The following is a 70,957-nucleotide window of genomic DNA, read 5'->3' on the forward strand; positions in this document are numbered from 1 at the left end:
AGTAATGTAGTTGCTACAGGTAACCATAAACTGGTGGGAATGTAATAGCACCTAGAGAGAAGAGAGTGGTACCAGGCATGGGTGACAGGTACTCCTGTAGGGAGAGGGGTCAATATTCTGGCTCCCTCCCTAGCGGTCAGGTTGCCCAAAAGCAGTAGAGACCAATCCCGTGGTTCCAAAACCCCATGAATCAAGCCACTGGTACCGGAGAGCTGAAGGAGTTAATTAAGTGCACACATGAGGCCCATGCTTAGTGCATGGCAGGACCCCATTCTGTCACTGGAAGTCAGTTGGCAGAGGAAAGCTGGACTGGTGGAGTGGGACACTCAGTGGTGTCCCCCTCTAATTGCTACATTCAGAAGACAATGTGTGCAGTGATCTGGGACACGTTTACACTGAAGGGATCTGTATGTTACTTCACAGCTGCACATAGTGAGTGGCTCACCTCTAAGCCAGGTTTCCGCCTTAATGTTGACTTTCAGATGAACACAGCCCCGCCTGGTCCATGCATTGGTGAGCATGCTCACAAGAAGAGGGACCCCCATGTGTAGGGCAAGTAGGTCTCCCCACATCCCCCATGTCCCCAATGCAATTCCCCCCTCCCTCAAACACACAGACCCCAGATGTAGAGCAGCAGATGGCTGTGTGATGTACTTTCTCCTAGGCTCCTCCACATCTTGACATATAAGGGTTCAGGAGGAGCCCAAAGCAAGCTGACTTTTATTAATTGTGACAGGCAACCAACGAGGAGAGATGCCGCTGCTGCAAGGGTATGAGACTGTAGTTCCGGCACACCACTGACTACCCACATTTTATTTGTAATTATTTAAAGGTGTGCAGTAGAGAACAGGAACAAGCTGACTACAAACTTTGTCTTGTACAAATAACAATAATTTGTACATAGTAAGCTCGGTTAATTCTGAAAGAATACTAAAGGTTTTACAAACTGTTAGTTTACAACACTTATAATAAGAAAAATAAATGCTTTGTGTACAATAACAGCATCCTTATTAGCAAATTGGTACGACATCATTAGCGCATTAGTATGGCTCTATCGAGTCTGAATTAGACCTGTTAATACTATGTCAATAGGTAGAAGTCTGTTATTGGTCAAACAAACAGTACAGGTGTGCACAGCTTTTAGAAAAATTTTAAGGAGGAGAGAGAGGGATAAGGAATAGAAATGGGGAAGAGAGAGAAAAAGAAAAAAAAGGGGGAGGGGGAGAGAGGTCACAGAGGAAGTGGTTGGGGTACCCACATTCTTTGCTGGGAGTAAATGGGGCTGGTAAGGAAATCCTCCATAGTCCCGATCTAAAAGTCCTGATGTAGAAGCACTGCAGTCACAGGAGGGAAAGATGGAGGTAAGAGAGAGCACAGTCTGCACCTCCTCCCAGCTCTCTTCTGCTCTCCTGATCCGGCTTGTCAATTCCCATGTCAGCACCTGTGGTAGTGAGCCCTTGTAGATACTTAACTTGGGGTTCCCCAGGGCGTGGAGTCTAAGCCCCAGACTGCTTCTTCACCAGAGCCCCTGATGGTGGGGATGGACTTGCAGCAAGCTAGGACCAGGTCGCAGACCCCAGCTGAGGATGAGGAGACCACTTGCGGGAGCAGAGTACAATGAGAGGAGACAAACAGAAATCTGATAGACTAGCTGAGGTCAGGCAGGCGGACAACAAGCACAGTTGGTACACAGTTGGTACACAAGCAGTCAATGCAGGATACAGGAGATAGCACCACACAGGTGCTCCGACAAGTAGGAAGTTGCTCAGGCAAAGTGGCCCAGACTGAACATGTCTTATATAGGCAAACGAGGCGGGCCAGGAAGTGATGGAAGGGAAGGAAATAAAACCCAGAGAACAGCAGACGGCGTCCATAGGTGAGCACAGACAAACACACGTGGAGGGATCAGGAACAGCACTGCAACAAGGAGGTAAGAACACAAACAAGAAACTGCAGGATAACTTGTGACATCCCACGCTAAGCTGACAGGAGTATTGATGCTGCCGTCACTACTCCTGTGAGCTTGCAGGGGCAGGACCTCTGCACATGCCCTCCCCCCAACCTCACATGATACCAGTTGCCCCCCTACCTTGTCCTGGTCCTGACTATGAGTGACTGCTGTCCCCTTTGCATGAGTGCAATCAGTCAGATTCACTCATACCAAAAAGCAAGGTCAAGATCTGAGGATAGAAGGACTGGTGAGAAATGTCTACCTGTACAGGTGACATGTAATCTATGCTACACCAACACTTCCTATTACAAAGAAATTAGTGAGGGACATGCATCTTATCCAGTGGCTGAAGGATTTTGATGGAGATCCTCTATTACAGCTACACTATATTGCCAAAAGTATTAGGACGCCTGCCTTTACACACACCCCAGTCTTAGTCCGTAGGGTTCAACATTGAGTTGGCCCCGCCCTTTGCAGCTATAACAGCTTCAACTCTTCTGGGAAGGCCGTCCACAAGGTTTAGGAGTTTGTCTATGGCAATGTTCGCTCCTGTCTAAATTGTCCCTAGTATGTGTATGTATGGATGTGAGTTAGGGATTTTAGATTGTACGCCCCTTGAGGGTTAGGGACTGATGTGAACGTACAATATATGTATGTAAAGCCCTGCATAAATTGACAGCACTATATAAGTACCTGTAATAAATACATACTAAATAAACGTTTGACCATTCTTCCAGAAGCACTGATGTCGGACGAGAAGGCCTGGCTCGCACTCTCCGCTCTAATTCATCCCAAAGATGTTCTATGGGGTTGAGGTCAGGACTCTGTGCAGGTCAGTCAAGTTCCTCCACCCCAAACTCACTCATCCATGTCTTTATGTACCTTGCTTTGTGCACTGGTGTGCAGTCATGTTGGAACAGGAAGGGGCCATCCCCAAACTCTTCCCACAAAGTTGGGAGCATGAAATTGTCCAAAATGTCTTGGTATGCTGACGCCTTAAGAGTTCCCTTCACTGGAACTAGGGGGCCAAGCCCAATCCCTGAAAAACAACCCCACACCATAATCCCCCCTCCACCAAACTTTATACTTGGCACAATGCAGTCAGGCAAGTACCGTTCTCCTGGCAGCCGCCAAACCCAGACACATCCATCGGACTGCCAGACAGAGAAACATGATTCGTCACTCCAGAGAACACGTCTCCCTGCTCTAGAGTCCAGTGGTGGCGTGCTTTACACCACTGCATCTGACGCTTTGCATTGCACTTGGTGATGTAAGGCTTGGATGCAGCTGCTTGGCCATGGAAACCCATTCCATGAAGCTTTCTACGCACTTTTGTGCTAATCTGAAGGCCACATGAAGTTTTGAGGACTTTAGCTATTGATTCTGCAGACAGTTGGTGATTTTTGCGCACTGTGCACTTCAGAAGGTGCTGACCTCGTTCTGTCATTTTATGTGCTTTTGTTCCCAGTTGCTTACACTTTGTTTTAGGGTGGTCACCTCCCAATATAGGCATATACAGTATATATCTCACCTCATTAAAGCTGTATACACAGCCTCACCTTCTTGTATATTTGAACTTTTGTTATAATACCACTAACAGTTGAGCGTGGAATATTTAGTAGCCAGGAAATGTCACGGATGGACTTATTGCACAGGTGACAACCTATCACGGGACCACTCTTGAATTCACTGAGCTTCTGAGAGCGACCCATTCTTTCACAAATGTTTGTAGAAGCAGTCTGCATGCCTAGGGGCTTGATTTTATACACCTGTGGCCATGGAGGTGATTTGAACACGTTTGAAGTTTGCAAAAGAGCACCTGGATGTTCCACAGCACTACTGGCAAAATATACTGTGGACAGATGAAACCAAGATTGAGTTGTTTGGGAAGAACACACAACACTATGTGTGGAGAAAAAAAGGCACAGCACACCAACATCCAAACCTCATCCCCACTGTAAAACATGGCGGAGGGAGCATCATGGTTTGGGGCTGCTTTGCTGCCTCAGGGTAGTATTATGTTCAGCAGACTGTGTTCTTCTATTGTTGTGACTTAGATGACGTTCAGAGCACATTTTATGCCCAATTCATGCAAAACTCCACGTAATCCCAAGGGGTTCACATACTTTTTATTGCAACTGTATCTTAGCAAACCACAATTAGTGCCCACCAATTAGCAGAAGGAACTCCTAAACATCCAATTCAATTGAAACAGTACACAAGAATGTTGAAGAGACAAAAGTTATAATCATGGACCAGCCACTGGAACTGGGATTCAGATTTATTGTGATCATTGACTTCACCAGAAGTGAGGCTCGTTGTGAACTGCAACCCCGCCAACACTCTCCACACCCAGTGCTTCAGCTGCCTTCCCAAAGTGTTGACCCAGTACTGAGCTCCTTCCTTACTCAGAGCCCAAACACTTGCCATTGGGGTTTGTCAGATGCCATCTTCTCCCTAGGCACACTTTAGATTCTTTCATATCTACTAAATTGCAAATGCAATATTGTTGTTCTTTATTAAACAATAATGGTTTAAATGTACAACAGTAGTTGTGCCAATTTGTCTGCTATTTTTCCTCCACCAGTTCACACACCATCCCAGCCCTGTGCATCCTAGGATTTCATCTGACTTCTAACCATTTCTCTAGGAACCCTGAAAGAAAAATAAAGTGGTTGTAAACCCTAACATGTACCCAGTAAAGTGACTGACCTCAGGTGATACACAGAGATGAAACAAATCCTCCTACATAAGTTGTACCTGTTTATCTGTAGACTTCTCTTCTCTGCATACATTCAAAGGCAAGAATGTATAAAGCTTTTCTGACCTTTCAGAAAACAGGGAACGGAGAGCTGATATTACACACTACAGAGGGATATGCTTTGCTCATACCTCATGTCTGAGGTTTACAATCACTTGTAAGGCCCCACGCACAGAGGGTGTTTGCCCAGATTTCCTAAATGCCTTCCTCCTGGCAGCAACTATTTGGCAGAAAAAAATGCTTGATACGGGTAAAAGCATGAAAACTCATCTAGATATGTTTCATGACCAGAATAATAATTTATTCTGGTCAATGAAAGGAAAAAACGCTCAAGTGCTGGACACGTCTAGCGTTCATGCGCATTTACACACATCAAGCAGTTTTATTGCCAAAACTCTATTGCATGGACCCGTAGGCTAACATGGAGGAGCGTTTAGAGGCAGAAAAAAACCCCCACCAGGTACCCCTAAAAGCAGCGTTTTTAATGCTCAGTGTGCATAAGGGCTAACTTTTTTTTTCTGTCTGCTGATACTGTGCATAACAGAAGCTCTTGATGCTCAATGGCAGTTGGGAATACAGCACTCACCTCCTCCTTCCCAGGATAGATATAGTCTGTGGTGCTCCCAATGGAGCACTCTCTCCTCGATCAATGTAGTAAACAAAGTTGCATACTGCCTGATGTATGTGAAAGCTCTGCCTTACTTGCTGTTAATATGGATCTATGATAAATGCTTAAAGGACCATGCTTAGGCTGTCAACCCACATGGAAGATAAATATATTTCAAATATATTTTTAAAATGTAATTCCAAAATATATTGACATATATTTGAAATACTACAATTTTGTTGTAGTCAATATATTAAAAAAAAAAAAAAAAAAAAAAAAATATATATATATATATATATATATATGTGTGTGTAAATATATACTTTTAAATATATACTTCAGATTTTTTTAAACATATAAAAACATCATTTTAACATAGATTTTGACATATATTTGTAATTGCATTCCAAAAATGTACATTAATTGTATTTTTAAAGACATACAGTATATTTGAAAATGTATTTTTAAAAACTGAATTTATTCTCTCTTGAGAAGAGAAGATTAAGGGGGGATATGATCTCCATGTATAATACATAAGGGGGGATATGATCTCCATGTATAATACATAAGGGGGATATGATCTCCATGTATAATACATAAGGGGGGATATGATCACCATGTATAATACATAAGGGAGGATATGATCTCCATGTATAATACATAAGGGGGGATATGATCTCCATGTATAATACATAAGGGGAGATATGATCTCCATGTATAATACATAAGGGGGGATATGATCACCATGTATAATACATAAGGGAGGATATGATCTCCATGTATAATACATAAGGGGGGATATGATCTCCATGTATAATACATAAGGGGGGATGATGATCTCCATGTATAATACATAAGGGGGGATATGATGTCCATGTATAATACATAAGGGGGGATATGATCACCATGTATAACACATAAGGGGGGATATGATCTCCATGTATAATACATAAGGGGGGATATGATGTCCATGTATATTACATAAGGGGGGATATGATCTCCATGTATAATACATAAGGGGGGGATATGATAACCATGTATAATACATAAGGGGGGATATGATCTCCATGTATAATACATAAGGGGGGATATGATCACCATGTATAATACATAAGGGGGGATATGATCTCCATGTATAATACATAAGGGGGGATATGATCTCCATGTATAATACATTAGGGGGGATATGATCTCCATGTATAATACATAAGGGGGGATATGATCTCCATGTATAATACATAAGGGGGGATATGATCTCCATGTATAATACATAAGGGGGGATATGATCTCCATGTATAATACATAAGGGGGGATATGATCACCATGTATAATACATAAGGGGGGATATGATCTCCATGTATAATACATAAAGGGGGGATATGATCTCCATGTATAAATACATCAGTGGTTCATATAGTGAACTCGGTGTAGAGTTATTCCCCCTGAGGTCATCACAGAGGACAAGGGGGCACTCTTTACATCTGGAGGAAAAGAAATTTAATCTCCAAACACGGAAAGGTTTCTTCACAGTGAGAGCTGTGAGAATGTGGAATAGACTCCCTCAAGAGTTGGTTGTGGCCAGCTCAGTGGAATGCTTTAAAAAAGTCCTGGATTCTTTCTTAGATACACAGAATATAACTGGTTACTAACATTTATAGGTAAAGTTGATCCAGGGAATATCTGATTGCCTCTCGGGGGATCAGGAAGGAATTGTTTCCCCTGCAGGAGCAAATTGGATCATGCTTTGCTGGGGTTTTTTTTGCCTTCCTCTGGATCAATTGTGGGTATAGGATTATAATTATTTTTTTTTTTTTAGTTGAATTGGAATTTTTTTGTCTTTTTTCAGCCAGACTAACTATGTAACTACAGTTGCAAGAAAAAGTATTTGAACCCCTTGGGATTACGTGGAGTTTTGCATGAATTGGGCATAAAATGTGCTCTGAACGTCATCTAAGTCACAACAATAGAAGAACACAGTCTGCTGAACATAATACTACACAAACATTAGATGTTGCCATGGTTTAATTGCACATAACATGTAAACATTCACAGTGCAGGGAGGAAAAAGTATGTGAACCTTTGGACTTAATAACTGGTTGACCCTCCTTTGGCAGCAATAACCTCAACCAAACGTTTCCTGTAGTTGCAGATCAGACCTGCACAACCATCTGGAGTCATTTTGGACCACTCCTCTTCACAAAACTCTTTCAGTGTAGCAATATGCTTGGGATGTCTGGTGTGAATCGCTCTCTTAAGGTCATGCCACAGCATTTCAATTGGGTTGAGGTCAGGACTCTGACTGGGCCACTCCAGAAGGCGTATTCTGTGCTGTTGCAGCCATTGTTTTGTTGGCACCCGCCCGCAGGTCTGCAATTCTCTGTGCGGGTGATGTGGCTGCACGGATTTTCGTGCGGATCCGCAGCGGCACAACCCGCACAGATGTGAACCTAGGGTTAACCTCATTTTATCTTCAGAGTGATTGGCACCCATCCTTTATTCTATCGTGAGGAAAGTACCATCCCTGAGATGAATGTGCCTAGGCCTTATCGTTAAGTAAGTGGGCTTAGCACATGGACAACGTGGCGTTTTATTTAGCTGGTTGTCAGTCCTTTCCAATTCAGAACTATCCACATTAAATACTCACTGTAAGATCCCCTTCTTGAGAAATTGCCTGGGTGACAAACTGTAGACCTATAGGCAGGTCTTATACCCCATAGGTCCACCACGTAGTCCAATCAATCATATAAGAGTTCTTTTTTAAGGTTACGTGCACATTGGGCATTTTAATAACGCTGGTAACGTTAACTGAGTAAAGTCGTGACAAAAAAGTGAGTTTTTTAACGTTTTTGTATTAGCATTTAGCGGCATTTTGCCACATTTTTTAGTTAAAAAAAGTCAAAAAACGCTGGTTTGCTGCGATTTTCAGTGGTAGAGCACCTTTACAGCTAAAAAAAACTCCTCTAGAAACACACTAGTCCTGGGGTTTTTTTCCAGCCAAAAAACGTTGATTACAGTCTATGTGTGTACGGACACATAGGATAACCTGCTGGGGGGTTTACTGGCTGTAGAAAAAAACGTCAAAAGCAAAAACAGCCGCTGTAAAAATGTCCCGTGTGCATGAGGACTAATACCTGTCACATTGTGTATATAGTAATTGCACTTTTCCAGGTAAATCAGTAAGTAGAATAATGCAAGCAGATGGCATGAGAGCAGGATGTCAATAAGCGTTCGGTCCTGTTTGTGTACTGGGAGTGATAGCATTGTGCCATGAACTATGACTGCAAGTCTTATCAGAATCAAAGACTTCATTCTGCATGTTGAATCAGAGGTTAAGGTGTGTAATGCCAGGTTTTATATCTGCCGGGTGTGAATGTTTTGTCTGGATTATGACCATGTTACAGTATCATAAAAGAATAAAACGAATACAACATTAATGGAAACTCGTTACAAGTGTGTTTATCCAAGGATCTAAATATTCAGTCTCAAAGGGACTGTATGGTCTTCAATGCATTTTTTGAAAACTGGATGTAAAAAAGACACGTTTAATGTAAATCCTCCTAAAGATGAACTCCACACAAAAAGCTAAATACATAGTCGAGTTGTTTTACCTGCAAAAGGTTGCAGAGCAGAGCCTAGTTGGTGACCTGACTTTTCTTTACTGCAATTGAGCAACACAACCTGGTCACCTTCCCACCCCTAACCTGTGATTGGGCAATCAGCTTATCCCTCTTGCTGCTTGTCAGCACATGCGCATGTAGCAATCCTGATTGGCTCCTGGTGCTGCTGTACAGGGGATTGTGAAAGGTTGACACCAAGATAATACTGGTAGCAAAACTAGATGCTTTTACGAATACAATGACTTTGTATGGAATACATAACTGCATTATATGGCGCTTTATACCTGAGCAGGGTTCAGTAGTTCACATTCCTTTGTTACTTGATACTTTCATTGTTGTGTGAGATCAGTTCAGATCTCCCTTTTCTTCACTTCTTTTGATCCCATGATTGTTTGCAAAATGTACAGCAGTATATTTTATCAGTTATGTTCAGTTCTCAGACAGAAAGGAACACTATGGATTGGGCCGGGCAGAAATTCATTTCTTTATCCACTTAGATGAATTGCATTACACATACATTTTTTCTTTATGTTCATGTTTGTTTTTTCATTTGACAGTGCATGCATTATTATTTTATCCTGTAAGGAAACCTAGAGCATATCTTCAGCCAGTGCATTTTATTATTGCAATGTTCATCTTAAATTTGATGTGGCTTTCACATTTTTAATGCTTGTTGTCCCATGTTTACAATACAGCATTTAACATATAAATTTGTTAGCTACAGTTGCAAGAAAAAGTATGTGAACCCCTTGGGATTACGTGGAGTTTTGCATGAATTGGGCATAAAATGTGCTCTGAACGTCATCTAAGTCACAACAATAGAAGAACACAGTCTGCTGAACATAATACTACACAAACATTAGATGTTGCCATGGTTTAATTGCACATAACATGTAAACATTCACAGTGCAGGGAGGAAAAAGTAGACACCCTAAGTGACAATGTCTACATTGGGTCCAATTAGCCATTCCCCCCCTCCCCCCGGTGTCATGTGACTCGTTAGTGTTACAAGGTCTCAGGTGTGAATGGGGAGCAGGTGTAAATTTGGTGTTATCGCTCTCACTCTCTCTTATTGGTCACTGGAAGTTCAACATGGCACCTCATGGCAAAGAACTCTCTGAGGATCTGAAAAAAAGAATTGTTGCTCTACATAAAGATGGCCTAGGTTATAAGAAGTTTGCCAAGACCCTGAAACTGAGGTGCAGTACGGTGGCCAAGACCATACAGTGGTTTAACAGGACAGGTTCCACTCAGAACAGGCCTCGCCATGGTTGACCAAAGAAGTTGAGTGCACGTGCTCAGCGCCAGAGGTTGTCTTTGGGAAATAGATGTATGAGTGCTGCCAGCTATGCTGCAGAGGTTGGAGGGGTGGGGGGTCAGCCTGTCAGTGCCCAGACCATACGCCACACACTGCATCAAATTGTCTGAAAGGCTGTCGTCCCAGAAGGAAGCCTCTTTGCTGAAGACAAGCAGACTAAGGACATGGATTGCTGGAACCATGTCCTGTGGTCTGATGACACCAAGATAAACTGATTTGGTTCAGATGGTGTCAAGCTTTTGTGGCGGCAACCAGGTGAGGAGTACAAAGACAAGTGTGTCTTGCCTGCAGTCAAGCATGATGGTGGGAGTGTCATTGTCTGGGGCTGCATGAGTCCTGCCGGCACTGGGGAGCTACAGTTCATTGAGGGAACCATGAAAGCCAACATGTACTGTGACATACTGAAGCAGAGCATGATCCCCTCCCTTCGGAGACTGGGCCGCAGGGCAGTATTCCAACATAACGACCCCAAACACACCTCCAAGACCACCACTGCCTTGCTAAAGAAGCTGAGGATAACAGTGATAGACTGGCCAAGCATGTCTCCAGACCCAAACCCTATTGAGCATCTAAGGAGCATCCTCAAATGGAAGGTGGGGGAGCGCAAGGTCTCTAACGTCCACCAGCTCTGTGATGTCGTCATGGAGGAGTGGAAGAGGACTCTAGTGGCAACCTGTGAAGCTCTGGTGAACTCCATGCCCAAGAGGGTTAAGGCAGTGCTGGAAAATAATGGGAGCCACACAAAATATCGACACTTTGGGCCCAATTTGAACATTTTCACTTAGGGGTGTACTCACTTTTGTTGGTGTTGAGTTATTTTGAGGGGACAGCAAATTTACCTGTTATACAAGCTGTACACTGACTACGTCACATTGTAGCAAAGTGTCATTTCTTCAGTGTTGTAACATGAAAAGATAGAATAAAATATTTACAAAAATGTGAGGGGGGGACTCACTTCTGTGAGATACTGTATACAGTATTAGTTTATTCTCCATAGGGACTTACTGTACACCATGAAAATGATTCTTTTGGCACAACAGAGTGCCCCAGCAGCTCTCCTGCACGTGTTGTGGAAATGTCCAAAACGTTTCCGCTATTGGCAAACAATGTTAGATGCTATAAACAAGACTTATTCTCAGTCATCTACTGTATCCTGTAAGGCCTCGTGCACACTGGGCATAAATATGCTGTATTTGCGGGTGTTTGGATTTTTTTCTTTCAGCCTGAAGAGGCAACTGTATGTTAGCCTGTGTGTCCATACACATTGGGGCGTTTACAGGCTTGAAAAAAACAAACAGTTTTTGAGGAGCTTTTAGGCAGAATAAACACTTGATGACCCTAAATGTGGTGTTTAACCAATTCAATACCGGGCAATTTTACACCTTCCTGCCGAGGCCATTTTTCAGTTTTCAGCGCTCTCATACTTTGAATGACAATTGCGCGGTCATACAACATTGTACCCAAACTAAAATTTTATCATTTTCTTCAAACAACTAGAGCTTTCTTTTGGTGGTATTTAATCATCGCTGGGGTTTTTATTTTTTGCTAAATTAACAAAAAAGACCAAAAATTTTGAAAAATTTATGTTATAAAGTTTGCAAATAAATAATTGTTCGTCATAAATTTAGGCCGAGATGTATTCTGCTACATGTCTTTGGTGAAAATAACCCAAATTAGGATGTATTTTTTAGTTTGTAGGAAAGTTATAGAGTTCACAAACTACGGTATAGATCTGAATATTGATCAATCCTGAAGTACTGACAGCCAATCTAATTTCTTGAACTCAAAGAATGTCAGAATAGTACAGATATCCCCAAATGACCCCTTTTTGCAGAGTAGACAGTCCGACGTACTTCATAAGAGGAATGGCGAGTTTTTTGAAGTCGTATTTTTTTTGTCATAATTTTTCGGAAAATGAAAAAATAAAAAAAATTATTTTCACTATTTTTTTTTTACATATTGTCACCAGTGCAGTACAGCGTCATCATATAACTGGCATGGCGGTGATCAGGGACACTGACTGGTGACAGTGTGAAAAAAATATATATATTTTTATTTTAAATTTTTTATTAATTTTTTTTTCTTTTTTTTAAGATTTTTTTTTCATATTTCACTATGTCCAAAGTAGTACAATGTTACCATAGTAACATTGTACTACTTTGGGGAAGTGATCAGTATTTTTTTTTTTTTTTACACAATTTGCTTATAGCAAAGAATTTCTTTGCTATAAGCAAGCATTTACCTGAATGACATCGATTCATTCAGGGTTTTTTTTTTTTTTGTGCTTGGCTGTGATTTGGCCACAGCTAATCACATGACATGTGCATGTGATTAGCTGTGACCATTCACAGCTAGCCAGTAGTATACAATGGATGGCATGAATGAAGCCATCCATTGTATACAACTGTCATGTGACCTACTGTGATTGGGGCCGGTACTCAGATCTGTCATCGGCCGTGTCCGAGGTACACGGCCGGTGACAGATCGTGCCGCTGTGCGGCTCTGCAAGCGCGTGAACTGCGCATGTGCCGCCATATGGCGTCCTCCCGGAAAGGTAATGCACTTTTGCGGACGCCATTTGGCCATAGGCCGGGCATCAAATGGTTAAGTGCGTCAAATTTTTCAAGTGTAATTTTTTATTTTTTTGGGGGGAAAACTGCCTATAAACATAAATGCGCGTAAGAACACCTAAACGCATGTACAGTACTCTCCGTAGGAATGTTTTTTATGCTGCTTTTTTTCCTGCCAGCAGTTCTGGCTTTTTTTCTGTTGCCTAGTGTGCATGGACCCTATCACAAATGATGATTACAACTTTAAGGCTCCATGCACACCTGGCGTTTTAATAACGCTGGTAACGTTAGCTGTGTAAAGTCACGTTAAAAACATGAGTTTTTCAGTGTTTTTGCATTAGCGTTCAGCTGCATTTTGCGTTTGCGTTTTTAGCGGGTTTTTTCTTTACCAGAAATTTTTTTTATTTTTTTTCTCATAAAAATGTCCAAAAACGCCGGTTTGCCGCGTTTCATCACGTTTTGCCACGTTTTTCAGCATTAGAGCATTTGTACAGCTAAAAAACTCTAGAAACCCAATAGTTTTGGGTTTTTTTCCAGCCAAAAAACGCCAACTACAGTCTATGTGTTGGTTCGAATCCCAACCACAGCACCATCTGCCCGGAGTTTGCATGTTCTCCCTGTGCCTGCGTGGGTTTCCTCCGGGTACTCTGGTTTCCTCCCACACTCCAAAGACATGCTGGTAGGTAATTGGCTCCTGTCTAAATTGGCCCTAGTATATGTATGAATGTGAGTTAGGGACCTTAGATTGTACGCCCCTTGAGGGTTAGGGACTGATGTGAATGTACAATATATATGTAAAGCGCTGCGTAAATTGACAGAGCTATATAAGTACGTGAAATAAATAAATAAATGTGTGCATGGACACATAGAATAACATGCTGGGGGGTTTACTGGCTGTAGAAAAAAATGTCAAAAGCCAAAAACAGCCGCTGTAAAAACATCCCGTGTGCATGAGGACTTATTCTTGATGCCTATGTGTCAAAGCCAGGGGCGGACTGACCATTTGGAAACTCGGGCACTGCCCGAGGGCCCGGGGTCAGTAGGGGGCCTCATGAGATGCCCCTGGTACCTTTTCATAGGCTTTTTTGAGTTTGGGCAAGGACACAGGGGCCCCATGACCCCTATTGCCCGGGGGCCCCATGAGTTTTCAGTCCCTCCCTGGTTAAAGCTTATGTTTTCTTGGTGTTGCAATCAATCAATGCATTTTTTCTCCTTTTGTATCAACATTACAAAATGTAAGACCCAGGGGCGGACTGACAACTCATGGGGACCCCGGGCAATAGGGGATCATGAGGCCCCTGTGTCCTTGCCCAAACTCAAAATACCTATGAAAAAGGTACCAGGGGCATCTCATGGGGCTCCCTACTGACCCCGGGCCCTCTGGCAGTGTCCGAGTTTCCAAATGGTCAGTCCGCCCCTGGTAAGACCCAATAAAAAATTATTTAGAAGATTATATTTTTTCATATTTTGATGCAATCAAGCTTTTTTATTTTTTTTTCTTCTCTCCATATTAAAAAATGTCATTTGAATGGACTGTGGTTGCAGCCAGCCTTGGACAGGTAGAACCTCGTTTTCTGCTTCTTATCTGAGTTACGTTCCCTATTCTATCCTCAGGATTTATTCCAGCCAAGTCGGCATTGATATGCAGACCCGATGTACATTCGGATAATGGATCCACTTTATTTGCTGGTCGCTGAAAAGCCTTTTATTGATATTGTTGACAGCCCAGTGTCATCTATAATTAGTTCCTCCAAGTTTGCAGGCAGGCTATGTATAAATAGATAGTGTAGCCATGGCTAGATGATAGAATTACCTAAAGTCAGTCTTGTCAGTGACCTAGCGTTCAACACAGAGCGAACGTCATGTCACCAATGCCTGTGCATTAAATCTAGCTGTGATTGTATACATCAGCGGGAGGAGGATATGGATCCGGATGGAGGGAAGAAGTACCCTCGCTACCTCTCCAACAAGAAGCTGAAAGAAAATTTCCTGCAGGCTCTGCAATCAAACGACTACGTCGCTGTGGAAAATATGCTCAACGATGGCAACATAGACGTGGACACGGTGTTTGAAGTGGAAGATGAGAAACTTATTTTGGCTTCTTACAAAGCAGGTATAAAATAACAGAGTAATGGTATCTTACAGCACCTGGGTGCTGGGTTCAATCCCAAAGGCTCCTAAAGAGACACTGAATCTGGTGCAGCTGGGCATAGTGACCAATCGGCTTCCAGGTTTTATTGCCAAAGCTTAATTGAACAAGCTGAAGCTAGAAGCTGATTGGCTACCATGTACAGCTGTACAAGATTCTGAGTGCTCCAGTTTTAGGAAATTTTCCCTACTTTCAGCTATGCAAGGTAAAGTGACAGCAATTCCCATTTGGGGGCCACCCTGACCCCCCCTAACACTAACCTTGCCGGTTCTCACCCCTTTTCTTCATTCTGCCACAGATGGTACTGAAATCACTGGTTTTCGATTACCCTGGGAGAATGGTGACATTACTCTCTAGGTCATGTGCCAGCAGGGCTGCTATCAGAAACCACAGAGCCCCATACAGCCAACCTGACAGGGTTCCCCCCCGACCCCCCCCAAAAAAAACACAGTGATTGGTACCGATCACTCATTGTGTTCATTCAGGAAAGAAAGGGAATGGTAAATGTGACATTTTTACTGGACTCTTCGCCCACTCTCCATCATGAAGGATCCTATTGTGTGCTTGCAGCTACCAATGGGAATGAGAGGAGTGGGGGCAGCAGGGGGAAATGTATGGTGTACAGGGAGGTGGTGGGTGCACTGGGGTGGGGCAATTACTGTAACCGTTTCCCTGTATGGATCTCTCTGTAGCAGCTGAAAGCTGTCTTCTTCCCTCTCCCTCCCGCTGGCTTTCAGATGCTGCAGAAAGAGCCATACAGGGGATTGGTTTCAGTAATTGCCCCCCACCGTGCCGATCACCCTCCCTCACTCTTCCCCCACTCACCATGAAGAATCCTATTGTGTGCTTGCAGCTGTCAGTGGGAAGGAGAGGAGGGAAACTGGAAGCACTGCGGGGGTGGGGACACACAGGGTGGCCTGGGCAGCAGGGGGAGTGGTGTATGGTGCTCAGGGGGGGTGATGGGTGCAGCGTCAGGGGGGGGGGCAGTTACTGGAATCGATCCCCTGTACGGCTCTCTCTGCAGCAGCTGAAAGGCAGCGGGAGGGAGAGGAGAAGAAGCCAGCTGAAGAGAGCCATACAGGGGATCGGTTCCAGTAATTGCCCCCCACCATGCCGATCACCCTCCCTGCCCACATCCGATTCACCCAGCTGCCTGGGCCCTGTACATGAGGGCTGGTGGTACCCACTTATCCACGGCCCTGTGTGCCAGAGTTCAAGCATAGTAATTGGCTGCAAGGCCTGTCACAGAGGTGCAGGTCCCATATCTGGAAGTGCTCAGCAGGGTCAGGAGTGTCCATTGAAGAGACACTGTATGAGCAAGGGAACTACACTACATCTAAGCACCACAAACCAAAAATGCCATTTCATTCATTTTTAATATTCAAAGCGAACTCCCCCATCCATCCATGTCTACATGCTTTATTTTGCTCAGAAATCACTTTGAACCCCCACCCAGCACTTCTGGCCCTGGCCATGTTGAGTAAGGGCAAATAATGCATGTAGCATTTACTTTCTGAAATCCATCTGCCCTTAGCCCAGGCATGCAGGCAGGAGGGTATGCTTAGCTGAGAAATCCCATTTTCCCCTCTTGAAAACTCCTAGGATGTATGACATCTTTTTGTCCTAGGTCAGAAAGCAGGAAGTAACTGAAGAAAAAAGTTTAAAACAAGTAAATATGATATACTTTCCTATATATTTACTAAAGCTAGTAGCATAAGGATTAAAAATTGCCAATGCTGATTGAGAGAGTGAAGTTTAATAAAGGGACACTTACCTGTCCAGAGATTCAGTGCTATTCTCACCCAGGACAGTTACATAGTTGGTAATACTGAATAAAGACACCAGTCCATCCAGTTCAACCTGTGTGTTTGAGTGGGTTCATAATAAAAATCATATCCCTGTGTGTTTGCTAAAAAGCCCATCCAAAAGCTTTTTGAAACTATCAATACTTCCCGCTGACACCACCGATTGTGGAAGAGAGTTCCACATCCTTACAGCCCTGACAATGAAACAAACCCTATGCAGTTTAAGGTCAAACCGCTTCTCTTCCAGTTTCATTGAGAGGCCCGTGTCTTCTTCCACTCCCTGAGACTGAATAGTTGATTCTTTATTCTAGAATTCCCATTAAGATATTTGTATATCGCTCTCATATCTCCTCCCAAGCGTCTCTTCCTAAGGGAGAATAAGTTCAATGTTTGTAGTCCTTCCTCATAACTGAGGTCCTCCAGCCAGGGGCGGACTGACCATTGGGAAACTCGGGCACTGCCCGAGGGCCCGGGGTCAGTAGGGGGCCCCATGAGATGCCCTTGGTATCTTTTTCATAGGCTTTTTTGAGTTTGGGCAAGGACACAGGGGCCCCATGATCCCCTATTGCCTGGGGGCCCCATGAGTTGTCAGTCCGCCCCTGCCTCCAGCCCTCTTATTAGATTTGTTGCTCTTCTCTGGACTCTCTCCAGTTCCAGCTCATCCTTCCTGAGAACTGGTGACCAGAACTGGACAACATACTCCAGATGTGGTTTTATAAAGTGGCAGGATTGTAGTTTTATCTCTTGAGGAGCAAAGTGATTTTTGAGGGGCTGCTAGTTCCTTGTTTGTAAAGGACAGCTGCTACTGATCCGCAACGACTGATGGCTTTCAGGAAAAGAACAGTCCAGGATCTGCCTTTGTACATAGGAGGGAAGTGCCCCCCTTTCATTGTTTCAAGCCAAACTGGGCATCCCATAATCCATATTTCCCCATCCAAGTTAATTTCCCTTAATAAAATACCAAAACCAAACCCATGGACTGGTCATTGTCCCTGGATGCAAGTTGGTGTGAGGAATACCTGTTGCCTGGATGTGCGGAGAGAGGCTTAGGGATACCCACAAGGGTAGCGCTACACAAAGGATTTGCAATTTTGTTTGGACACTATTGGTCACTTCTACCAGACAACACAGCCAGGAGGGTGACACCACATTCTCTGTTAAAATTAAAGCGGAGTTCCGCTCGACCTATCAAAAAATAAAAGTCAGCAGCTACAAAAACTGTAGCTGCTGACTTTTAGAAACAGCCACTTACCTGTCCCTCAGTACCTTGGTGTGTCCCCTGCAGCCCGTTTCACCAGCCGTCCTCTATTCCAGGAGGCCGGCATCTTCAGTTGTGGGCACCCGGCTCTGACAGCTTGCGGCTTCACAGCTGGGTACCCACTGCGCATGCGCAAGTAGCGCTGCGCTTCCTGAATGGTTCTGTAGTCTTCTGGGACCTGTCATGTGTCCCAAAAGACTACAGGGAGGGGGGGGGGGACTCCTTCTGTTTCTGATCGCCTATGCGATCGGACCGGAAGTGGGAGCAGGTACCTGTCAAATTCCCCCCCCCCTCGCTCCCCAAAGGTGCCAATCCTTAATGGGGAGCGGGGGAGCAGTCCTTAAAGCGGAACGTCCCCTTTTGGGTGGAGCTCCACATTAAGGAATGCAGTGGTGCCACTGCCCCACCCCCAGCCTGCTCGTACAATGAAGTTGTGCTCACTCTGCTCCCTCCTCCAATCAGTATCTTCCCTGCCAGCACATATACATGCAGCAAAGACTGATTGGCTCTAGAGCATACCTTCCCTCTCCTAGTCTGAGTGCTGCTTTGTAGGATATGACAGGAAGCTAAAATGAAAACAGATTCAGGTACTTATATTAGTTGCATGTAGAATACATGTAGTATTTTTTTTTTTCACAACAATTTTGAGTTTACTGTATATCTTCTCAGCTTTAAAATGACCCTGCTTAGAGGACAACACAGGGATCTTGGGTTCAATGACCAGCATGACCGTGTTTGATCTGCATTTTTATGCTTTTGCCCTTTTTACTTGGATAGGCTTCTTTATGTTCGAGAAGAATATTTGCTCTATTGGCCTGGAGTCTATCCATAGCTGCACTGGGATGTGAACGATTTAATATAGTCTGTAAACTGCCGCTGAATAGGTCAGGGTCATAAAGACAACCGATGCATTCTGGGCCATGAAAGACAGGTTGGCACCACCTTTTCCATGAGCAGGGTTACATCAGTGGAGTACCAGGGTTGCATTGCAGAGATTTATTATGGCAGGATGACTAGGCACTTACTCCGGGGATTATATAATGCAGCCCATTGTTGTATTATACGGCTCCATGAAGCTGTGCCACAAATTGCATCATCCGCTTACACTGATAGGTGAAAGAATACTCAACAGTCACCAGCACACGCAACACACATAAATGTAATAGTAAAGTGCTACTATTTTTTTTTTATATATATATATATTTCAAATATTTTTATTAATTTTAAGCAGTATAAAACAGAGGCAACAAAACACGCCCACGCAGGGGCTATCAATTGCACAGATAAAAAATGCAAAATAGAAAAAACAGTGCTCTAACGCCAACAGGGCAAAAGGTACGTCCACGCAAGGGGCTCAGACCATCCTGAACTCAGCGGCCAGACTCATCCACCTCACCAACCGCTCCACCTCTGCCACCCCCCTCTGTCATTCCCTTCACTGGCTCCCTATTGCCCAACGCATTAAATTCAAACTACTCACTCTGACCTACAAAGCCATTCACAACACTGCCCCTAACTACCTCACCAACCTGACTCCCAGGTACCACCCTACCCGTACCCTTCGCTCCTCACAGGACCTCCTTATGTCTTGCTCCCTGGTCTCCTCCTCCCACGCATGACTGCAAGACTTCTCCAGGTCCTCCCCCATCCTCTGGAACTCACTACCCCAATCCATCAGACTGTCACCTTCCCTCCTCACCTTCAGGCGCTCCCTGAAACCCACCTGCAGGCGTATTTTAAAGGCCCAAAAAGACCTATCCAGTCCGATGCAGTGCGGTAATGTAGGTACCTTAATGTGCATATATTTATTTAAATGGACTGCCAACGCAACACAACAGACCTGAAATCAGACCTGCAATAATTTGTCTGAAGCCATGCACTACAATACATAGCAGTGTGTGTTGTAATGTCCTATAAATCAGGTGCATTTTCTAGTGTTGTAATTATTTTTACCTTTTTTTGATAATTTTTTATTTTATTTTACTTTATTACTTTATTTTTTAATTTTATTTTTTATTTATTTATTTTTTTTAACTTTGAATTTTAACAAATGGCACCATAATGAATTGTGTTATCCGCGTTGCATTTTTACCGCATGCTTTCAAAATGCCTAGGTGTGAATGGGCCCTGAGATAAACGCAGTTTTTGTTTTGCAGCTTATAGAACATTATAATTGCTATATAGGAAATTTTGTGGAAGAAAGAGCATGTCTGAGAATGTCTTTTTTAAATTGTATTTCTTATCTTTTTTTTACTTTCAATTTTAACAAATGGCACCATAATGCATTCTGTTACCCACGCTGCATTTTTACCGCATGTTTCCACAATGCCTAGGTGTGAATGGGCCCTGAGATAAACGCAGTTTTTGTTTTGCAGCTTATAGAACATTATAATTGCTATATAGGAAATTTTGTGGAAGAAAGAGCATGTCTGAAAATGTCTTTTTAAAATGTTATTTCTAATCTTTAGACTGAACAAAAAACGCACATTAAAAATTATATTATTTTGTTTTTTTCACCAGGTAACTATGAAATATTGCATATGGTCATTTCATATTTACAACTTGCAGCCAACAGGCGGGTAATGAGCTCTTAACTACAGAAAAAACAAAAAACACTGCACTTGGGTAAGATAGCAGTAGCTGCCAGCACCAAGAGTTTGCATATATAGACTCAGAAAACATAAAATTAGGGTTAGGAGCTCTGATGTGAATGAGGATTGATATAATTGAACCCCATCCAGGTGGCCCAGGTTGACGCCAAATTATTGCCGCATCATAAGGATAAAGTGGTCGTAAACCTCAGCCATATAGATAAAATATGAACAAAGCACATATCCCTGTGGTGCATACTTTTCTCAATCCAGAGCACAAAGTGTCACATCTGTCTGCTGCCTTGTTCCTCTGCTATTTGTATGAATCACTTCTGACAGGTTTCCTGATACCAAGAGGTAAAAAGGAAACCTGAGGGAGCTCCAGCACACAGCCTTTGATTGACAGCCTCAGCTCTGTTCCTGTGTGCTGTGTGCTGTGTGAAGTGAGGGTGTGTCCCTTCCTTCCAATCAGCTCTCAAAGCTCTTGTACAGCATGTAACTGCAGCTCCACGCCCCCTGCTTTGTGAGTCTGTGAAAAATACTTTTCATCTCTGAGTTTTACAAGGATTTACAGATCAAATGGCTGCAGATAAACAGGTACAACCTATGTAGAAGGATTAGTTTTATCTCTGTGCATCATCTGAAGCCAGTCCCTTCAGTGGCAAAATATAAGGGTTTACAACCCCTTTAATGTTGTTCTCTGCATTAATGAAGACCGCCCGCTGCCGCTGGTGAAAGGAGAAGACCAGAGAATGGTGTGACTGGCCAGAAAACTGCAGGAAAAAAGTTATTAAGCTGTGGAAAGGGATGCAGGAAGTAAGCGGAGGATGGGGTCTGGGGGGTGAAACAGCATTTCTGCTTTAAATATTCATATGCGTTATTTCATATTTACCTTATTAAAAAAAAAAACATTATATAAAAAAAAATTCATATTTACCTTATTAAAAAAAATAAAAACATTTTATAAAAAATATAATTTATTAATAATATTACTTTGTTTACTGTGCTTGGAAATCATATGCATATCAACACTACACATCACCCCTAAAATAGTAAAATGGATTTCTACATTTTTTCCAAGTCTGCCCTATCTCTGTGCTCTCAGCTCACATGGTGTAATCTTGATATTTCTAGGCTACTGGTTGCCCAGTTTTAAACTGACTTCATCATGGGCGACAGGTCTGCACATCACGGTGATGCTGGGGCACTTGGAGAGTCTGCTGGTTCTGCTGGAACACAATGCCTCTATCAACAGTAAACCCAATGGGAAGACACCGTTACACGTGGCCTGTGAGGTCGCTAACCTAGAATGCGTCAAAGCCCTGACCAGCCATGGAGCAAAACTGAATTCCTTCTCCATGAGTGGCCATGCTCCTCTACATTACTGCAAGACCAAGGAGTCGGTGAGGTGCGCCAAAGAGCTGATATGGGCTGGTAAGAGAGTCAGTTTTTCTAAATCTAATCACTGCAAATGCTTAGGCAACACAAAGGGCAACAATGAATTGCAAAGTGCATATCAACTACTGCAAAGAAAAGTAAAATTCTCCCGCAGTGGGATTGCAATTAAGAAAAAGGACACATACTATATGGCCAAAGGTGTAGACACATGGCCATCACACATATATGAGCTTGTTGGACATCCCGTTCCAAAACCATGACCAATGATAGGAAGCTGGCATCCCATTATTGCTATAACAGACTCCACTCTTCTGGGAAGGTGTTCCACAAGATTTTGGAATGGTGGATTTTGGAAATTTGTGTCCATTCACCCAGAAGAACATTTATGAGGTCAGGTACTAATGTTGGGTTAGAAGACCTGGCTAACAATTGGTGTTCCAATTTATCCCAAAGGTGTTCACTAGAGCTGAGGTCAGGGCTCTGTGCAGGTTCTTCCACAGCAAACTTGTCAAACCATGTCTTTATGATGCTGACTGAATAGCTGGTTGTTAAAACCGCATCTTTAACAACCATAACTATGGTATGGTTGGATGGTATGGATTTTGGAGGGAAAAAATGTTTGGCTTGGGGTCCCCCCAAAAGCTATACCAGACCCTTAGGCATGCCACTCCCCAAAAAATCCATACCAGACCTTTATCTAAGCATGCAGTCCGGCAGGCCAAGAAAGGGGGGGGGGGCAAGTGAGTGCCCCTTCTCCTTCTGACCCTTACAAGGCCAACCTTCCCTATAACCCTGGGCGGTGGCTGTGGGAGTGTGGGGGGGGGTGACTTATCAGAATCTGGAAGCCCCCTTTAATAAGGGTCCTCCAGATCCCAGCACCCTCATGTGAATAAGTATGGAGTATATAGTACAGCTACTCATTCAACAAAAAAAAGTCAATGTAAATAAAAACCCAGAGACAGTTTTTGACGTGCCCTTAATTTAAAAAAAAACAGTAAAATAAATTTCCCTGAAATAGATCCAAGGTCAAACACAATAAACGTCAACTCGCACAAAAAGAACCTAAAAAAAACTCGCCACCTGCCGAACACAACGTGTCTCATGGAGAGATACTCACTGAATGACAGATAAACATGGGGGCAAAACAAAAAAAAATGTTTCGCGTGTAGATGTCTACCAGGAAAACCTGCTATGCATCTACATTCCTGAAACTCTGCAAAGCATTAGAAATCTGTCAAGACAACTTCAAAATTTGAAAGTATTTTACTGACGTTTTCAGCCAGTCTATGTGAGCATTCCATTGTGAAGGGAAAGATTCCTGCAACAGTGCATATTAGGGGCATGAAGAATTGTAACGCGACTATGTTACTGGTTGCAGAAGACAAAGGCAGAATGGACCCCTAGGCAAGGTTGCAGATTCCCCCCACCCCTTGATTATAATGGGAACAGAGAAGCCACCCCATCTGCATTGTCTGCACTGGCATGGCCCAATAAAAAAAACAAGTGCCTACAAGTGCATCCTCCAAAAATGAAAGGAGGGTGCACAGCTCTGACCTACGTGGTTTACTACAGAAGCATAAAAATTTAAACTGCCCTCCATGTACAGTACATCCACCAGATCCTAGGCTCATGACTAGGTTGCCCTGTGAATGATAAGGCTCTGACAACAGCTTTACCCCAATTCAAAATGTTAGTTATATACAGAAAATGTTTTGTCGTCCTCAGGAGCCAATGTAAACTTGGAAAGTAATGACCATGCCGAAGAAACACCACTACACACTGCAGCCCGAGTCGGAATTCCGGAACTTGTTGCTTTTTATGTCAACCATGGTGCCATGGTGGACAGTCCCAACTCCAACCTAGAGACCCCTCTGGCCACTGCCGCCTACTGGGCACTGAACATCAAGGAGCAGAAATACAGCGACAAACATCACTTGATCTGCAGGATGCTACTGGATTATGATGCTGAGGTCAATACCAGAGATATTGACTTAAAAACGCCGCTACACAAAGCAGCATGGAACTGCGACCACATTTTAATGCATATGATGCTGGAGGCAGGAGCACAGGCCAATGCCATGGACTGCAATGGATGCGCCCCTCAGCAGTATGTGCTAAAAGTTACATCTGTGCGGGCAGCTGGCCAGCCAGACATCTGCTACCAGCTTTTGCTGAATCACGGGGCTGCCAGGATATACCCACCACAGTTCCATAAGGTAAGTTTGTGCCTAATTTTTTACATTATTTTTAATATCATTATGACTATTTTATTGAGGGTTAGTCAACCTTTGAAAGGTAGAGATCTACCTGCACAACATGGAAGAGATCAAAAAAAGGTGCCCCCTTTTTTTTTTTTTTTTTTTAAGTATTTAACTAGCAAACCCCCAAAAAGGTAAAGGCAGCATGAAGAAAACCAAGAAAAATAGATAAAAAAAACCAATTTATTTATTTATTTTAATAAAATGTTTTATTTTATAAAAATCTAAAATTAGCCTATCCTAAATATTAGCTTCAACAAGAAACTCAACATTTGCCTTCACTATTTTCTATGTCTGGGGAGTAACTGGTCACTGGCCCCACAAGACTGATAGAGGAGTCCATCAGAAAGGCAGAACCACTGGACCTGCAGGCTGACTTGCTTGACTGGGGAAGGGGGTGTCAGGAGGACATGGTATACTGAGGGGTCAGGAAAGCACAATACTGGGGTGTCAGAAGAGCACAGTACTGGGGATCAGGAGGGCTGGAGGTCAGGAGATCATGGTACTGAGCTTCAGGAGGGCTGGGGAGTGTGAAGGGCATGGTACAGGTGGGTCAGGAAGGCACACTACATGGGGGTCAGGAGAGTATGGTACGGGGGGTCAGAAGGACACAGTATTGGGGTGTAGAAGGGTACCATACTGGGGGGGGCATAAGAGTACAGTACTGGGAAGGTCAGGAGGGCATATTACAGGGGAGCAGGGCAGGAGGGCAGAGAAGTAGTTTCCTGATGCAGAGTGGCACAGAGAAGCTGCTGTGGCAGATCTACTTATTCTGGTGTATTGATCCCCGCCACTCCTCCCCTTTTGTCTATCCCACATGAAGTCACCCACAACATTGGATTGACTGAAGAGGAGGGCCAGTTGTGATCAGCGCACTACACTCAGGGGGACAAGAACCCAAAATTGCCCAAGCTCTGTCAAAGCTGATAGCAAATCATGAGTGGCAGAGGCGTCCCCCGCCTCAAGAATACAAGGGGCATGCTGTGGGTGGGTATTGCCTCCGCTGCTTAGGACTGGTTTTCAGAGCTTCCTGGCTGGACAGCTCAGGCAACAAACATGCCTGAGCCCATTACTTCCCTGCCCTGCTTTGCCTCTCTGTGGGAGAAGCAGGGTGGGAGGGCAGCAACGTGAATGTGATTTACCCATCACCTGCCCATGGTCAACAGGTATTAAACTATTGAATTTAAAACCATTTTAAGCTACAAATAAAATTATTTATTTTGCTTTGGATAGGAAGTGTTGGAAGTTCCATTTGGTTTTTATTGCTGTCTTTGTTCCTAACGAGGAGATTACATTTCTGTCCTCAGGAGGCTCTGCTTATAATCTGTGAAGTGGAGAACTACTTGTTTGAAGACTGGGTAGAAGACTTGAATGGATATGTGGGACAGAACATCAACACTAAATACAGAAAATTAAAATGATAATTTTTTTTAAATATGTCTAAAAATAAAAAAAATAAAAGCATGTGCCAATATAAATAGGCCATTTAACATTTTTAACCATATATACCCCAATTATTACCTGCTGTATACACAACATTATATTTGGCAATCAAGGTATACTGGATATGGTCAGAGGATGGAAATGTATAAGGCCTAATCATATCACCACATATTTTTATGACATTTTATTTTATTTTTGATACATATTTAATAAAATAAATAGTTTTAAAAGAGAAAGTTCAGCAATGAAAAAAAAAAAAGGACAATCACACTCACCTAGATGGATGTAGCACCAATCCCAGCTGCATCTTTCCCCCACCAGCTCTAAGGCCGAGAACTGAGTGATCAGACACCGCTCATTGCTCAGTTCTTGGTCTTCAGCCTGCAAGGTGTTGGTGACTGTCAATCACCAGCTCTCTGCATTGTCCCTTCAGTGCTCACTGGAATGTTGGACATTAAAGTCAGGATCTATCCTGAGCCGGCAAACTGATGTAAGCCAACAGCGGGCTTTAGCCCCCTGTCGGTTGAAAATTGGTCACATTAGTGCAGAATGAAGTGCACTCCTGTGATCCATAGAAGAAGCATAACCAAAATAGCTTTGGCAAAACTTCTCCTTTAATGATTATATTTGGTGTTGGGTACCTCTAAAGTCCATCTCATTGCATATTTTCCAATTCTCTCCAAAACTAAATTTAATAAACAGCTGGAGTTAGGGTTTGCCACCACCATCACTACCAAAGTTTCCTCACCCTCTAGCTAATTACTTAATTATGTTTAAAAAATACACAAAAACCTTAAATACTTACCTGAAAATGTTGTTCTGTGATCACGTGCCACATCAAGTCTTCTGGACAGCCATGTGGTGAGCTGGAGACTTTCTTTTTGGATGTCCATGGACTGGGTGCTTAAGACCCTATCATGCTGTTGACTAGTCTATTTGGCAAAGAGCAATGCCAAGACCAGTTGGCAGCATACTTGACTCATGGAAGAGAAGTCGTTGAGGGTCACTTGATGGCTTACTCAGGTAAGTTAAAAACAGCTTTAGAGGGCTTATAAAAATATTTGTGACTATGGGGGCTTGATATCCATGTTTTTCTTGTAATGCCTAGGCAGGTTACATTATATTTCAGTACATAGATATGGTATATGTAAGTGTATATATCCTTAGTATCCATATAAAATGTGGTTACTCCACTCACAAAATTATGTTGACTGAGACCATAGTGGAGCAGAGAAGGCTCTCATTACATCACTGGAGCATTTTTTTTTCTTGGTTCAGACCTGTTCAGCCTTGACTCAGATGTTTTATTCTTTAATCCTGATGGCACTTGGCTAGGCCAGGTTTAGTGAAATCCTCTGGATGCCAGACAGCTAAAATAATATAGGTATATGAAACACCGATCTATACCTATCAAATATCTATCAGCTGCTGTATTAGAGACCCTCTGGTATCCAAGATATATACATATACAATATACAGCATTGGAATATAGCATACAGATATTCCTATGAGAGAATAAATTCATATATACAGTTGTGCTCAAAAATTAGAATTCCCTGGCAGAAATTGTGACACTTTGACAATTATATTGAAAATATGATTGATCATGCCAACAAACTGTTTTTTAATTAAGGATAGTGATCATGTGAGATGAGGAAATAGCTCTCATTGTTTGAACACTGTGTGCAGTAAATTATTGTGTGGAGTAAATTGATGTTTTGACTGATATTCTGCGGTTTAGCCACAAGATGTCACTGTTTTTCTAACACAGGCTCAGACTGCATAGATATTTGTATATTCATAAGAGGTGGAATTTTCACACAGAGAGTTGAGGAAACAGGAAGAGGAGACAGGAGCCATGTTCTGGAGAATGCTGAATGAAGGGGCCGTGTGAGCTGCAGCTGGGTGAAGCTTATGAGATTGCTGCCAGGAAGCTGATGAAATTTCTGCCAGGAAGCTGATGAGAGCAGAGGAACAACGCAGCATACACTGCAATATCGCAGGCCTGTTGGAGAGACATTTGTTCTGTTCAGAGTCACCAGCGGATGCAAAGCAGACCCGGTTCGGTAAGATCGTGCACGCACCTCATTTCAGTGTTGGCGCCTTGAGACTGAATCCAGGCCTATAGTTAGTTAGTTAGGGTCTCTGTTTGTGTCAGGCCACAAGTGTTGTTACTGATTATTGGAAGGACTCCACAACTTAAAGTGACATTTCACATTGGAGAGCTGATAAAATCCTACAAACTCAAGCCATACTGGCGTTTTGCTCAGAAGGAATACTCAGGCACATGTTACAGGACCAGTTATGGGAGGGGGAATACTGTAGATCTGTGAAAGATTGTAAGCTGTTGTGCTGCACCGCAGGCTAGCCCATACCGTACACCCATACACTGATTCCTGCTCTTTTAGGGTAATAACAGGTAAGGTGTGGCAGCTTAGTTGTGCCCCCCAGTAGGTAAATTACTTCACTTTCTACCTTCATCCATCAGAAGGCGCCGTGCTGTGCAGCACAAGGGTCTCAGCCTTTGGGCTGGGTGTATGTAAATTTATTGTATGTTTCCAGCATCTGTGGTTGTGTTTATTTGCCACATCTAAGTAAAATTCTGTTGTGGTAAAAGCTGGTGTTGGGGTTGCTTTCCTCGTTCGAGACTTCACTGTATCCTGGGGAGCCCACCCCGGTACACGGCTTACAATCATATGAAGCCATTTATTATCACATAGTTGTTTGGCTCCTTTTTAAATCATAATGATAGAAATTACCCAAATGCCCCTGATCAAAATTTTCCATCCCCTGGAATATTGGCCTTGGTACAGACACACAAGGTGAGACAGAGGTTAAAATGGCAGTTAAAGGTTCATTTCCTACATCTGTGACTTTTTAAATTACAACTAGTGTCTGTATATAAACAGTGAGTTTTTTTTAGCTCTCATGTGGATGCACTGAGCAGCCTAGATACTGAGCCATGGGGAGCAGAAAAGAACTATCAAAAGCCCTGCATAACAAGAAAATGGAACTTTATAAAGATGGAAAGGGATATAAAAAGATATCCAAAGCCTTGAATATGTTAGTTGGTACTGTTCAATCACTTATTAACAAGTGGAAAGCTTCATATGATAAATAAATGGCTTCACATGATTACTAGCCTTAAATAAAAGACAGTTTTTTTTGGCATGATCAGTCATATTTTCAATATCAGTGCCAACATTTCACCATTTCTGCAGAGTATGCAAAGTTTTGAGCACAACTGTAATTGACAAAAATATAGCACTGTACATTGTATATGTATAAAATAATATAGGTAACCTGCCAAAATCTGATTTCCTGTAGCAGTTTTATTCAATACGGATAACTACTTGTCTTTTTTTGTTATATAAAATGTTTTAAAACATAAGAACTCTAAAATCTGTTGTGTATATTATATTACCCCAATGGCTGATCTACAGGTCTTGCAAGAATGTCACTCGTATCCAAGAGCGGTAGAAGTGATGGCCAATGCTTATGAACACATCACAGCAACATACAGATGGATAAAAGCAATTCCTGAAGATTCCCTAGAGGTAACAAAGCATGCAAATCTTGAAAAAAAAATATTTATATATCTATTACTGTATACAATATACAGTGCTCAGCATAAATGAGTACACCCCTTTTGAAAAGTAAGATTTTAATCAATATCTCAATGAACACAGGAACAATTTCCAAAATTTTGACAAAACTGAGTTTTATAGAACATTTGTTTAGCTCATTACATGAAAGGAAGGTTAATAATATAACTTATACAAAATCTTCAGTTTTAATCAAATCAGTTGAAGGAAAAATGAATACACCCCACAACAAAAACTACTTCATCTAGTATTTTGAATGATTTGTAAGGACAGCATCAAGTCTTCTAGGCATGGAATGAACAAGTTGACGACATATTGCAACTTCTATCCTTTTCCATTCTCCAAGAACAACCTCTGTTTGAGCCTGGATGCTGGATGGAGATCGATGCTCAACTTGTCCCTGGATTCAGATAAGGAGACATACTTGGCCACTGAATCACTTTCACCCTGTTCTTCTTCAGAAATGCAACAGTGGCCTTAGATGTGTGTTTTGGATTTTATTCTGTTGGAAAAGTGCACAACGACCAAGGGCACGGAGTGGTGGTAGCATCTTCTCTTTCAATATAAAACAGTACATCTGCGAATTTATGATACCATCAATGAAGTGCAGCTTGCCGACACAAGCAGCACTCATACAGCCCCACAGAAGGACACCGCCACCTCCATTTTTCACTGTAGGCACCATGCATTTTTCTTTGTACTCCTCACCTTTGCAACGCCATACAGTTTTAAAGCCATCAGTTCCAAAAACATTTATCTTGGTCTCATCAATCCAGAGAACAGAGTCCCAGTAGTCTTCTTCTTTTTCAGCATTGACCCTGGCAAATTCTAATCTGGCTTTTTTGTGCATGGGCTTTAGGAGAGGCTTCCTTCATGGATGACACCCTTGCATGCCATTCCTCTGCAGTGTGCACCGTATTGTGTCACCAGAAACAATCACCTCAGTTTGGCTTTCTACTTCTTTAAGTAACTGCAGTGAATTTGCATGGCGATTTTCTTCAACCCTTCTCATCAGAAGATGCTCCTGTGGAGGTGTTAACTTCCATGGACGGCCTGGACGTCTCTGTGAGATGGTTGCAGTTCCATCTTTGTTAAATTTTTGTATCACTTTTGCTTAACTAAGTAAAGCTTTTCTGATCTTCGTGTCGCCTTCACCTTTCTTGTAAGAAATTATTTTCTTTCTCAGGCCTTGTGAAATTTCTCTTCCATGTGGTGCCATTGCTGACAGCATGAAATGGGAAGGGGTTTTTGGTTAAGTAACACCCTTTTATAATCAACTGTCTGCTAGACACCTGTTTAATGAATAATCAGACTCACCTGTAGTTGAATTCTTGTTAAATAAGATTTTGTTGTCTAAAATTTAGCTTTGCTCCTAGGACTTTCATTGGGGTGTATTCATTTTTGCAACTTGGTCTTGAATGAACTTGTTAGGAAAAATACTTTTTTGTGCGTGTAAATTAACAAATCTTGCTGGCAATCAATGGCCTGCATTTGTGGGGGTATTTTGTGGTATAGTGTCCCATAGAAAATGTTGATTCTGAAAGGAAAGTAAAGATTTTCTGACAAATCTGTTGGGGTGTAGTTATGCTGAGCACTGTATATATATTATGTATGCTATAATAAGAAAACCTTTTTTTAAATAGTAATAACTTTAGTAATATCTATTGTTACATAGATACTGTGTTTTGTTATATTATTACAATGTTGATTATTATTATCAATATTGTTAATGATCTCTTTGGTTACATAAAATAACATTAGCATACCAGGTGCTGTATTATACATGTATAGCTATTTGATAATCCTTAATCCCATATGATATAAAAAGAAAATAGCATTTCCTGTTTCTGAAACAATGAAATCTTCTTGTCCCCATTTAGTATTCAGCACTGCCAAAATAATTTCAAATTATGCCTCACTTTTGACATTCATCCACCCCCACTAGAAAGCACATGCGGTGTGACACCAATTTTTCTGTTACAATTAAGGGATACAGCAGTATCACCTCCTTGCCAGAAATCACAGCCAGGAGGGTGACACCAATTTTTTCTTTACAGTTAAGGGATACAGTAGTGTCACCTCCCTGCCAGAAAGTACAGCTGGGTGGGGGACTCCAGTTTAATATATCCTCGTAATCTCCTCGTTAGAAAAAGAGCAGCTAGGAGGGTGACACCAATTTTTCTGTTACAGGTAAGAATACCCAAATGGAAGAAAAATATATTTGAAATATATTTTAAAAATATTCTTACAAATATATATACAGTTGTGTCCAAAATTATTCAACCCCCAATGCTGTAAAGGGGTTTAGGGACTATAGTGTACATTTGGAATTGTATTCAGAATCAAATCCTACAAGGACGTTGTAACTACCCAAATGCAACTAAAATGACATCAATTGTTTATGTAATACAGTAGTAAATGGTTCTTATGTGGTTTCTTCATTGCCACAATTATTCAACCCCTTAAAGACTACCACTCTGAAGAACAGAGGTTCATACAGGTGCTTTCCATCAGGTATTGAAAACACCTGTGGATGTCACCGAGCAGCAATCAAGCATAATAAGCACCAATTAGGCAGCTTTAAAATGACTGTGATACTCAGCTCCTTCTAGACATTTACTGGTGTGGTTACAAACATGGTGAAGGCAAGAGAATGGTCCAGGAAGACAAGAGAAGAGGTGATTTCTCTTCACAGGAAGGGCAATGGCTATAAGAAGATTGCAAAGATGTTAAACATACCAAGAGACACCTTAGGAAGCATCATTCGCAAATTCAAGGCAAAGGGCACTGTTGAAACGCTACCTGGTCGTGGCAGAAAGAAGATGCTGACTTCGACTGCTGTGCGCTACCTGAAGCGTAGAGTGGAGAGAAGTCCCCGTGTGACTGCTGAGGAACTGAGAAAAGATTTGTCAGATGTGGGTACAGAAGTTTCAGCCCAGACAATAAGACGCACACTGCGTAATGAAGGCCTCCGTGCCAGAACTCCCAGGCGTACCCCCTTGCTGTCTCCAAAGAATAAGAAGAGTCGACTGCAGTATGCCAAAAGCCATGTGGACAAACCACAAAAGTTGTGGGATAGTGTTCTGTGGACTGATGAAACAAAATTAGAACTGTTTGGGCCCATGGATCAACGCTATGTTTGGAGGAGGAAGAACAAGGCCTATGATGAAAAGAACACCTTGCCTACTGTGAAGCATGGTGGAGGGTCAATCATGCTTTGGGGCTGTTTTGCTTCTGCAGGTACAGGGAAGCTTCAGCGTGTGCAAGGTACCATGAATTCTCTTCAGTACCAGGAGATATTGGATGGAAACGTGATGCAGTCCGTCACACACCTGAGGCTTGGGAGACGTTGGACCTTTCAACAGGACAATGATCCCAAGCATACCTCCAAGTCCACTAGAGCATGGTTGCAGAGGAAAGGCTGGAACATTTTGGAGTGGCCATCGCAGTCACCAGACTTAAATCCGATTGAGAACCTCTGGTGGGACTTAAAGAAAGCAGTTGCAGTGCGCAAGCCTAAGAATGTGACTGAACTGGAGGCCTTTGCCCATGAAGAATGGGCGAAGATACCCGTAGATCGCTGCAAGACACTTGTGTCAAGCTATGCTTCACGTTTAAAAGCTGTTATAACTGTAAAAGGATGCTGTACTAAGTACTAAGATTGAATGTCACTTGGGGGTTGAATAAAACTGATAATGCTGTGAGCACAGAAAAGACATTTGTGGTTATTTCATTATAACTGTTATGTTATATTTGTCTGACCTACAAGTGCCTCTTTAATGTAAATGTAAGCAAGATGACTGAATGATCAAAAGCAATGTCAAACTGGCCAAAACACTCAATTTCAGTGGGGGTTGAATAATTTTGGACACAACTGTATATATTTAAAAAAAATGTTTTAAATGTATTCTTCAGATTTTTTTAACATATAAAAAATTAATTTTAACATATATTTCATATATTTTTACATGTATTTGTAAATGCATTCCAAACATGTAGATTTGTATTTTTAAAGCCATACAGTATACAGGTATTTGAAATTTATTATTAAAAGTATTTTTCATATATTTTGTAAAAAAAAATGCATTTCAATATGCAATATATATATATATATATATATATATATATATATATATATTTATTGAAATATATTTTGAAATATATTGAATATGGCCAAAATTTTAGCATTTCAAATATATGTCAAGAATATTTTTAAAATATATTTCAAATATACTTTTCTTCCATATGGGTACAGTGATGTCATCTCCTTGTTGGAAATCACAGCAAGCCGGGTGTCACCAATTTTCTGTTGTGTCACTTCCCTGCCAGAAACCACTGCCAGGTGGGTGACTACAATTTTTTTGTTAACTTTAGGCTCCATTTACACTTGGGCGCGACGCCTAATAATGGTTCCAGAACCTTTTTTGGCTCCATACACACTTAGGTGTGACACCCAAATATGCTTCCGAGAAACTTTTTTGGGTGTTGAGCATCCTGCAACTTTGTATGTGCGGTCACTGCACGTTTGTGGTGCAGAAAAATGCACCTCAGTCGCGGTAAAAACATCCCGCGTTTTAGGTGCCATTGAAATAAATGCACATTTTCACAGTGTGTTTTCAAATCGCGGGCAGAATCGTGGCAATTCCGCCTGCGATTTGAAATGCCTAAGTGTGAATGGAGCCTTAAGAGATACAGTGATATCATCTCCCTGTTAGAAAGCGCAGACATCAATTTTTCTGTTACAGTTGAAGGATACAGTGGTGTCGCCTCCCCATTAGAAAGTGCAGCCAGGAGGGTGAGACCAATTTTTTTGCTACAGTCAAGGGATACAGTAGTGTCACTTCTCTGTTAGGAAGGGGGTGACCAAGTTTTCTGGTACAGTTGAGGAATACAGCAGTATCACCTCCCCACCCAAAGCTTGCTGATTGGACAATAAAAGAGCAGAAATGCACTAATAACTCATCAACTCTACTCTCTCCTTCTGCCAGCATGCTTTCTGTTAGCGCATGTGCATGCACAGATCCTGACTGGCTCCTAGTGTAGCTCCTCTCTCTCCTATTGGGTGTGCTGCTGTGCAGGGAATAGTGGGAATCTGATATAAAAAGAGATTTTTTTTTCATAATTGTGCATTTATTAATTTTTCCTAATTATACAAATATCAACATTGTCAACATAGATGATCAAAGTACAGCAACAAAAATATGTACGTGTCTACAGGGGACCTGTGTACAGATAAAGTAGAAACTGCCTTTAGACCATCCAGAATAGGCATTGGTCAATGAAAGGACAAATCTTGATAAATGAACAAACCACGACCATACACATAGGATACATGTCTGCATTAATAAAGAGATCAAAGATGGGGGGGGGAGAAGGAGGCACACCATGGACAAGGTGTATAAGACTCACAAAAAAAGGGCATCAGACAGAGTCAGACATTACTTTACCCAGCAGCACAGCTCTGCCTCCACTGATGAATGGGAAGAGAAAGGATGGATGGAACTCCACAGTGATCAGCAGTCGCCAACAGGCTTGCAGTAAGGGACTGAGTCTGAGAGGAACACTGGAAGTAACTGCAGCTCAGCTGCTACACTGGCCCCAGATACGTGGCTTAGCTGAAGCATCATTCATGACATGGCAACATCCCTCACAGAGTTGCAGTGCACCCTAGACAGCTGCCTAGTTTGACTAGTGGAAGCACCGGCCCCGGCTGTAGTTTTGGGATGGTGATTTAAAACTAATCTCTGATGCATCCCACGCATCCCAAATCTTGGTAAATTGAGGCATAGAATCATTCACTATTGCAGTAAGGTGTTCCATTCTACAAAAATCAGCTATGGTTTGTAATAATTGTGAGTGAGTTAGAGGTGTCAGCGACAACCAACTTAAAGGTATGGTTCATTTGGCAGCTAACAGAACAAATGTAGCCAACTTCTTAACGTGCTTGGAAATGTCTTGGAAAGGCAAACCTAAAACAGGATCTAGAGGTAGTGTAATGTCAAGGAGGTTTTGGAGGAGGGACTGAACAGAGATCCAGAAAGGAAGAATAATGGGACAGTCCCAAAAAAATATGATCGTGAGTGCCTATATCACCATGGCATCTCCAACATAGCTTCAAAAGTGATGGATTACCCTTTTGAAGAACCTCAGGAGTTTTATGACACAAAATAGTATTTTATAGGCAGTCTCTCTCTGTGCCACGTATCTAGAGGCTTTGGACGTACACTATATTGCCAAAAGTATTGGTCGGCCTGCCTTTACAATCATATGAACTTTAATGGCATCCCAGTCTTAGTCCGTAGGGTTAAATATTGAGTTGGCCCCGCCCTTTGCAGCTATAACAGCTTCAACTCTTCTGGGAAGCCCGTCCACAAGGTTTAGGAGAGTGTGTATGGGAAAGTTTGACCATTCTTCCAGAAGAGCATTTGTTAGGTCAGGTACTGATGTCAGACAAGAAGGCCTGGCTCTCAGTCTCCGCTCTAATTTATCACAAAGGTTGAGGTCAGGACTCTGTGCAGGCCTGTCAAGTTCTTCCACACCAAGCCCAACCCCTGAAAAACAACCCCACACCATAACCCCCCCTCCAGTGCTTTACACCACGGCATCGGATGCTTTGCATTGCACTTGGTGATGTAAGGCTTGGATGCAGCTGCTCGGCCATGGAAACCCATTCCATGAAGCTCTCTATGCACTGTTGTTGTGCTAATCTGAAGGCCACACAAAGTTTGGAGGTCTTTAGCTATTGACTCTGCAGACAGTTGGCGACTTCTGCGCACTGTGCGCTTCAGCATGCGCTGACCCCGCTCTGTCATTTTACGTGGCCTACCACTTGGTGGCTGAGTTGCTGTTGTTCCCAGTTGCTTCCACTTTGTTATAATCCCACTAACAGTTGAGCGTGGAATATTTAGTAGCCAGGAAATGTCACGGATGGACTTATTGCACAGGTGGCAACCTATCACAGGACCACGATTGAATCCACTGAGCTCCTGAGAGCGACCCATTCTTTCACCAATGTTTGTAGAAGCAGTCTGCATGCCTAGGTGATGATTTTATACACCTGTGGCCATGGAGGTGATTGGAACACCCGAATCCAATGATTTCAAGGGGTGTCCCAATACTTTTGGCAATATAGTGTAGATTCCAAGATTTTTCCCCACTGTGAGTGGGGGAGGGTGCAGTGAAAAATATGAGCCCATTTGCGCATATATGAGCTGTTGGTATCAGCTAATGGACTGGCTTCCTGAATAATTTTGTAGATAGATGATATTAGATGTCAATGGTAAGGGTCTTGAGCACATAAAAGTACAAATTGAGTGGATTTCTGAAGACATAAAGAAGGGGATTTAGAGGCAAAAAAGTAATTAATTTGGAAATAAGAAAGGAAAAAATGTTTGGGAATCCAAAATTTGGTTTGGATGTCAGCGAACTAGAAGAATCTACAGGACGTAGGCTGCGCCAATTAAAAGAGATTTAGGTACTCATACTAGCTGTATATACAATACCTTTCATTCTTTTAAATGAAATAGAGCTGCATGTGTTTATGTCTGGGTGACGTTCAGGGTCAGCGATAGGTGGAGCTCAGGGTGAAATCTGACTGTTGCAGAGTATGGTGACACGTCAGGAATGTATTCATCAGACTTGTAAAGACAAATAAAGAAGAGCCAATCCTTTAGCCATCTCATAGGAAACACCGGGATCATAGAATCTGATGATGAGAAACTTTTGATTTGTTCAAACTCGATACCTGGGGAGATAGATAGAAGATAATAATATGGCACATGTCACCGATCGTATGCAGGCCATAGATGGGGAGAAAACCGGCCGATTTTTCTTTAAAAAAATGAAAAATCGGTCGTTCAAGCAGCTGACGTTACCAGGAACGGTAAAAAAAATCGACCGATTTTCATCCCATCTACAGCCGGCAAAAAGTGTCCCTGCAGAGAGCTCCGCTATTTCTTTGACAGTTCCTTGACATTTATAGCGGTTGCAACAATGTATCTATTTGTATCCATTTCGGATACAGATGTTTTTATTCGGATACAAATAGATACATTGTTGCAACCGCTATAGCTGTCAAGGAACTGTCAAACAGATAGCGGAGCTCTCTGCAGGGACACTTTTTGCCGGACTGGAATTCTTCTTCTTCTTCTTCCTCTTCTTCTTCTTCATCCTCTTCTTCTTCTTCATCCTCTTCTTCATCCTCTTCTTCATCTTCTTCATCCTCTTCTTCATCCTCTTCTTCTTCTTCATCCTCTTCTTCATCTTCTTCTTCATCCTCTTCTTCTTCTCCTTCATCTTCCTCTTCTTCATCCTCTTCTTCATCCTCTTCTTCTTCTTCATCCTCTTCTTCTGCTTCCTCATCTTTTTCTTCCTCTTCTTCTTCATCCTGTTCTTCATCTTCTTCATCCTCTTCTTCATCCTCTTCTTCATCTTCCTCTTCTTTTTCATCCTCTTCTTCATCCTCTTCTTCTTCTTCTTCATCCTCTTCTTCTTCTTCTTCATCTTCTACTTCCTCTTCTTCTTCTTCATCCTCTACTTCTTCTGCCGATCTTTTTCCAACTTTACCGATAAAAAAAATCTGCCAAAATACCAAAAAACAGCCGAACAATTAGCCCACTAATGATCCGAAAATCGGCCGATTTTATTTTCGGCCGAAAAATCTATGGCCTGCATTAGTTGCTGTTCGGAGTCCCCCTAGTAGTTGTGTATTGTGATGTTTGTAGTTTGTGGGCTGTCAGTACACTATATCCGCTTTCTCCATACCATGCAGCCAGGCATATGACTCTATATACTATATATACTATTCTATATATAGCCACAGCTAGAATGCACAGTCACTATTAACTAAGTCTGAGAGTGGAAGTGCAGCGATGTCAGCCAATGAGGACATTGCAACTGTAACAAAGATGTACCTGCAGCAATGTTTCACACGGCATGCTGGAGATAACTCTCTGGGATATACCTCCATGAATTTATCCTGGTATCCTGTATGCTGCTTTATTAAACAAGCCATTTGCATTCATTTCCTCAGTACCATCACTTGCACCTGATCACTCAAAGTAACATATTTCAGGCACTAGGGGCAGAAGGAGGGGGAGGGCAGAAGGAGGGAAGGGGTGGGGGGGGGGGTGGGGGGTGGGCAGGTTTTCAGCAAAGGGAGAAGAAAGAAAAAAATCTCTGCTGTGAAGCCTGTTTGTAGTCAATTGAGTAGATAAAATAATTAGCATGGGGGTATTATTTATTGTGGCATTGCTATGTACTTCACTGCTTCTAATCCCATCAGCTTCACATTTTCAGCTTCAATCTTGGTGGCAAGTGGCAGTAAAAAAAAAATGACATAGCTTCTGTGGTCAGTGGGAGGAATAGTGCTTTATATTTAGTGTCAGTGAGTTATAGTGCCCCATCATTGGTGTCATTGGGATAAATTGTGCCCTTTCCTTGGTGTCAGTGAGAGGAACAGCCTCATTATTGTCGGTGAGAATAGGGCCTCATCATTGGTGTCAGTGGGAGGAGTAATGCCTTATAATTGGTGTCAGTGAGAGGAATAGTGGCTCATCAGTGGTATCAGTGGGAGGAATAGTGCCTCATCATTGGTGTCAGTGGGGGGAATAGTGCCTCATCATTGGTGTCAGTGAGAGGAATAGTGCCTTATAATTGGTGGCAGTGGGAGGAATAGTGCCCCATCATTGGTGTCAGTGGGAGGAATAGTGGCCCATCATTGGTGTCAGTGGGAGCAATAGTGCCTCATCATTGGTGTCAGTGGGGGGAATAGTGCCTCATCATTGGTGTCAGTGAGAGGAATAATACCTTATAATTGGTGTCAGTGAGAGGAATAATACCTTATAATTGGTGTCAGTGGGATGAATAGTGCCCCATCATTGGTATCAGTGGGATGAATAGTGCCCCATCATTGGTATCATTGGTATCAGTGGGAGGAATAGTGCCCCATCATTGGTGTCAGTGGGAGGAACAGTGCCCCATCATTGGTATTAGTGGGAGGAATAGTGCCCCATCATTGGTATCAGTGGGAGGAATAGTGCCCCATCATTGGTGTCAGTGGGAGGAATAGTGCCCCTTCATTGGTGTCAGTGGGAGGAATAGTGCCCCATCATTGGTGTCAGTGGGAGGAATAGTGCCCCATCATTGGTGTCAGTGGGAGGAATAGTGCCCCATCATTGGTGTCAGTGGGAGGAATAGTGCCCCATCATTGGTGTCAGTGGGAGGAATAGTGCCCCATAATTGGTGTCAGTGGGAGGAATAGTGCCCCATCATTGGTGTCAGTGGGATGAATAGTGCCCCATCATTGGTATCAGTGGGAGGAACAGTGCCCCATCATTGGTATCAGTGGGAGGAACAGTGCCCCATCACTGGTGTCAGTGGGAGGAATAGTGCCCCATCATTGGTGTCAGTGGGAGGAATATTACCCCATGATTGGTATCAGTGGGAGGAATAGTGCCCCATCATTGGTATCAGTGGGAGGAATAGTGCCCCATCATTGGTGTCAGTGGGAGGAAAAGTGCCCCATCATTGGTGTCAGTGGGAGGAACAGTGCCCCATGATTGGTATCAGTGGGAGGAATAGTGTCCCATCATTGGTATTAGTGGGAGGAATAGTGCCCCATCATTGGTATCAGTGGGAGGAATAGTGCCCCATCATTGGTGTCAGTGGGAGGAATAGTGCCCCTTCATTGGTGTCAGTGGGAGGAATAGTGCCCCATCATTGGTGTCAGTGGGAGGAATAGTGCCCCATCATTGGTGTCAGTGGGAGGAATAGTGCCCCATCATTGGTGTCAGTGGGAGGAATAGTGCCCCATCATTGGTGTCAGTGGGAGGAATAGTGCCCCATAATTGGTGTCAGTGGGAGGAATAGTGCCCCATCATTGGTGTCAGTGGGATGAATAGTGCCCCATCATTGGTATCAGTGGGAGGAACAGTGCCCCATCATTGGTATCAGTGGGAGGAACAGTGCCCCATCACTGGTGTCAGTGGGAGGAATAGTGCCCCATCATTGGTGTCAGTGGGAGGAATATTACCCCATGATTGGTATCAGTGGGAGGAATAGTGCCCCATCATTGGTATCAGTGGGAGGAATAGTGCCCCATCATTGGTGTCAGTGGGAGGAAAAGTGCCCCATCATTGGTGTCAGTGGGAGGAATAGTGCCCCATCATTGGTATCAGTGGGAGGAATAGTGCCCCATCATTGGTGTCAGTGGGAGGAAAAGTGCCCCATCATTGGTATCAGTGGAAGGAATAGTGCCCCATCATTGGTATCAGTGGGAGGAATAGTGCCTCATCATTGGTATCAGTGGGAGGAATAGTGTCCTATCATTGGTGTCAGTGGGAGAAATAGTGCCCCATCATTGGTATCAGTGGGAGGAATAGTGCCCTATCTTTGGTGTCAGTGGGAGGAATAGTGCCTCATCATTGGTATCAGTGGGAGGAATAGTGTCCCATCATTGGTATCAGTGGGAGGAATAGTGCCCCATCATTGGTATCAGAGGAAGGAATAGTGCCCCATCATTGGTATCAGTGGGAGGAATAGTGCCCCATCATTGGTATCAGTGGGAGGAATAGTGCCCCATCATTGGTATCAGTGGGAGGAATAGTGCCCCATCATTGGTATCAGTGGGAGGAATAGTGCCCCATCATTGGTATCAGTGGGAGGAATAGTGCCCCATCATTGGTATCAGTGGGAGGAATAGTGCCCTATCTTTGGTGTCAGTGGCAGGAATAGTGCCTCATCATTGGTATCAGTGGGAGGAATAGTGCCCCATCATTGGTGTCAGTGGGAGGAATAGTGCCCCATCATTGGTATCAGTGGGAGGAATAGTGCCCCATCATTGGTATCAGTGGGAGGAATAGTGCCCCATCATTGGTATCAGTGGGAGGAATAGTGCCCCATCATTGGTATCAGTGGGAGGAATAGTGCCCTATCTTTGGTGTCAGTGGCAGGAATAGTGCCTCATCATTGGTATCAGTGGGAGGAATAGTGCCCCATCATTGGTGTCAGTGGGAGGAATAGTGCCCCATCATTGGTATCAGTGGGAGGGATAGTGCCTCATCATTGGTATCAGTGGGAGGAATAGTGCCTCATCATTGGTATCAGTGGGAGGAATAGTGTCCCATCATTGGTATCAGTGGGAGGAATAGTGCCCTATCATTGGTATCAGTGGGAGGGATAGTGCCCCATCATTGGTATCAGTGGGAGGGATAGTGCCCCATCATTGGTATTAGTGGGAGGAATAGTGCCCCATCATTGGTGTCAGTGGGATGAGTAGTGCCCCATCATTGGTATCAGTGGGAGGAATAGTACCCCATCATTGGTATCAGTGGGAGGAATAGTGTGCCATCATTGGTGTCAGTGGGAGGAATAGTGCCCCATCATTGGTATCAGTGGGGGGAATAGTGTCCCATCATTGGTGTCAGTGGGAGGAATAGTGCCCCATCATTGGTGTCAGTGGGAGGAATAGTGCCCCATCATTGGTGTCAGTGGGATGAGTAGTGCCCCATCATTGGTATCAGTGGGAGGAATAGTGCCCCATCATTGGTATCAGTGGGAGGAATAGTGCCCCATCATTGGTGTCAGTAAGAGGAATAGTGCCCCATCATTGGTATCAGTAAGAGGAATAGTGCCCCATCATTGGTGTCAGTAAGAGGAATAGTGCCCCATCATTGGTGTCAGTAAGAGGAATTGTGCCCCATCATTGGTATCACTGTTTTGGCATATGTGAACCTGGAGCTGTGTGGGTCTCTCACATACAAACAATGCCTGTGCGACATACACAAGATACTCCTCCAGGCCATCAGACTATTTTCCAGGCAATGATGGTCTATTAGGAGTGTTTGCTCTTCACACATGGCAATGATCACACTATGGGGGTTGATTTACTAAAGGCCAATAGACTGTGCACTCTGCAAGTACAGTTGCTCCAGACCAAAAGCTTTGCTGACCTCCATCATCCAATCAAAATGCAGTTTTTTTTAATTTTCCCTGCATGTGATTGGTTATTCTTTGCAAAGTCAAACTTTACCTCATTTACAAAGCTCTGGAGCAACTGCACTTTGCAAAGTGCGCAGTGTGTTTGCCTTTAGTAGCCCCCCCCCTGTATGTCTATGACACGCGTGTCGGATCACACATATTACAGCTGTGACATGAATTTATTGCAGATACATCGCTGCTTCTATGACGCCCTTTTCGCGGCCTGCAGTAACACCCCGCGGTCTCTCATGCACCTAGCCAGGTGTGCGATTCGCATGTTTTTACGGAAGAGATGCCATCGGGTCGTCCCGCAACTATCGCTGCCGGCTACACTCAAAAAATACATCCTCCTCGAGCCGCAAGGACGCTTCTACTAAAGCCGAACTCCAGCCTTGCCTCCGGTTGTAGCGGCTCCTCTGCTGGACTGAAATTGCTTACTCACATTTCACTGCACACTGTGAGCTTCTTACAGACTGCATTAGAAGTTGCAGGAAGTCAGATAGAGCCCGCCTCATTTCCTGGCTGGAGGACGTCCAGCATCATCTAGCTCCTTCCTCCCAAACCTGTTTGCCTGGCCCTCCTCGTTCATTTACTGGATTGCCTTTCTTTTAATCATGGAGGCTCAGCATCACAGGTGGGTGTTACCTAGAGTGGTCTGCATGGAAATACAGCCTGCCTAGGAACACCCACTCCTTCAGACTGACACCCACCCATCAAGGCATTTTGCAGAAATCCTCCCTCTACTTACATCACGGCTGTGGCAGGATGCTGTGATATTTATTTGTGTGTAGCACCCTGACAGCCCCTCCTACCAGCCATGATCTGCCTGCATTACCCAGAGAAGCACAGAGACCCAGTGGTGATGCCACTGGTTCTAATATAAGGTATGTAATGAAAATTGTTTTTTTTCTCTTTAATTTGGTTAATGAGGGTAGAGGGTGGAATCAGAGGCAAAATGTAAGGAATATAAACTTCCGCTTTAAGGGCTGGTTCACATCGGATACAGTCCAGTGCGTTTTTATGCTGCCTCAAAAATGCTTGGACACTGTTTAACATGAATTCCAATGGCCCTAGTTCACTCCAGTGCAGTCAACAAAAGTAGAAAGTGTTGCATTTTTCTGTATGGAAAATATTTGGAATGCGGAAGAATGTATAAAAAACACCCACTGGAATGCATATGTCCTCAGTTGAGATGAAGAAAAAAAAGGATTACAATAATTCACTGGAATACATAAAAAAAGGAACAACTTGCATTGAAATTCATCAAAAATGTGTATGCAGAAACGCATCCATGTAGAAATTGTGGTGGGAACCTGCCCTAAGCTGGCTACACATTATATCATTTTTATTTACAATTACTTTTGGATTTTCCAGAACCATATAATATGAGGTCAAACCTAAATACTTTCAAATTGCATGCAGTCAGCAGGGCCGTGGATAAGGGGGTACCACCAGTCCTTCTGTATGGGGCCCAGGCCAGCAGGGGGGCCCAGGCAGCTGGGTGAATCGGATGTGGGCAGAGAGGGTGATCAGCATGGTGGGGGAGCAATTACTGGAACCGATCCCCTGTATGGCTCTCTGCAGCATCTGAAATCTGAATTCTTCTCCTCTGCCTCCCGCTGGTTTTCAGCTGCTGCAGAGGGAGCCGTACAGGGGATCGGTTCCAGTAATTGCCCCCCACCATGCCGATCACCCTCCCTGTACACATCTGATTCATCCAGCTGCCTGGGCCCCCACAATGCCAGCTTCCCTCCTCTCCTTCTCACCGGCAGTTGCAAGCACAGAAAAGGGTCCTTCAGGATGGAGAGTGGGGGAAAGGTCTCACAAATATGTCAGATTAACCAGCTCCTTCCTTTCCTGAATGAACACAATTGAGTGATCGGCACTGCTCACTCACTGTGTTCATTCATAGCTGAAGCATAGTAAACTGTGTTTTTTTTTTTTTTTTTTTTCAAGGGGGCCCTGTCAGGTTGGCTATATTGGGCCCCGTGGCTTCTAACAGCAGCCCTGGCAGTCAGGCAGGCTCTTGCACTACACAGTTGAAAGTAAATCTAAAGAAAGAAAGAAAGAAAATGTGTAGCCAGCTTAAAGAATAAGTTCACCTTTCATAACATGTTACAACCATATTCAGGGTGCAACATGTAACATGTTACCATCTGACCGGCCCCCGGTCCCTGCTTTGACAGCTAGCAGGGAATCCCCCCCCCCCCACTAGCTGTAATTTTTTTTAAAAAACGGGCCTTGCCGCTTCACTCATTCACAGCATTCTGTCAATGAGAGACTACAAGTCCCAGCAGCCTTAGCGGCTGTCAGCTTGTAGTCCTCAGTGAACTGGTGGAACCCTGTGGTAGTTCATTGATTCTTCCTATCAGTGTATCTGCTTGACCATACATCCCACACAAGCAAGCAGATATTCTGACAGGTCTGCAGGAGACCTGCTGTCCGGTGCAATGCTTTACAGGCTCCTGCAGACAAAAATAATAAACGCACATTTTTTTTACTTGCAAAAAAATGTGCATTTATTATTTTTTATTAAAAGCTGAACGTATCCTTTTAGGCTATTTTCACATAGATGCAGTGCGACTTTCCTGCCGGATGCAGTGCGATTTCTAGGGGTAGTTGTTCAGCGATTCAAGTGCGATCCTGATGCGATTTGACAACGTTCTCAGTCAGTCTCTCTCTTTTTGTCTCTCTCCTGACATGGACCAGGGATGGGAGATATGGAACAAAGAAAAGACTTGCAGAAATGTACTGCAGTCCTATTATAGGACAGATAAGTGATCTCCATTCAAGTCTTTGTAGTTACATATCGCACTGCATTGCACTACACAGGACCCTTTTTAAAATCGCATCAGAATTGCACTGCATGTATGTGAACTGACTCATAGAAACACATGTTATTTCACTTGTCATGCGTTCTGGAACACACCAGAAATCTCATCAGTGTGAACCAGGGTTTATTTTGCTTTCAAACCTCGGGCCTGCAGGATGTGAACTGTATCGCTGAACTGTCCCAACTGTCCAGACCTCTGAGGGAGAGCGTAGGTTTTCTTATTGACTCCACATTACTTCATTTTGAATGGCACCTCAACTCGCATGCCCAATGCACTACAACAGACCTGTGTTTTAGCGCACCATAATACACAGAGGTAAACCATCTTGACGTCATGTTGGGCTGGGAATAAAAATGGTACAGATGTGATCCTAAGTCTGTTGGCATTGGCAGCCCATTTGAAATGAACAGGGTGGTGTAACGCAACACAAATTATAGTGCAACATAACGCTGTCAGCTTCTGCTGTTGTCTGTCTACCCATTGGAGAGATTTCCCATCATTTCCCATTCCTACCAACATGTTCTCACCAGGATAGGAAGTGAGGGTCACTCTCCAATGGGGACCCAGACCATAATGAAATGCAGCAGAAGATCTAGTCTTCCATCAAATGTCTTTTCTTTCTGTTGGTTCCCTCTTTGAAAATCGGTGGGTCTAAGAATGGGGTGGAACAGAGGCAGAATAGGATGCAGTCTAGTAGGCTGAAACTTATTTATTGCTTGTGGCATGTGCCGAAAGGATGCAATGGTCGAGGGAAATTGAAGAGATTAATAGAGGTGCAAAATATGAAGTTCAGCCGTGGCAAAGGAAGAAATGCCCCAACAAACAGTGTCCCTACATGGTGGGACTGGAAGGAAAAAAAGCTGACATCAGTGTCAGTGGAAGAAAACAATGGCACTGTCTTAGTGTAGGTGGAAGGAAATAATGCTGCTGTGTTGGTGTCATTTGGAAGAAAACTTGCCGCTGTGATGATGTCAATGGGAAGAAAAAATGTGGTTGCCTGGTGTCCACGGAAGGAAAAAATGCTGCTGTGTTGGTGTTGGAAGGAGGAAAGAATGCTGCACCATCAGTTTTAGTGGGGGGAAAACAATTCAGCTGCATCACGATTAATGGGAGGAAATAATGCTGCGTTGGTGTAAGTGGGAGCAAAGTAAATGCTGCTCTGTTGGTGGTCTCAGTCCATGGAGGGTTGCCTTGGCATCCATTTCAGTGGGAATTAAGATGGAAGGTGGGAGGCTCTGGTGGGGGGCACTTTGGTGGGACTGAAGGGCTCTGAAGAAGGTAGGGTGGCTAAGGAACTTTTTAGGGCTTTTAGGGGTAATAAAATTGCTCCTGCCTTGGTATTGGTGGGAGGAAAAAATGCTGCTGCATCGGTATTAGTGGCTGAAAAAAATTGCTGCTGCCTTGGTATTGGTGGGTGGAAAAAATGCTGCTGCATCAGTTTTAGTGGGAGGAAAAACATTCTGTTGCATCGCGATTAATGGGAGGAAAAAATGCTGCATTGGTGTAAGTGAGAGCAAAGAAAATGCTTTTGTGTTGGTGGTCTCAGTCAAGGAGGGTTGCCTTGGCATCCATTTCAGTGTGAATTAAGAGGGAAGGTGGGAGGCTGTGGTGGGGGACACTTTGGTGGGACTGAAGGGCTCTGAAGAAGGTAGGGTGGCTAAGGAACTTTTTAGGACTTTTAGGGGTAGAGGGGAGATTTGGGACTGAGTTGCTCCCCCCAACCTACGTGTACTCACAGTCCTCACTCATCACATTCTCAGTGTGGCGCCCATCCAGGTATAGAGGCAGCTTCTCCTTCTTTAGGTCTCTGGTCATGTCAGATGACAAGGACAAAGGGCAGTCCACCCTAACTCCCCAACAGGAACTTGTACTAAGAAGGAGGTCTGTTTTCAGGGGTACCCACTCTTCTGGCCTTCTTCCACCCACAGCAGGCCCCATTAAAGAAAGGAGACAACAGAATCCTGTTTTCAGCATTGACTGACTCTTGACAATCACCAGAGAGCCAAAAATCTGAACCCGGCACCCAGAGAGCTGGCAGGATAATCAAAAAGTCGGCATCTCATGGCAAATGCCAGCATGCTCCCAGGTATACAAATGCAGCTGCAGATATCCATGCTATTCAAAATGTAAGCAAAGTATAACTTGAGATGTACTTTAAATGTGTAATACCAAGGGGAGCCCGAGTGCTAATCTGCAGTGCATGCTGGGACATGATGTCACATAACACTACATAATGGCTAAATTAGCATAGAGGATACCAGGCATTCAGCAAATGTCTGGACATTTGTATTACTAGGTAGATCTATATGTGTATATTTCATTTGTATATATTTTTGACGCTATTATGGAGTGTAAATGGAGAAATGTATATGTAATACTTTTTCAAAAATAAAGTAGTTAAAAAAATAATTTTGATGTTTGGCATTCAGAATCTTGCAATAACACAAAGGAAAAAAAATGCACGCTGGCAAAATATCCAGAGAACTTTATTGTTGACAGACTGAACACAAAAAACACAGGACACACCTAAAGTATCTTGCTTGAAATATCTATCTGGGAAATCTCATGTGATGTGAACCTCTGGAAGAAGCAAGCTACCTAAGGAATCTGTCATGAAAACCACACAAATTGATCTCTCCAGTCATTTCAAACTGTGGTGAATTATTCTTTTACAGGTTGATGGGTCCAATTAATTCTAGAAGTCCATAATAGGACCAACACCCAGCACTTTTTCAAAGGTGCATGATGTGACCAAATGAGCTGCAGCTTAGATAAATGTGCAACTGTGGAACCCTAAGATCCTATACTCCAGCTAGTTAACTATTCAGCTTCTCTACTCCATCAGGTCTTCTGTTTAGCTTCTGTACTCCACCAGGTCTTCTGCTTAGCTCATGTACACAGTCAGGTCTCCTGCTTAGCTTCTGTACTCCATCAGGTCTTCTGCTTAACTCCTGTGCTCCGCCAGGTTTCTTGCTTAGCTCATGTACACTGCCAGGTCTCCTGCTTAGCTCCTGTACACTGCCAGGACGTCTGCTTAGTTCCTTTGCTCCGCCAGGTCTTCTGCTTAGCTCCTGTACTCCACCAGGTCTCCTTTTTAACTCTTGTACTCCACCAGGTCTCCTGCTTAGCTCCTGTACTCCACCAGGTCTACTGCTTAGCTCCTGTACACTGCCAGGTCTCCTGCTTAGCTCCTGTACACTGCCAGGTCTCCTGCTTAGCTCCTGTACACTGCCAGGTCTCCTGCTTAGCTCCTGTACACTGCCAGGTCTCCTGCTTAGCTCCTGTACACTGCCAGGTCTCCTGCTTAGCTCCTGTACATTGCCAGGTCTCCTGCTTAGCTCCTGTACACTGCCAGGTCTCCTGCTTAGCTCCTGTACACTGCCAGCTCTCCTGCTTAGCTCCTGTACACTGCCAGGACTTCTGCTTAGTTCCTTTGCTCCGCCAGGTCTTCTGCTTAGCTCCTGTACTCCACCAGGTCTCCTTTTTAACTCTTGTACTCCACCAGGTCTCCTGCTTAGCTCCTGTACTCCACCAGGTCTCCTTTTTAACTCTTGTACTCCACCAGGTCTCCTGCTTAGCTCCTGTACTCCACCAGGTCTCCTTTTTAACTCTTGTACTCCACCAGGTCTCCTGCTTAGCTCCTGTACTCCACCAGGTCTACTGCTTAGCTCCTGTACACTGCCAGGTCTCCTGCTTAGCTCCTGTACACTGCCAGGTCTCCTGCTTAGCTCCTGTACACTGCCAGGTCTCCTGCTTAGCTCCTGTACACTGCCAGGTCTCCTGCTTAGCTCCTGTACACTGCCAGGTCTCCTGCTTAGCTCCTGTACACTGCCAGGTCTCCTGCTTAGCTTCTGTACACTGCCAGGTCTCCTGCTTAGCTCCTGTACACTGCCTGGTCTCCTGCTTAGCTCCTGTACACTGCCAGGTCTCCTGCTTAGCTCCTGTACACTGCCAGGTCTCCTGCTTAGCTCCTGTACACTGCCAGGTCTTCTGTTTAGCTCCTGTGCTGCGCCAGGTCTCCTACTTTGCTCCTGTACTCCACCAGGTCTCCTGTTTATCTCTTGTACTTCACCAGGTCTCCTGTTTATCTCTTGTACTTCACCAGGTCTCCTGTTTAGATCCTGTACACCGCCAGGTCTCCTGCTTAACACCTCAACTCCACCAAGTCTCATTTCACTTCTCTCCAACGTTCCTCTACCCATCGAGTTATCAAGCATTTGACCCTTGCAGAAAGCTTTCCAGAGGGGAACACAAGTAATAGTAACCAAACGCTATTCAAAAAAAAAAGTTTTGGCTTGGCTATAACTCCGCCTGCCCCACTGCAATGCCAGAAGATAAAAACTTTAGAAAAGCTTTGTAATATTCTCTTTGTAGGTTATCGCACTCCCTTCAGCTGGCATATGGAGCGTGATTATTTAGATTACAACACCTGGCCAAAGTGTTTCAACATCAGGACATCCTTCAGCAAACATTGCTTTATATAAACTGCCAGAAAAGTGTTTAACCTTGATTCTCACAGAGCGACATGATAAATCATCACTCCCACAATGCTGTATGAAAAGGCTGCAAGTCGGGTTTTGCTATACTCCCTAGTTACAGTATGGTAATGTTCTTATTATATAAAGCATAGTTATACTCAGAGACAAAAAAATATTTATTGTAGCTTACCAGTCCTTAGATGTGGTGACTGCGTTAGTTTTCTATTTTTAGGCTTTTTTTTTTAATTTATCTTCACCTGATGATCTGGCCAGTAACACACTTCCTTCCTTACACCCCGATCACACTGGATGCGAATTGGCATGCGATTTTCACGTCATGCGACTTGCAAATCGCATGCCAAGACGCACCCTATTGTTGGCAATTAGAGCGGCCATATCAGTGAGGTTCCGACTTGGTCGGAGCCGCACGATTTCTAAAGTAGTACATGCACTACTTTTGGTGCGATTTGCATAGACATCTGTGTCAGATGTCTTGCAAATCGCACCTCAAATTGACATGTCCCCTGACTTTGAAACTTCACTGTAAGTCGCACAATTTCAAAGTCAGGCTTGATGTGACCGAGGTGTTAGGCTAGGTTCACACCTATGCAGTTTGCGTTTGAGCCGTTACTGGAGTGCTTTTTTGTGGTACGTTTTGCGTTTTTGCACATGCAGTTTTTTACACGTTTTTGATGCGTTTTGCACTTTTATTTTTTGGCCAACTTGTTGCTGGGCAAATTAAAACCACAAAATGCATCAAAAACACACTACATGCATTTCTGCAGCATCTCCATTGATGTCTATTGAACCAAAATGCAACATTTTACTTTTAAAAAAGTCGCTGGGTGAAAACGCGGAGATGTGAACCTGTCCCATAGAAAATCACTTTTATCTGGTTTGTGCAGAGGGGGAGGACTGTGCTGGACTGGGCTGTCTCTTTGCATCCCAATCCAGCAAAGAGACAGCCCAGTCCAGCAAAGAGACATCCTGTCTCTTTGTGGATGGGGATGTCTCTTTGATGGATGGGTATGTCTCTTTGATGGATGGGGATGTCTCTTTGATGGATGGGGATGTCTCTTTGATGGATGGGGATGTCTCTTTTCTGGATTGGGTCATCTCTTTGAATATATAGGGGGAACTGTGATTAGATTTCTAGGGGCACTTTGATTAAAAAGGGACTGAGCTGTAAAGGGGCACTGGTGAATATTCCTTTACCAACTGCTTGCACCCCCCCACCCCGGAAATTGTCTGTTCAGTCTAAAAAGCCTGGGCCTATTTTTTGTCCCAGTCCTGGCCTGTTGAGCACTATCATCATTAATAAGTGGGGGAGTTGTGTCACAGCACTCACCATTATTTATACATTTTTAATTTGATAGGAGCAGCGCAACACCTTTTATTCTCACTTTATTGACTTCACACATTCTAATAAGGGTGTGGTGGGTGTTAGCAGCAGTCTTCCACCAATGCGCAGATCCATCTCATATATTCCATAGGATATCATGTTAAATGGACTGTAATGCATTTCTGCAAAATGCTTAGGTGTCTTCACTCTGAAAGGAGGGGCAATGGAGACACCTTTGGGCAGCAGCAGCATTGTCAGTCTGGGGAGAGGATAGTGTCAGATGTGCAGGAGAAATCCTCTGCACAAACCAGATAAAAGTGATTGTCATGTTTCACATGACTGTCATATATGCTATCAGGGCTCCCAGGTGTGACCAGAGATGTGTGACTGACGCAGGGAAACGCAGACCTCAGATATGTTATAAACAATATAATTTATTAACACTAACAATACAAACATAAACGCAGTGCTATACTAAAACATAATACAGTGCAAACAAACCAAACCAAACCACCCACAGATAACAGTACATACAAGCAAGCGTCGTCAGGCAGGCCGGGTCAATATCAATAGGGCAGGTAGGTACAGGGGGAGCAAGCGGAGATTGGTCAGGGTCACAAGCCAGGGATCAGAACAGGTAGCAAGCAGCGTGGTACAGAGGGTCAGACAGAGGGATGGTCAGGAGCGAGCCGGGATCAGAGCAGGAGAAGTCAGCAGTGGTTCAGAAACAGGATGCAGGACAGAAACAGGATACAGGGCCCAGGACAAACACACACCAAGGCAGAGTCTGTGGGTCTGGCCATCCCTTAAATACCCCAGCATAATCAGTTCCAGGTGTTAGCTGGCTGCAAAGTTGAGTCTCTGATTGCTGGGAACACCCGCTGGCCAGCCCTGGTACTGCAGATCAAAAGGCAGGTGAGTCCCACCATAGCTGGCCAGTCCATTCCTGACAGTACCCCCCCCTCAAGGAGCGGCCTCAGGACACTCCAAACAGTCCTAGCTGGGAAAAATGTTCCACCGCCCGGGTCTGGTAACTGGCGGGATATCAAAGACTGGCACACCGGGCAGGACTCCGGGCAGCGGTACACCGGGCAGAGGCACATCGGGCTGGACTCCGGGCAGAGGCACATCGGGCAGAGGCACACCGGGCAGAGGCACACCGGGCTGGACTCCGGGCAGAGGCACATCGGGCTGGACTCCGGGCAGAGGCACATCGGGCAGAGGCACATCGGGCTGGACTCCGGGCAGAGGCACATCGGGCTGGACTCCGGGCAGAGGCACATCGGGCAGGACTCCGGGCAGAGGCACATCGGGCAGGACTCCGGGCAGAGGCACATCGGGCAGGACTCCGGGCAGAGGCACATCGGGCAGGACTCCGGGCAGAGGCACATCGGGCAGGACCCCGGGCAGAGGCACATCGGGCTACCAGGCGAAGCGGCAGGCAGCGGGCCACCAGGCGGAGCGGCAGGCACCGGGCCCCCGGGCGGGGCGACAGGCATCGGGCCCCCGGGCGGGGCGACAGGCACCGGGCCCCCGGGCGGGGCGACAGGCACCGGGCCCCCGGGCGGGGCGACAGGCACCGGGCCCCCGGGCGGGGCGTCAGGCACCGGGCCCCCAGGCGGAGCGGCGGGCGCCGGACCCCCAGGCGGAACTACAGGTCTCGGGCCCTCAGGCGGAGCGGCGGGCGCCGGACCCCCAGATGGAGCAACAGGTCTCGGGCCCTCAGGCGGAGCGGCGGGCGCCGGACCCCCAGATGGAGCAACAGGTCTCGGGCCCTCAGGCGGGGCGACAGGCATCGGACCCCCAGGCGGGGCGACAGGCATCGGACCCCCAGGCGGGGCGACAGGCATCGGACCCCCAGGCGGGGCGACAGGCATCGGGTCCCCAGGCGGGGCGACAGGCATCGGGCCCCCAGGCGGAGCGGCGGGCGCCAGACCCCCAGGCGGAGCTACAGGTCTCGGGCCCTCAGGCGGAGCAACAGGTCTCGGGCCCCCAGACGAAGCGGCGGGCACCGAGTCACCAGGCACGACAGTGGGCACCGAGTCGTCTGACAAGACTGCGGGCACCGAGTCAACTGGCGGAACAGCGGGCATCGAGTCAACTGGCGGAACAGCGGGCACCGAGTCGTCTGGCAAGACTGCGGGCACCGAGTCGTCTGGCAAGACTGCGGGCACCGAGTCGTCTGGCAAGACTGCGGGCATCGAGTCAACTGGCGGAACAGCGGGCACCGAGTCGTCTGGCAAGACTGCGGGCACCGAGTCGTCTGGCAAGACTGCGGGCACCGAGTCGACTGGCGGAACAGCGGGCACCGAGTCGTCTGGCAAGACTGCGGGCACCGAGCCAACTGGCGGAACAGCAGGCTTTGAGTCGTCTGGCAAGACTGCGGGCACCGAGTCAACTGGCGGAACAGCGGGCACCGAGTCGTCTGGCAAGACTGCGGGCACCGAGTCGTCTGGCAAGACTGCGGGCACCGAGTCGTCTGGCAAGACTGCGGGCACCGAGTCGTCTGGCAAGACTGCGGGCACCGAGTCGTCTGGCAAGACTGCGGGCATCGAGTCAACTGGCAAGACTGCGGGCATCGAGTCAACTGGCAAGACTGCGGGCATCGAGTCAACTGGCAAGACTGCGGGCATCGAGTCAACTGGCGGAACAGCGGGCACCGAGTCGTCTGGCAAGACTGCGGGCACCGAGTCGACTGGCAAGACTGCGGGCACCGAGTCGTCTGGCAAGACTGCAGGCACCGAGCCAACTGGCGGAACAGCAGGCTTCGAGTCGTCTGGCAAGACTGCGGGCACCGAGTCAACTGGCGGAACAGCGGGCACTGAGTCGTCTGGCAAGACTGCGGGCACCGAGTCGTCTGGCAAGACTGCGGGCACTGAGTCGTCTGGCAAGACTGCGGGCACCGAGTCGTCTGGCAAGACTGCGGGCACCGAGTCGTCTGGCAAGACTGCGGGCACCGAGTCGTCTGGCAAGACTGCGGGCACCGAGTCGTCTGGCAAGACTGCGGGCACCGAGTCGTCTGGCAAGACTGCGGGCACCGAGTCGTCTGGCAAGACTGCGGGCACCGAGTCGTCTGGCAAGACTGCGGGCACCGAGTCGTCTGGCAAGACTGCGGGCACCGAGTCGTCTGGCAAGACAGTGGGCTCCGAGTCAACAGGCACGACAGTGGGCACCGGGTCATCAGGTATCGGATTGTCTGGCTCGACAGCGGGCATCGGGTCACCAGGTATGACAGCGGGCACTGGGTCACCAGGCATCAGGTCATTTGGCTTGCCAGCGGGCACCGCATGTCAGGGCTCCCAGGTATGACCAGAGATGTGTGACTGATGCAGGGAAACGCAGACTTCAGAAATGTGATAAACAATATAATTTATTAACACTAACCATACAAACATAAACGCAGGGCAATACTAAACATACTACAGTGCAAACAAACCAAACCAACCACCCACAGATAACAGTACATACAAGCAAGCGTCGTCAGGCAGGCCGGGTCAATATCAATTGGGCAGGTAGGTACGGGGGGAGCAAGCAGAGAATGGTCGGGGTCACAGGCCAGGTTCAGCAGGTAGCAAGCAGCGAGGTACAGAGGGTCAGACAGAGGGGTGGTCAGGGTCACAAGCCAGGATCAGAGCAGGAGAAGTCAGCAAAGGAACAGGATGCAGGACAGATACAGGGCCCAGGACAAACACAACACCAAGGCAGAGTCTGCAAGTCTGGCCATCCCTTAAATACCCCAGTATCATCAGTTCCAGGTGTTAGCTGGCTGAAAGGTTGAGTCTCTGATTGCTGGGAGCACCCGCTGGCCAGCCCTGGTACTGCAGATCAAAAGGCAGGTGAGTCCCACCATTGCTGGCCAGTCCATTCCTAACAGTACCCCCCCCTCAAGGAGCGGCCTCAGGACGCTCCAAACAGTCCTAGCTGGGCAAAATGTTCCACCGCCCGGGTCTGGCAACTGGCGGGATAGCAAAGACTGGCACACCGGGCAGGACTCCGGGCAGCGGCACACCGGGCTGGACTCCGGGCAGCGGCACATCGAGCAGAGGCACTCCGGGCAGAGGCACACCGGGCAGAGGCACATCGGGCAGGACTCCGGGCAGAGGCACATCGGGCAGAGGCACATCGGGCAGAGGCACACCGGGCAGAGGCACATCGGGCAGAGGCACATCGGGCAGAGGCACATCGGGCAGAGGCACCGGGCAGAGGCACATCGGGCAGAGGCACATCGGGCAGAGGCACATCGGGCAGGACTCCGGGCAGAGGCACATCGGGCAGGACTCCGGGCAGAGGCACATCGGGCAGGACTCCGGGCAGAGGCACACCGGGCAGAGGCACATCGGGCAGGACTCCGGGCAGAGGCACATCGGATTACCAGGCGAAGCAGCAGGCAGCGGGCCCCCGGGCGGGGCGACAGGCACCGGGCCCCCGGGCGGAGCAGCAGGCACCGGGCCCCCGGGCGGAGCAGCAGGCACCGTGCCCCCGGGCGGGGCGACAGGCATCGTGCCCCCAGGCGGGGCGACAGGCATCGTGCCCCCAGGCGGGGCGACAGGCATCGTGCCCCCAGGCGGGGCGACAGGCATCGTGCCCCCAGGCGGGGCGACAGGTCTCGGGCCCATAGGCGGAGCGGCGGGCGCCGGACCCCCAGGAGGAGCGACAGGTCTCGGGCCCTCAGGCGGAGCGGCGGGCGCCGGACCCCCAGATGGAGCGACAGGTCTCGGGCCCTCAGGCGGAGCGGCGGGCGCCGGACCCCCAGATGGAGCGACAGGTCTCGGGCCCTCAGGCGGAGCGGCGGGCGCCGGACCCCCAGGTGGAGCGACAGGTCTCAGGCCCTCAGGCGGAGCGGCGGGCGCCGGACCCCCAGGAGGAGCGACAGGTCTCGGGCCCTCAGGCGGAGCGGCGGGCGCCGGACCCCCAGGTGGAGCGACAGGTCTCGGGCCCTCAGGCGGAGCGGCGGGCGCCGGACCCCCAGGCGGAGCGACAGGTCTCGGGCCCATAGGCGGAGCGGCGGGCGCCGGACCCCCAGGAGGAGCGACAGGTCTCGGGCCCTCAGGCGGAGCGGCGGGCGCCGGACCCCCAGGTGGAGCGACAGGTCTCGGGCCCTCAGGCGGAGCGGCGGGCGCCGGACCCCCAGGTGGAGCGACAGGTCTCGGGCCCTCAGGCGGAGCGGCGGGCGCCGGACCCCCAGATGGAGCGACAGGTCTCGGGCCCCCAGGCGGGGCGGCGGGCGCCGGATCCCCAGGCGGAGCGGCGGGCGCTGGACCCCCAAGCGGAGCAACAGGTCTCGGGCCCTCAGGCGGAGCGGCGGGCACCGAGTCACCAGGCACGACAGTGGGCTCCGAGTCAACTGGTATGACCGCAGGCACTGGGTCAGACATTGTATGGTCTGGCTGGACAGCGGGCATCGGGTCACCAGGCATCAGCTCATTTGGCTCGACAGCGGGCACCGCGTCATCTGGCAAGGCAGTGGGCTCCGAGTCAACTGGTATGACCGCGGGCACTGGGTCAGACATTGGATCGTCTGACCGGACAGCGGGCATCGGGTCACCAGGCATCAGGTCATTTGGCTCGACCGCGGGCACCGCGTCATCTGGCAAGGCAGTGGGCTCCGAGTCAACTGGTATGACCGCAGGCACTGGGTCAGACATTGTATGGTCTGGCTGGACAGTGGGCATCGGGTCACCAGGCATCAGGTCATTTGGCTCGACAGTGGGCACCGCGTCATCTGGCAAGGCAGTGGGCTCCAAGTCAACTGGTATGACCGCGGGCACTGGGTCAGACATTGGATCGTCTGACTGGACAGCGGGCACTGGGTCACCAGGCATCAGGTCATTTGGCTCGACAGCGGGCACCGCGTCATCTGGCAAGGCAGTGGGCTCCGAGTCAACAGGCACGACAGTGAGCACCGGGGCATCAGGTACCGGATTGTCTGGCTCGACAGCGGGCATCGGGTCACCAGGTATGACAGCGGGCACTGGGTCACCAGGCATCAGGTCATTTGGCTTGTCAGCGGGCACCGCGTCATCTGGCAAGGCAGTGGGCACCGGGTCACCAGGCATTAGGTCATTTGGCTTGCCAGCGGGCACCGCGTCATCTGGCAAGGCAGTGGGCACCGGGTCACCAGATATGACAGCGGGCTCTGAGTCAATTGGCACGACAGCGGGCACTGGATCAGGTACCGGATCATCTGGATCAACAGCGGGCATCGAGTCAACTGGCCTAATAGGATCGTCGGGCTGGATCAGTTCATCATGCTGAGTAGCGGCATCAGGCTGAATGCAGGCATCAGGCTGAGGAGAGGCTTCAGGCTGAAGAGAGGCATCCGGCTGAAGAGAGGCATCAGGCCGAGTAGAGGCTTCAGGCTGAGTAGAGGCTTCAGGCCGAGTCACGGAAGGCAGGCTCACCGGTTTGGATACTGGCAGGATGGTATTGGTTGGAAAGAATTTTCGCTTTTTTCTGGTTTTAACTACTGGAGCACTGCAAGTAAACGCAGGTCTGCAAACGAATGGAGCAGCTGGAGACAGAGAAAAACTGGAGGATGGAACAGGAGAGGGAGCAGTTGCTACAGAGGGCTCTTTTACAGGGTTAAAGGCAGGATAGGTGCAGCGAGTGGGAACAGGGTACTGACATGCGGTAGATAGCAGGGCAGGAGGAGCTGGTGGGAATACAGGAGTAGAGTTAGAAGCAGGACTGGGTCTTTGTAAGCTGACTGAGGCTGGGTGCAACAAATCTGTCCATGTCTGCAGTAGGGGTTGAACAAAGCTGAGCTTACACAAAGTCTGTCTGGTCAATGACTGCACTGCGTTGATACAATCTCTTAGTGTCTGTGGTGAACATGTGGAATAACGCTCCAAAAGGTAACCCACATCATCCTCTAATAACCACACCAGGGACTCTACCTGGTCTGCACTAAATGGTGGCAAAAATTCATCCCTGCATTCGGGGGAACCAGATGAAACCAACTCTGCACAAACCTCAATCAATGGCTGCACCTCAGAGAACACTGTGCCCTGATCTACTAGAACATGAGCGAGCCGTATACATTCTAGCAATTCATCCCGGGTATACTCCTTCAGAGTTTGATAAGCATACTCCCTGTCATCAAACACTAGCAGATATAAATACTCAACCTCATCAAGATCCATCCTTCCCATCAACAAGCCAAGATGGCTTCCCTGTGCAGCCACTTCTGGTCAGGATTGGCCTTGGTGTAATGTCAGGGCTCCCAGGTATGACCAGAGATGTGTGACTGATGCAGGGAAACGCAGACTTCAGAAATGTGATAAACAATATAATTTATTAACACTAACCATACAAACATAAACGCAGGGCAATACTAATAATACATAATACAGTGCAAACAAACCAAACCAACCACCCACAGATAACAGTACATACAAGCAAGCGTCGTCAGGCAGGCCGGGTCAATATCAATTGGGCAGGTAGGTACGGGGGGAGCAAGCAGAGAATGGTCGGGGTCACAGGCCAGGTTCAGCAGGTAGCAAGCAGCGAGGTACAGAGGGTCAGACAGAGGGGTGGTCAGGGTCACAAGCCAGGATCAGAGCAGGAGAAGTCAGCAAAGGAACAGGATGCAGGACAGATACAGGGCCCAGGACAAACACAACACCAAGGCAGAGTCTGCAAGTCTGGCCATCCCTTAAATACCCCAGTATCATCAGTTCCAGGTGTTAGCTGGCTGAAAGGTTGAGTCTCTGATTGCTGGGAGCACCCGCTGGCCAGCCCTGGTACTGCAGATCACAAGGCAGCTGAGTCCCACCATTATTGGTGAATTCATTCCTGAGAGAGGGTGTGTTGCACTTGTCTGCTGAGCTCCAGAAACTCCGGTCATCCTACGACCGTGTATGGTCTACTAAGCGGCAGGCCATGAAACCAGACCTGGAGGCGCTGGAACTTCGTGTGTCACAGCAGGGGAGGTATGTGGCGGTGCTGCAGCGCCAGAGCGGCGTCCTAAGCGAGAAGTATCTGAATGAAGCGAGATTTAAGGCTGCAAGAAGCCGCAGTGTTGCGGCGATGCGGGGTCCGGTGGAGGAGGCCTCTTCGGTGGAGGAATTGTCGGGGGAGTTGCTGGTGGAAGGCGAGCAGGGGCAGGTTGAGCCCACAGCACCCTCAGAGGAAATGGCGTCTATCATGGAAGACAGCGTGGTGGCAGGATCATCAGAGTCCCTCCCCCCTGGGCAGCTGCCTGTGGATTGGGGGACCCAGGTGGAGGAGGAGGAGATAGTGGGCGGATTGCAGTTCCTGGCAGAGGCGGTTGCAGAGCTGCGTGGAGCCGACTTCAGGTTTACGTCCGAGGACTCAGAGGAAGAAGCTGAAAGTGATGTCATCCCCCGCAAGCCGGCTAAGCCGGTGGTGAAAGAGCATGCTGCCTTTGTCATGCTGCAACGCATCCCCAAGGACGTGTTGGCAAAGGCAGGGGAGCCACTGGAAGGGGAGAAGGACTCTGCTGATTGTGTTGGTGAGATGGTTCTGGACACTGGGGTAGAGGGTATAATGCCTGCAAAATTGTCTGAGCTGCAGGTTAGCCCTACAGTCCTGGCTAAGGGTGTTTCCCCTCCGGTGGTGGTCCCACTGGGCCCCGCCCCTTTGGGGGGCATGGTGGCCTCTGGTGTGCAACCAGCAGGTCCCCCGGTTTCTCCTCAGGGGGCTCCAAGTTCTCAGGTCCAGGCTCCTGCGGGTCCGGCTCAGGTGGGTTCTCCTGCTGGTATGGGTGGTCCCCAGCCCCGGGCTCCCCCAGGTCATGGCTCATCAGCATCTGCCCCTTCAGTTGCTGCTGCTGGTGTGGCGGCTTCCCCTGGTCATGCCCCCTTGATGTTGAGTGCCCCTGGGGCTGGATCGGGGCTCAGTTACTCTGCTGCAGTTAGGGGAGGTCAGGGGTCAGTGGGATCGGCCCGGGCAAGGGCAGGTAACCTACCCACTTCCGCCGCAAGGCGAAATGTTGTTCAGTTGAAATGGTCAGGGGAGGGCCCCCCCCTTAGCAGGAGAGAGGTCATAGACCGCATATTAGAAATGGGCTTCCATGCCGCAGATATTTTTGCGTTTATTGCTCCAGTTGGTACTGGAGAATATGACGTGTCCTTCATGCGGCCAGAATTGTTGGACCTCTTTTGGCAGAGGTATGAGGCCACCTTTGTCACCAGCGCTAGGTGGGTGGGCCTAACCCCGAGGCTCGTCTCTCGCCAGTCCCTGATTAAAAAAATAACGGTGCTGGTGAGAAATGAATCCATCCCTGCATCAGATATTGTGGTCTGGCTAAGCAGATATGGGGATGTGATGGGGCCCCTTGGGAAGATCAAGGATGAGAGGGGAATATGGACAGGTGGGTGGACGACCACCGTCCGCTTAAAGGTGGTTGGAAATGTGCTCCAGCACATTCCCTCTTCCGCTTTTCTAGGGAAGGACCGCCTGATAATTTTTTATGCGGGTCAGCCGAGGGTCTGCCACCGGTGTGGGGGCAAGGGGCATTTTGCGGCCACCTGCCCCGTCATTAGATGTTCCCTGTGTCAGGAAATAGGACACCTGGCCAGGGACTGCAATGTTGTCCGATGCAATCTCTGCGGGGAGCTTGGGCATTCATACAACCAGTGCCCGGAGGCCCTCCACAACCTTCCGGTGGGGGAGCTTGAAGCAGAGTTGGATCGGGTAGATGCTGAAGAGGCGGAGGCGGCATTGGAGAGAGCGGCTTCGGTTGCTGTGGCGGCCCTTGTGAGGGAAGGGGAGGTTTCTGTGGCCCCTCCTGTCTCTGTCCCCCCTGTTTCGTCTACCCCTTTGGAGTCCCCTGTTGTTCCCCCTTGTGTGCCGGTTCCTCCTCCCAGGACTAAGAAACAGCTGAGGGAGGCTGCTAAAGGGGCCGGGATGGTTGAGGCTAGGTCTAGTCCCTCAGTGTCTGCTCCCCCCTTGCTCTTGCCGCTGCGGCGGAGTAGGAGGCCCGGTAGGGAGTCCCGTGAGTCCCAAGGTTCTGCTCCGGTAGGGGCTCGGGTGGAGGAGGGGTGGTCCCTGGTGGGTAGGCGGAGTAAGCCAGTTTTGTCCTCAGCAGGGTCGGTGTCCTCTTTAGAGGCGGGGGAGGTGGCCCTGGGGAATAGGTTTGGGGCTTTGTCGGGGGAGGAGGAGGGGTCAAGTGATCCCGCTTCCCCGATGGAGGACGAGGATGCTGGGGGGTCTCTTAAGAGAGTGAGGGACCCTGCCAAGAAAGTCAAGAGGAGGATTAAGAAACGTCCCTCTCAATTATCTTAATGGCAGTTCCCGCTCCGATAAAGGTGGCAACCATTAATGTTGCCAGCATAAAGTCTGTAAGTGCTAGAGAAACAGCCTTATTTTTGATCAGTGGGATGGAAGCTGATATTTTCTTTTTGCAGGAGACCAGGTTGCCCACCTTGGCTGATGTCCATCTGGCCAAGCGTGAGTGGAGGCGTGGGCCCTCCTACTGGTCTCTTGCGGCTGAGCTTTACAGCGGAGTTGCGGTGCTTTTTACCGGCATGGTAACGTGTCGGCGGATAATTGAGGTAGAGATCGGAAGATGTCTGATTCTGGATGTTCTCGTAAGGGGGCATGAGCTCCGTCTCATTAATATCTATGGCCCACAGTCCAAGTGGGACAGGAAGAACCTCTTTGCGAGGATTAAACCTTACCTCTTTACATCCCGGCTGGTAGTCTTTGGAGGTGATTTTAACACCATTACTAGGCCCAAGGACAGGAGAGGCTTCACTGACGGGCTGGGATATGATAGCAATTTTCTAAATGCTATAGTCAGGGAGGCAGGTCTGGTTGACGCTTGGATTCAAAGTGTCCCAGACGGCACGGGTTTCACCTTTAGGAGAGGTAATAGCCAGAGTAGGATAGACAGGTTTTTTTTGAAGGAGAACTCTGCCTTCTCTGCACCTGAGTGTCAGGCGGTGGAGTTTTCCGATCACCTTATGCTATCTGTCACCTTGAATATTTCAGACACGCCGCTGAGAGGAAAGGGCATCTGGAGGATGAATTTGTCTCTGCTGGAGGACGAGGAGGTGAGACGATCTTTCGAGGAGTTCTTTCAGGCGCAGGAGACGGTGCTGGATTTCTGCGGCAGTAAGTCTGAGTGGTGGGAGCTCACCAAAGTGCGGATCAGCAGGTTTTTCAAGGCTATTGGTAAGAGACGGCAGTTTAAACAGTATAACGCCTACCAGCGGTTGCGGAGGAAGCTCGACCGCCTTGTTTCTAGCGGTGGAGATTCGGGGGCAATCTCGGAGGTGAAGCTTCTCCTTAGGGAACTCCAGTATGATCGGCGTGCCTCTTTGGTTCTGGAGAGGGATTATGGGAAATACCACTCGCCTGACCCTTTCCAGAATTGCAAACAGAGTGCAGCAGTTAAGACGATCTCTGCTCTGAGGGATAGTACAGGGTCCCTGGCTAAATCCAGGTCAGGGATTCTGGAGGTCTCCAGGTCCTTTTATGCGGATTTACTGAGTGAGAAACACCTTGACCGGACAGGGATGTCGAGCTTTTTGGAATCCACGCCTGGTCTGGACAGTGATGTCCCTCTGGCGAGTTTGACTGGGGAGATTACTGCAGAAGAGGTGTCCAGAGCGATTGATAGTCTGGCCATTAAAAAGACTCCTGGGCCAGACGGTCTGACTGCCGAATTTTTTAAGGCTTTTAAATCCCGCCTGGCACCTCGTCTCGCGGAAGTGTATAACAGCTGTCTGGATGAGGGATCTCTCCCTCCTTCCATGAGACAGTCTGCAGTTATTCTCCTGTCAAAGGGTAAAGATCCTTCGGCTATTGAGAACTGGCGCCCCATCAGCCTCCTCAATGTCGATAGAAAGGTTCTGGCGAAGATCTTGTTCTGGCGCTTGTCGTCAGTGGCAGACAGTTTGCTTTCTCGTCAGCAGCATTGCTCGGTCCGGGGCAGGAGTACCTTCACAGCGGTGTTAGCTGTCCGGGAGGCTCTGGAGCGATGTAAGGCTGAAGGATGGGGAAAGTACTTGCTGGCGGTGGATCAGGCAAAGGCCTTTGATCGAGTTGATCACAAGTACCTCTGGCATCTCCTGGACCGGTATGGTTTGGAGGGGAGGTTCATCGGCTGGTTGAAGACATTGTACCAAGGGGCGGAGAGCTTCATGTTGGTGAATGGTTGGGTTGGGCAGCCCTTTGAGGTTGGATCTGGGGTGCGCCAGGGGTGCCCGCTGAGTCCCTTGCTCTATGCCTTTGCCATTGACCCCTTCGTCAGGAGGCTAGATGGCGGGGCGGTGAGTGGGGTGCTGGTGGGTGCCACTGGAGATCCGCCTTTGAGAGTTGTGGCTTATGCTGATGACGTTTCTGTTTTCATTTCTGGACCGGAGGAGGCGCAGGAGGTGGTTTCAGTAATGGATCAGTATGCCGAGGCATCAGGTTCCAAGGTCAATCAGGACAAATGTGAAGTTCTCTGGATGGGTAGGGAGGGTGAGAGCTTCTCACTCCCGGACGCCTTCCCGGTGCCTCAGCCGAACATCAAAGTGTTGGGCATCAATTTTGGCTCTGCTGATTACAGCAAGCAAAATTGGGAATCCAAGCTGTCGGATGCCGAGGTCAAAGTGAGATGTTGGAAGGGGTGGCGGCTCTCCTTGAGGGAAAGGGTTGATTTGATCAAGACTTTCCTGCTCCCAGTCTTTTTGTACGTCAGCTTCGTTTGCCTCTTGCCAGAATCGCTCTATACGAGGATCTATAGCTGTTTCTTCCAGATGTTATGGGGGAATCGGCTGAACCTCGTCAAGAGGGACGTGACTTACTCATCCAGGCGGGAGGGTGGCCTAGGTATGGTCAACCCGGTGGTCTTTTTCTCTCTGATGTTCTTGAAACATAACTTTGGTAATATGCTGGCAGAGAGACCGCCTGCATGGGTAGGACTGTTCCGGATCTGGTTTGGACCCTTTCTGCACAGTTGGGAGAGTGGCGGGCCAGTGAGAAGCCTGCGGGTCAAGCATGGTAAGCTCCCGGCTTATGTGGCCCTGTGCCTGAAGTTACTCCGGCGGTGGCATGTGACTGCGGAGGAGGTCCGGTCCCTCCCCAGGAGGCTCCTGGGTGAGAGGATTGTGGCATCTGCTTTCCATGCGCCGCTGGCCTTGAGAGATTGCCCGGGCCATGTTATGAGGGAGGGTTTGCGGTTGATAAATCTGGAGCGGATCCCCCTGAAGTTGCGGGACCAGGCCTGGCTCGCCTTCCATGGCAGGCTCTACGTGAGGGGTAACCTGAAGTACCGTCCTGCGGATGACCGTGGTTGTCCGAGGTCGGAGTGTGGGGGTGAAGTGGAGACTATGGACCACTTCTTGCTTCAGTGCCCCTTTAACGTAGAGGTGTATAAACAGGTGGGAGGGGCTCTGGGTGTTCCTTTCCTCCATCGCATGTCGTATGCGGAGTGGGTGTACGGAGCATTCGAGAGTCGCATGGGTTTTAATTTGGACACCCTGTTTTTAGTCAGCTTAGTTGTCCGTTATTACACTTGGATGGCACGGTGTCAGGTCTCCATTCGGCAGAAGGTCCTCCCTGTTCAGGTGGTGGCAAGTGACATCCTTGGTGAGGTGGGGAAAATTCGGGGTCTTGAGAAAGACAGGCTGCGACGCAGAGCTTGGATGGAGGCGTGGAGGAACATCAAGCCTGTTGCTGCGGTCTGTTGATCTCGGGTGGTGGGATCTGTCCCTAGTTTCTGCCTTCAGCACTCCCTAGATTTTTGCGTTCGGATCTTTTTGGTAGCCTTTTGCATGGTAGGTTGTAAGGGTCAGACGTGGAAGATTTGCGGGTTCCTTAGCCCTCCCCTGTGGTGTATATAATAGTATGGTTAGGTCCTTTGTATATAGTTTAGGCCATATAGGCCGTAAGCAGCAGGTTTGAATATGGAAATTGCATATGGTTTATGTTTTTGTCTGAGCCATAAAGGCTCTTAGTCATGTGGTCTCGGCCATAAAGGCCTTGTACTGTAAATATTGTATATAGTTTCCGTTTTTTTTTTCCTTTCAGGTTATGGACTTTTATTTATGAGCCGTTCAGGCTATGTTTGAGTTTTGTTTTTGTTTTTTTTTTTGTTTTTTTTTTGTTTTTTTTCCCCAGGGACTGTTGGGACATTTTAGTTTCCTTTCTGTTGAGTTTTGTATTTATTTATTTATATTTATACTTTTATGCATAAGTCTGATGGATATGTATGACATCAATACATAATAAAAAATCTCCATTCCTAACACCGCGTCATCTGGCAAGGCAGTGGGCACCGGGTCACCAGGTATGACAGCGGGCTCTGAGTCAATTGGCATGACAGCGGGCACTGGATCAGGTACCGGATCATCTGGATCAACAGCGGGCATCGAGTCAACTGGCCTAATAGGATCGTCGGGCTGGATCAGTTCATCATGCTGAGTAGCGGCATCAGGCTGAATGCAGGCATCCGGCTGAGGAGAGGCATCCGGCTGAAGAGAGGCATCCGGCTGAAGAGAGGCATCCGGCTGAAGAGAGGCATCCGGCTGAGTAGAGGCTTCAGGCTGAACCACGGAAGGCAGGCTCACCGGTTTGGTAAGCTGACTGAGGCTGGGTGCAACAAGTCTGTCCATGTCTGCAGTAGGGGTTGAACAAAGCTGAGCTTACACAAAGCCTGTCTGGTCAATGACTGCACTGCGTTTATACAATCTCTTAGTGTCTGTGGTGAACATGTGGAATAACGCTCCAGAAAGTAACCCACATCATCCTCTAATAACCATACCAGGGACTCAACCTGGTCGGCACTAAATGGTGGCAAAAATTCATCCCTGCATTCGGGGGAACCAGATGAAACCAACTCAACACAAACCTGAATCAATGGCTGCACCATAGAGAAATCTGTGCCCTGATCTACTAGAACATGAGCGAGCCGTATACATTCTAGTAGTTGATCCCTGGGATACTCCTTCAGAGTCTGATAAGCATACTCTCTGTCATCAAGCACTAGCAGAGATAAATACTCAACCTCATCCAGATCCATCCTTCCCATCAACAAGCCAAGATGGCTTCCCTGTGCAGCCACTTCTGGTCAGGATTGGCCTTGGTGTAATGTCAGGGCTCCCAGGTGTGACCAGAGATGTGTGACTGACGCAGGGAAACGCAGACCTCAGATATGTTATAAACAATATAATTTATTAGCACTAACAATACAAACATAAACGCAGTGCTATACTAAAACATAATACAGTGCAAACAAACCAAACCAAACCACCCACAGATAACAGTACATACAAGCAAGCGTCGTCAGGCAGGCCGGGTCAATATCAATAGGGCAGGTAGGTACAGGGGGAGCAAGCGGAGATTGGTCAGGGTCACAAGCCAGGGATCAGAACAGGTAGCAAGCAGCGTGGTACAGAGGGTCAGACAGAGGGATGGTCAGGAGCGAGCCGGGATCAGAGCAGGAGAAGTCAGCAGTGGTTCAGAAACAGGATGCAGGACAGAAACAGGATACAGGGCCCAGGACAAACACACACCAAGGCAGAGTCTGTGGGTCTGGCCATCCCTTAAATACCCCAGCATAATCAGTTCCAGGTGTTAGCTGGCTGCAAAGTTGAGTCTCTGATTGCTGGGAACACCCGCTGGCCAGCCCTGGTACTGCAGATCAAAAGGCAGGTGAGTCCCACCATAGCTGGCCAGTCCATTCCTGACATATGCCTTTAAGTGGTTTCTACATCTTGTCTCTGCTCCTCCCTTTCCTTTGGTTTAGTTAATGTTGCATAGATAGCCCTCCCCCTTTCCCAGAAATGAATTGCAGCTCTATCCTCATGTCATGGAGCAGGAAACATTATGATCTTTTGACCTATCGAATGTTCATTGTTGTAAGATTCTCTCAGTTTATGGAATAAACTTCACAAGATCTACAAGATATCTTATCGATTGAGTCACTGACTGTGGTATCCAACTGAGGTTGAAGTTATCGTTATCTCATCACAACTGTAAGTTACAGAGATCACTCTATCAATGCTTAGATTGGAGAGACAGAACAGTGATGAAGTGTCTTCAAATTAAAATGAAAGAAAAAAACATATTTGCAGACTACGCTGGAATGTGTATTCGCACACCACCAGTCAATAATTAAATAAAATAAGTGCCGTAGAATTAGTAAATGAGTATATTAATGCGTGTCAACTGACACATGTCTAAGTGAAATAAATTAGCAGTGTCTGGACAAACGACATGCACATAACCTCAAGTGAATTTAGCTATAAATATATTAGCAATCCGTGCCGAAGATAACAGCACACGAGCAGGATGCATATATTATGATGATGTATCACAATCTCCTACAGTATATACAGTAAGTGTGCACAACAAATCTACGATCACATATCATAATTGCATATAGTGAATAATAACAAATAGAAGTGCTATCAATAAATAAATCCCAGTGAGACAATTTACAAAAAAGTCCAAAAATAAGTGTCTCTTGATGAATCAGCTTCTGTGCTCTCTCCGATCTTGGGAAAATTACAAACATGCAGTGTTAGATATACCGGAAGATTGACCCCTCATGTACACTGGACTTTTGATAACACTGGTAACGTTAGCTGTGTAAAGTCATGTTAAAAACGTGAGTTTTTCAGCTTTTTTTTGGCATTTTTGCATTAACGTTTAGCGGTGTTTTGCCGCGTTTAGCAGCGTTTAGCAGCGTTTAGCAGCGTTTTCCCGTGTTTTTTTAGTGTTCTTTTTAACAAAAAAAAATATTTTTTTGGTAAAAAAAAAAAAAAACACCGGTTTGCGGCGTTTTATCATGCTTTACCGTGTTTTTCAGTGCTAGTGCATTTTTACAACTAAAAAACTCCTCTAGAGACCCACTAGTCCGGGGTTTTTTTCCAGCCAAAAAACGCCCTTGCCAAAAAACATTGATTCCAGTCTATGAGTGTATGGGCACATAGGATAACATGCTGGGGGGTTTACTGGCTGTAGAAAAAAACATCAAAAGCCAAAACAGCCCCTGTAAAAACATCCCGTGTGCATGAGGACTTAAAGTGATTCTTAAAACTTTTCTTTTTTTTTTAACAAAAAATACCAAACATGTCTATACTTACCTGCTGTTTGCTGTGGTTTTACACAAAGCAGCCTGGATCCTCCTCTTCTCTACAGGTTCTCCTGCCCCCACCCTCCCGTCGGCTGCCTCACAGCAAGCAGCTTGCTATGGGGGCACCCGCGGTTCCATGTGTCCACTCACACGCGGAGCTGCGGCTCTGTCCCTCCCCTTCTTTGGCTGTGATTGACAGCAGTGGGAGCCAATGGCTCTATAAACCCATAAACAGCCTATAGCCTATAAACAGCAGACGGGAAGCACTGCCGATACGGGCTAACGTACCTGTAGGTCAATCCACATCAGCGACTCACACATGGCTCACAGATCTTGTACCCGGGAGTCAGGCAATCCATGTTTCATCCGGACACAGCAGATTACATTACCGCTGTGTTTGCATGATCACATGGTGTTTTACAATGTGACTGCTGTGTCCAATCACAGCAATCACATAGTAAGCCGAGAGATCCAATGCTGCAGCCTGGGAGTATATAGCAGACTGTCTGACTGCTTGTACAATCACAGACTGCAGTGCCAGCCATCCTAGTGCCCCTGATCACTGTCCCAGTGTAGCACTAATAAATAATGCAACCAGCCCCTGCCACCTGTCCCAGTGCTCACAATAACACTGCCATACCCCATACCAGCGCCATGATTACCACCATACCCCATACCAGCGCCATGATTACCACCATACCCCATACCAACACCCTGATCACCACCATATCCCATACCAGCGCCATGATCCCCACCATATGCCGTACGGCATACCAGTGTCCTGATTCCCGCTATACCCCATACCAGCACCCTGATCACCACCATACCCCATACCAGCACCCTGATCACCGCCATACCCCATATCAGCACCCTGATCACCACAAAATACCATGCCAGCACCCTGATCACCACCATATGCCATACGGCATACCAGCGCCCTGATCACCCCATATGCTATACCATCGTCCTGATCACCGTCATACACCATACCAACATCCTGATCACTGCCATACCAGCGTCCTGATCACCGCCATATCTCAGACCACCGTCCTGATCACTATCATACACCATGTGAACGTCCTGATCACCTCCATATCCCATACCAGCACCCTGATCACCACCATACACCATACCAGCACCCTGATCACCACCATACACCATACCAGCACCCTGATCACCACCATATGCCATACTAGAACCTTGATCACCACCATACACCATACCAGCACCCTGATCACCCCATATCTTATACCAGCATCTTGATCACCACCATACACCATACCAGTGTTCTGATCACCATCATACACCATACCAGTGTCCTGATCACCATCATACACCATACCAGTGTCCTGATCACCATCATACACCATACCAGTGTCCTGATCACCATCATACACCATGCCAGTGTCCTGATCACCATCATACACCATACCAGTGTCCTGATCACCATCATACACCATACCAGTGTCCTGATCACCATCATACACCATACCAGTATTCTGATCACCATCATACACCATACCAGTGTCCTGATCACCATCATACACCATACCAGTATTCTGATCACCATCATACACCATACCAGTGTCCTGATCACCATCATACACCATACCAGTATCCTGATCACCATCATACACCATACCAGTGTCCTGATCACCATCATACACCATACCAATGTCCTGATCACTGCCATACCCCATACCAGCACCCTGATCACCCCATATGTTATACCTGCGTCTTGATGACTACCATACCAGTGCCCTGATCACTGTCATACACCATAACAATGTCCTGATCACCGCCATACCCCATACCAGGGCCATGATCACCACCATACCCCACACCAACATCTGGCATTTTAGGGTCTCAACTGAGCAATTTTCAGATATATATCCTATAGTTTGTAAACTCTAGAACATTCACACAGACTAAATAATATACACTGTTTTGGGTAATTTTTACACCAAAAATGTAGCAGACTGCATTTTGGCCGAAATTTTAAAGAGATTATTTATTTGTAAAATTTTATAACAAAAACTAAGCAAAAAAAAGTGTTTCAAAATTTTAGGTATTTTTTCATTTATATAGCAAAAAAGAAAAAAAAAGCCCGGTGGTGAATACAGTAAATACCACCTGAAGCACTACACCCTCCGGAGTCGCTAAAGATTTGGGTCCCCCTATAGACCTGAACAGCCAGGTAACATGCATTTCCTTCCAGCTTTGCACTCAAGAGACAGTAAACAGTCCTTACACTTGGGGGTTTCTTTGGATTTTATTAGAGGATTTAAACTTGGATGGGGATGAAGGATACATAGAATGCCCAAGGAACTGTAAAACTGAGGACAACTTCCTGAAGCTATTTACAAGTGCTCAGAGGGGTTCTCTTCTCTTTGAGAGCTATCCAGCCCCGCCTGGTGTAGAATTTCCTAGAGGGATCTAAGAATCTGACTCTTAAAAAGCACAGTCCAGCTGGGGCTTGTCAGGTTTCACACCCAAATGCCCTCTCCCCTATTCCAGGGGGTGTAGAAGTACTCATTGTCCCTCATCTGTAAGCTGCAGGTTGGTAGCTGCTTTCAGGCCTTCAGCTGGGCTAGCTCCTTCCTCAACTCCACATATGGTCCTCTCTCAGAGGGCCAATGAGGTTCAGCTTTCCTCCTTTCAGCAACTCTCCTGGAGCCAGGCCCCTTCCCTGGGCCTCCTCCCAGTCTACGCTCTCCAGCTCCTGCTCTCACATTTTCCACCCGAATTCTCCTGCTACTGAGCAGGCTCAGTCACTCTTAAGGGCTGTCCTGACCCCATGCCAAGCCTCCTGCAGCACAGTGGCTAATTAGTTAGCACTTCTGCCTGGCAGTACTCGGATTGTTGGTTCAAATCCCAACCACAGCACCACCTGCCTGGAGTTTCTATGTTCTCCCTGTGCCTGTGTGGGTTTCCTCCGGGTACTCCAGTTTCCTCCCACACT

At 46.6% G+C, this 70,957-nt stretch overlaps 1 protein-coding gene across 3 annotated transcripts; it reads left to right on the plus strand.

The window, feature by feature from the left end:
• Positions 1–14,624: 14,624 nt before the first annotated feature.
• Positions 14,625–49,826, plus strand: ASB4 (ankyrin repeat and SOCS box containing 4). 3 transcript variants are annotated; one of them, XM_089659401.1, is made up of 5 exons: positions 14,625–14,937; positions 21,762–22,061; positions 23,751–24,241; positions 29,170–29,283; positions 49,249–49,826. In XM_089659401.1, exons 1-5 carry the CDS (start codon positions 14,625–14,627, stop codon positions 49,399–49,401), a joined length of 1,371 nt encoding a protein of 456 aa, XP_089515527.1. In that variant the 3' UTR covers positions 49,402–49,826. The 3 variants fall into 3 exon arrangements, with proteins under 3 accessions (XP_089515527.1, XP_089515528.1, XP_089515526.1); XM_089659400.1 differs by lacking the exon at positions 49,249–49,826 and adding an exon at positions 42,498–47,552 and having other exon boundaries at positions 14,628–14,937; XM_089659402.1 differs by lacking the exons at positions 29,170–29,283; positions 49,249–49,826 and adding an exon at positions 27,551–29,062 and having other exon boundaries at positions 14,626–14,937.
• Positions 49,827–70,957: the final 21,131 nt, after the last annotated feature.

The sequence above is a fragment of the Staurois parvus genome, unplaced genomic scaffold (genome assembly GCF_062004578.1).
Source record: "Staurois parvus isolate SC_StPar_1 unplaced genomic scaffold, SC_StPar_1.0 ptg001152l, whole genome shotgun sequence".
NCBI classification, from domain to species: domain Eukaryota; kingdom Metazoa; phylum Chordata; class Amphibia; order Anura; family Ranidae; genus Staurois; species Staurois parvus.

Excerpts from the sequence above, each read along its gene's own strand:
- ASB4 (XM_089659401.1), top strand. The coding sequence starts at position 14,625 with ATGATAGAATTACCTAAAGTCAGTCTTGTCAGTGACCTAGCGTTCAAC. Across the intron at positions 24,242-29,169 it reads ACCCACCACAGTTCCATAAG|GTCTTGCAAGAATGTCACTC; the intron begins GTAAGTTTGTGC and ends GCTGATCTACAG. Across the intron at positions 29,284-49,248 it reads TTCCTGAAGATTCCCTAGAG|GTCTCCTGTTTAGATCCTGT; the intron begins GTAACAAAGCAT and ends GTACTTCACCAG.